General features: G+C 43.5%; 2 long non-coding RNA genes across 2 annotated transcripts; both read right to left on the minus strand.

Annotated features, from left to right (window-relative positions):
• Window positions 1-19,083: 19,083 nt before the first annotated feature.
• Window positions 19,084-22,783, minus strand: LOC130146859 (uncharacterized). Its single transcript, XR_008821037.1, has 3 exons — window positions 22,569-22,783; window positions 21,554-21,741; window positions 19,084-19,756 (listed from the first exon to the last, which is right to left on the minus strand). It is a non-coding gene; the product is annotated as an uncharacterized LOC130146859 (long non-coding RNA).
• Window positions 22,784-34,044: 11,261 nt separating this feature from the next.
• On the minus strand, window positions 34,045-36,453 carry LOC130146241 (uncharacterized). The gene is made up of 2 exons (XR_008820833.1): window positions 36,203-36,453; window positions 34,045-34,859 (listed from the first exon to the last, which is right to left on the minus strand). It is a non-coding gene; the product is annotated as an uncharacterized LOC130146241 (long non-coding RNA).
• Window positions 36,454-72,089: the final 35,636 nt, after the last annotated feature.

Below are 72,089 nucleotides of genomic sequence, written 5' to 3' on the forward strand. Positions count from 1 at the left end.
CAACCAGCTTGAGACAGAAGAGCTCCATGATGACCCAGGTGGCACCTGCAGCTCGCTGACAGACCTCACCCCGTGTAGTGGGCAGCACATCTCCCTGTCTGCCTCAACCACGCGGCCACCTCTGATGCCTTAGAGAACGCCCTTCTCCCTGTCACATGCACTGAATGCAAACCGCGTGCAGCCAGGCGTTGTCGTTTCCCACAGGCACAGTTGTGGAGCTCAGAAGAAACAGCGTAAGCAAGCGCCAGGCATCCCCATCACCATCACCACGCAATTGCAGCCTCACCACATCACAGCCTTTTCCCCCTACCTGTCTGCTTTTACCAGGTCTCTCTCAGCCACTGCCATCCCTCACCGAAGCTCTTAAGTGGCCGTGACAGGAATGCCTGAGGAGATGAGACTGAAGCACACCTACAGCAAATAAATAAACCAATAAAGTAATAAAAAGACAAAAGTGTGAGAACAAGGGGGACGTGAGCTGTTTGGAGGCTTGAAGGCCAGCCCATAGAGTCACTCAGTCTAGACTCCAGATGTGAACGCAGAGTCTCAGTGAGTGCAATACGGGACCGCGTAAATATCTCAGCCAGATGTCTCAGGGCCCAAGCTACAAATCCTCACAAATGGTGACAGAGTTGGCTGTTGCTGTTCGCAGAGCTCTGCTTCCAAGAGAATCGGTGGTCATTCAGTCAGCAGCAGTTCAGTTTTGCTGCCAGATGGGAGGGAAAACCAGGCTTGGAGTTGCAGTTAGTCTCATAGCAAACTCAGCAGTCGGTGGATGGGTCACGGATCCCTCTGTGGGTGCTGAGGTTAGCTCAAAATAGAAATCTGGGGAAAGAGCTGAAAAGATTATAGTAAACATAAAAGCACATGATCCTAAACTCCCAAATGGACTAAAGTAACAGGCTGTCGTGTTAGGCACCTGAATTCCAATTTAGACCTTCCAGACCCCTCCCATTCAGTCAACTAAGTTTACAGTCACTTAATGTCACCGACAGAATAACCTTACATCTCAGGTGCTGAAGATATGCATTACGCTGGCTCTAAGGAGCTTGATGTTTGTGTCTGCACTTTCACAAACTAAGCATTCCTCTGCCTGACTTTTGTGTTCCCAGAAATTGTCTCCTAGGGGGGTGCCTCACAGAAAACACCGGGAGGGAACACGACCACCTTCCCATCTGTTGGCAGCTGGATCTGTCCCTTGGGAGGCTGGAGATTAGTTTCAGCCTCCTCTTCTGCCTGAGTTAGACATGAGATTTGAGCCTGTCACTCCCAGGATACATCTCTAACCGCTAGGCTATAGTGTATTTTAATCCAAAGCTTTGCCGGTCTCTTGGATTTATTCCATACTCCATAAAAAAATTAAGTATTTATTGCAGCAGGGGATAGGACCTGGGGCTCTGCAGTGAAAGTCCTTATATAATCCACCCTGTCACTGGCCCAATTTAGAATATATCAATTTATGACCCAGATTCTCTTCAGCAAGTCACCCAAAATTGGAACTGGCTGACTAATTTATGAGATGATTTGTAAGCAAAAGCCCTGAGTTGGGTTACTCTGATTCACAGGGATAACATTATTGATGACTTTTTTGTTCAGACATAGGGCATGAACATGTTTGAGGATGGCCAATAATTGTCCCAAGATTTGCAGAAGGATTGTTTCATTTTCCTGTTTTAGAGTGCCAATAGCAAAGTGACTCATAGCAGTATAAAAGATGAAGTTTTGAACCAGGCAGCCCAGAAAAACTTGATGAAGAGACCTGTGCTACCGTCTCAGCCTCCTGCTCCTGTAGGTGCAGTTACAGCCTGAGATTGGAACCACTGGAGAAATATCTAAAAAGGCCATTGCTCTTCTCCCGTCTTCAGACCTAGCTCACAGAGATAACTTAGAGTCAAAAAAGATGTGGATAAATTGCATTACTTCATACTTGCCGCAGCCTACGAGCTCACAGATGAGCAGTAGTTGATGCGGGGTGACTAGTTAAGCTGCCATGGCAAACCACTTGGGACTGCGAGCCCCTACTCACAGCCACCTTTCTCTCATTCCCAAGGTCCAAAGGGAGGTCAGACCTGCCAAAGGATGTTCTGAACAACACTGGGCTCTCACACTGGTGCATTTCCCATAAAGGTTGCAGGGGCTTACTCTGTTTTATACCTGTACCACATGTGACCCTCAAACGATCACTGGCATCCACTTAGTTATAAAAATCCCCAGCTGCCACCTTCAACCCTGGGTCTAAATCAGATTTATCTGAACTGATGGGTGTATAGTTTTAAGGTTTAATTAATTTCCCTCCCTATCTTGCACATGACCCCCAAAAACATGGTACAGAGAGCCCTGTGCTGGACATGTACATCCTACCCTTATTATTTTGCACTTTGTTAAGAGAAAAAGCATTTAGTATAAAGGTCTAAATAAGAGTTAACTCCAAGATCTAAACAAGTATATTGAACAATTTATTTGAGCACATCGTGCTGTTCTTCCACCTCTTTGGTAATGAATGCACAACATCACTGTGGCTGAAAGTTAAAGGGGATATTTCTTCTGGCAGTGCCCTCCAGGTCCCTTAAGCTGGCTTATCCAGCAATTGTGTTGGCAGTTTGGAGTTTTTCCCAGGATCTTCGATGGCCAGGGATGCTACAGGCCGTTTTATTAAATGTCAATGCCCATTGCTGATTAATTTTTGAAAAAAATAAGCCTTAGAATATTTGTTTTCCTTTTGTTCCACGTCAAAAGCACATCTATTTAAAGGTCTTTTCAGAGGGAGTCCTTTCTCTTGGAGTGAAATAGCACGATAGAGTTGTACTTGTAACCCTACTGTGCGCCACTGACTTTCCCATACCAGGAGACAGCAAATTTTCCTTGTCCTCAAATCTGCAGCAGTGTTGCAACCCCTCTTCCAGCACGGGCTCAGAACTCACCTCTGACTCATATGTGCCAGCTCCAGGGGGTAAACAGTTAATCAGCAAGTTGACAGAAACATACATGAAACTTTTCCTCTTGCTATACAGATCTCAGAGAGGTGGAATTCATGTAGGATCAGTAAAAAAAGATAGGTGCTGAGATACAGTGTTGGAGGAAGGTGCAGGGATTCCAGAATCCTTATCTCCATACCTGGAAAAAAAAAAAAAAAAAAAATCAGAGTCCCTCCAACCACAGATCACATCACGTTCCTTTGTGGAAGATCAGATTTATTTTGCCATTCGTACAAATGCGGTAGCCATCTGACAGCCTCAAAGTTGCATTTCTTGATGCCTATGGCCATGTCAAATTTTTGGGAAGACACAAGGAACCATTTTCAGGAAAACATTGCTTCATTTACTCTTTGACTCTCAAAGGATGTTTTTGTCTTCCTCTCTGTTTTGTGAAGTGCTGTCAACACTTACAGTGAAGTTTATTGTAAATACACAATAATAACAACTTCGCACATACATCTCTGACTCCATTCCTATGTAAATTTATGTTAATATGTATGGAGATTAAGTCTGCCCCCTTTGGTCCTGGAAAGTTGTCAGAATGACACATTGGTTCTGAAAAGGTTGTGTACTACTGATCTGCAGTTTCGGTATGGTATTCCATAACTGGCAAACCAACAAGAGACTGTGGATATTTCTCTGACTTTTTCCAGGTAAATGAGTGAAGTCTTCTAGACAGAGTTAAAAAAAAAGTCTCTAAACCCACGACCTGCCCAATTTTATTGCTATTTCATGACAGAACAAATATTCACAGATGGGATCGTTTGAGGAATGGGGTGGTGCAAGGGAGTCCTGCTAGTAAGCCTTCAAGAACTGATATGGCACCTTCTAGAAAAGAAAAAACATTTTTCTCACTAATATTTAGTAAGTGCTAAACCAATACCTAAAACTCATGGAGAGCCCTCCTCACTTTTTGCTACCTAAATTAGTGCAGTTTTTAAGAGAGCTCAAAAGAGTTGCTTATTTTATTCTCTTTCTCAGCCTCCCTTTTCTCTGTTTTAACACAAAAATACACTGATCTTCCACCTGTGCGTGTGGTCAGAGCCATTCTGAGCGCTCAGGTCACTCCAGCCAGGAGATGGCTGGGGTGCCACAGTTAGCTGTTCCCTGCTCTCCTGCCAGGGATGCTTGGCTATGACACTTTCTGGTACTTTGCAGTAAATAGAAGCTAATCTTTAGTTCATCCCAGGGCTAAGTCCCTACAAGGCTCCCAGGCACTTCTTAAATAATCACAACGGGACATAAATTGGGACTTCAAGAGATACATGTGCTCTTTGCAGAGGGATGAATTTCCAGTAATCCAAAAGGGGATGGGGAAATTGCTATCAGAAACAGCAGGCACCACAATTGTTGGCTAGGAAGATACACCAGGCAACAAAAGTCCAATTGCCAGAAAGTATTTATACTCCTGCGGTTCACAGTTGAGGACTTGATCCTGACCTTTGATAGACAAAACAGATTTGCTCTGCAGCTGGAAACTGGGTTGCAGCGTTCATGCTCGGAGGGTGAGATTGTGCCCAGAGCCGATAAAGGTGGAAGCTGAGTCATCAGTTCTGAAGTAAGGCAGCAATCTGGCCAAAATCGCTTCCACCCTAACGACACTAAATGGACTTTGAAGGTCGGTCATTTGGGGAAGAAAACCCAAGTAAGAACAGGATTGTACCCGTACATATAAGATAAGCATACATACAGATAAGCATTTCAGTCACCCATTTCATTAAAGACTCACACTGAGAAAAACCCTTTCTTCTCCAAGCTCTTCTCACTTGACTCTGGTTTAGAGTGCTATTTTACTCTACTTTTTTTTAATCTCATTTTACTGAAGGCAATCTTATCCCCAAGAGCAAAACAAGTAAAATAAAAGCAATTAAAGCCTGGAAGGAATCTATATTTTTTCTTTGAAATAGAGCCCCATGTCAGACGGCTTTCCACGTAACTCGTTCGGTGTAGGTTACATTATGGCATCCCACCAGGACCATTCAAACCAGGTTGCAGAAGTATTGTGGCTGGGATCCAATGCTGCCTTCCTGCCTGCACTAGCTGTTGGTGGTGATTTCATCTCAATCATTTTCTCTCTTTCCACCTCTCATGCAGCTGCCTGCCTGTCTTGATAGGACCAAAGTGTAGCTCATGGAATCTATATGATAATCACAAAAATAGTTATTTCTGCTGAAAAATGGATTTAATTCCCCCTCTAAACCTTTGTGGATTGCCAACTGGGGGTGTGAAACCAGCTGGCAAAAGATGTATTCATTTCAATTTCATGACTTTCATATACTGCATCTTCCTGACTTTAAATCGTTCCCCCCCACTCTAATGAGAGCACCAAGGCCTTGATTAACAGCCCTCACTTTAAACAAAGTTTTGAAGAAGCTTCTTTTCACGGGAACTTCTCTGGGGATGTCTGACAGCCTCCTCAATCCAGGGCAGCTGAAAGCCTCTTCTTTCACAGCATGAGCATTTGTCAGACAAACTAGGAGTCAGGCTCAGTGAAGATTCGTATCCCTGAGTACTCTGCAAGTAACTTGCCCAGCAGCGTGGGAAGGAAGCTTGAAAGTAGTGCTGGTAAAACAGTGAAAAGCTAATTTCATCAATGTTTTCAAAATGTAAAGGCTTGGAATGGACTCTGTTTTACTTTCTTTAACTCTTTCAACCCTTTGCTTATAAGATACATATTTGTTTACTGAAAATCTTGTCTTCGGTACATTGTTTGCTAATTTTTTTAGTCCAAATAAGACTTCAGAGAGATGACTCATGGGAGAAAAGCCTGATATGTTTGTTGACAGTTAATCACAGAGAAGGGAAAGGCTATCTCTTGGGAAAGAGTCCTTCAAGCCAGGGAGCCATCTGGGTCAGAGCCTGCAAATGGTTGAACAGTGCTTTAGGATGTAAACATTGAAATCAAAGGTATTGCCCATGGAAAAGTACTATTTGCTTGCAGACTCCAGCTTTTCAGACTCTTCCAGCTGCCCATTCAGTCAGTGGAAGTCTTTAACAGGTGGTAGATGAGGACCTTAATGATAACTGAGTCCTTGAATCTGGACTTACAGAGATTTGAAACGGGTTCTACAAGCAAGCTGCTTGTTCTACAAGGACTGCAGTACATATCTTCCTCCCTGGTCGCAGGCCAAGGTGCTCTCCCTTTGTGACTTTGCCTCCTTTTTACTGCTCTCCCCTGGGAGAAGGGAGAACAGCAAGGTCCCTTCAACACAAGCCTGCTGATCATACTTGAAGTTATGTCTACATTGCAGTCATATGATGGCTGCTGTGTGGCGCAGGCTAGTACCCCAAGCTAGACTCAAAAACTACCTGTGGACCAGCAGTAGTTGTGTCAACAAAGAACTCGGCAAACCTACGTGAAAAAGGTATGGCTAACTGACATGTGCCAAGTACTGCATTGCTGTAACTTGACTGCCACCAGCGCTTTTCAACTAATTTAAACCTTCCTGGATGTGTCTCTGCTGGCTTGCTGTCACTGTGATTGCCACATGCAGGAAAGATAGCACGTGGCTAATAACTTGACAACCCCAGAGGGCATGACTGTGCTAGGGTTAAACCAGAGTTTTGTTTAACGTTTAAATGAAGTTTTGCCTTGGTTGTGCTTATTTATGGGTTTGTTCTTGGCTGTCAGAATGTTTCATTTACGTTCAGCCAAAGCATGAAAGGAAATACTGGGGCTTAGGGGGAGTGGAGGGAAAATGGAGAGATGGAGGAAAAAAACCAACTGTAAACAAAAGCTCTTGTGAAGTTGATAGCATCACCAGACTAACAAAGCAAGCAAAAGAGAGTCAAAAATTCCAGACAGACAGAAGTCAGAAGCCACAGCTCTCTTCCAGGGAAGGAATACGCTGCATCTCATTTCTGCTGTGCCTACTGATACCATCTACAGAAAATCCATCACCAGTTGAAAGAGGGCTGCATTCATTGTCAGTGCATTCCAGCACTTCGCTGTCCCAACTTTCATGAGTTTATTAGATGCACAGTCATGGACTTTCGTATGAAATAGAAAGACAATACAAGCTCCTTTATTGTTGCCTTATAGAACCATTAGGAACTCTGTTCCTTTAACTATTAATTTCCCCCCTTTTATTGCTTCAGCTATCAGCAATTACTATAAATTTACGTTAAAGCTAACTGTGGCATATATCTCTATATATACTTATACACACACATACAGGTGTATATATACAGATACATTTACAAAGCCCAACAGTGAATAGAAAAATTTACTGGAAAGTGAGGAAAAACCTAGCATATTCAGAATCAGGATAAAACTAACTCTTAATTATGAAGTATTACAGCTTAGACATTAGATATTCTTCACATTTCCTTTTTCTGTCATAATTCTGTTTCTATGACTATGATGTTTTCTTTTTGTTTACCTATCCTTCAGGAAGAGAGCCCTTTGGAAGATCCCGTTGAACTGGGATACTCACAGAAAATGATCTGACTATTTGTATAGAGAGAAAACTTTGGAATCAAGTGACTGAAAAGAGCAAGGCTGAAGTCAAGTTTAGATGACAGCACAGTCAGTGAAGAGTGGCAATAGTGGAGCCTTTTCCTTTGGGTGGAGCTGGAAAGCACAAATAGGTTCAAGCTAACAGTGCCAGAATGGCAACTCTGTGAAGCCATGGTACACGGCCCCACCAGCTCCAAGGAGCTTTGGTCCAACATTAGGACTTGTTCCTGCACTACAGTTTCATTCTCATGTAATACCTCCCTCCATATGTATTTGCTTATAATAGCCATATGGATACAAACTTTACTCAAGGGTTGGGTAGGACTGGGAGAGCAGACTATGCTCGAAACATGATTTAAAAGGACTCCATCAGAGTTGGTGTCAGTCCTTCCATCCCTAAGACTTAAGAAAACGGTAGGTCTCTGATCATCTTAAAAGACTCTTCTCTCTTGGTTTGCATTTAGGAATGTCTACAAGAGTCATAACAATACATTCTCGTTTTCACCTAGTCAGTGCCAAATGCAATGAATAGAAAATAAATAAAAATCACCTGCAAGTAATTGCTGTACCTCATAAACAGAGCACTGAATCGTTAGTCACATCAAAGGTAATAAAAGCAAGACTTGTCATCTGGAGAACCTATGAAGTTGCTGCTTGTGAAGCATCATTCAGTCCTTGTCCTCAGCCGCAGCGATGGGAAGCGAAGCTGCTCTGCCGCTTTGCAGAATGAAGAGCTTTTGGCCATTAATACAGCACACACCCAGAGTCAGAGCCCCGCTAACGGACTTTGCTGCTGGCAGGGATGGTGTCAGGTCGATGTCATGATCAATACTAGAGATTTTCTGTTGTAGTATGCCCTTGGTGCACTCTAAGTGGAAATATTATAGTCTCAAGCTCCAGACCCAAAGCCGTACATACTGTTTCTCTTAGCACTTCATTATGTACAAGAGACAACTGTTATATAAACCAATAAAGATGTACGTACCCTAACGCAGAAGGCAGCAAAGACATGCAAGTCCCACATGTAATTCAGATTGAAACATTAGCCAATATGGCAGGCATCCCGGCATCCTAACTTATAAAATGAGCATTTTAGAGCTTTGACAAAATAAATAAATAAATTTAAAAAAAAAAAAAAAAAGAAAAGGAAATTAAATACTACCCCAACATCTTGAAAGGAAGCATCCAGGAAGCATCCACCTCTCCAGGACTTCTTCCTGAATTCAGCAGGGCTCCTTGCCTTGGCTGGGTAGCAAATGAAGTTTCATAGTCTGTGTGTGCTCAGACATCTGTAAAACAACATATTATATTCCATAGCCAAAAGACTTTCTTACTTTCCCTGAGTAGTAAGGGGACAGCTCAAGCCAATGTCACTCACCCTTTATGTCTCACAAGACACTTCTAATGTAAAAACAGAGGGAAAGTACAATCGGTGGGAAAGGAGGAACGAGGGGAAAGGAGGGAAGTAAGTCTGACCTTCCACAGGTCACTTCTATAACCTTCTGCCAAATCTCACCAAATGGCATTTTCTTCATGAGTTGGTGAAACTGGACCTGGAATCTGCTCTGTCTCCCCCCAAAATCCATGTCTTTTGTATTGAGAACGGGCTTTGGTTGCTCTGTACTAAGCTGAACACCATAAAAAGGACATGACATAGAATCCTCCTCAGAAACATCAGTTTGTGTCAGAGGATCTCAAAGTCTAAACATTTCCTATCAGACACTTTATTCCCAGAGGAGCCTGGCTTTCTGCAAGAGCCTTTGTAGTCCAGCTGGATGTCATTACCTAATTAAGCATATGAGCCAGGAGGTAGACTTGAGCATGGCAATTTTACAACATAAGATCAAAATGTTATTCTTCCTTTCAAAAGATGTAGTGCATTTGTTGTAATACCTTTATGCAAGGGATCAAATGTAGTATTGATTATTCATTATTACCTTTAAAGAGGTCAGTAAGCTTCTGGAATTCAGAAGACTTCTGGGGATCTGAAGGGATATAAGGCCTGAGGGCTTATGACTCATCTTGACCTGGAGCTTTGAAATATCACCTGCTGTCTGGATTGCTCCTGCTTGCTGCCTGGGATTTCAAAGTGTCTCTCTTTCCCTTTTTTCCCCCCAAGGCATCAGTCTTACAGACATCACCAGATCAAGAGAAGCAAAGAATGCAAAAGGAAGTGAAAGTGACCACGAGTTGGGAGCCCAGCTGGCATACATCTGCTTTGCTAAGCTTGAATTGAAAACGAGTATCATTATTCTTGTTCTGCATGCATCCTACTGGGTTTAGTTATTGAATCACATAGAAGAGGCAATGGGCACGGCCTGTGGCTAGCTCCATTGTGTTTGACATGGGTTAACTAACGGTTCAATATCTTAACACAGGGAGTTTTTCAACCTTTCTGTGCCAAGTTGATCTTCAGGCATGTTCAAATGGAGGAATGTTGAGAGAAGACTGGGGGTGTCATTATGTGGAGACCCTGACAAAATTTACCACACTATCTTTATTGACTTAAGAAAAAAGTCAATATCACGTTCATCTAGACACTGTATTAAAAGTTTCCATTTTCAACAACATTGCCTGTATGTTGTAGAATAAACCTCCAAGAGTGCTTTTTGGCAGATGGTTAAATATTTAAGTAGTTGGCCACAGATTTTTTTAAAAATTGAGATAATTAGAAGACTTGAAGCAGTTAATATTTATTAGTCACGAAGAGTTTGACAGATTGGATGTTTTCCTACGCACACATTCTCTAGCAGAAAAAAATAAAGCCCTTATCTTTCATTGTATATGAAGCAAAAGTAGAAGTCATGGACTTTCCAGGTTTCTCAGTATGAGATGCTGAGGTTAGCAGCTACCCCTTAATTCAAGGACAAGCCAGAAACCAACATGGAAATGACAAGGTCTCTGTGGAAATACACATAGTTCATCCTGAAACAGTCCAGGACTGACTCTTCTGCACCAGTTCAGCTTCCATTATAAATGATGGTGTCTCTAGCGAGGTTGCAGGGCTACTCCAGTTGCTGAGGATTATCAGACAGCCTGTTTTCTATCAGGTATCCCTTTCTGTTGGCCTTGCTTGGAGGAGAGGAGATGCATGGAGCAAAGGCAGACCAGTTCTGTGGCACTCCAGAACTGCATAGACTTCTTAAATAGTGAATTGAACTGGCAGAGAGGCAGCCAAGAACTGATAGATTACTAAGGCTGCTCTAGGGGCCAGTTTCACCACAGATGCCCTCTTGTACCTGTCCAGAAGTCTGACTGTACAACAGCATTGGGACATTTGCCTAGGCTTGCTGTCTGCCCCACAGACAGGTCTGAGCAAGAGCAGCAACAGGCTTCTCACCAGGCTGCAGATGCCTGGCGATGCTGGGCGCACCAAGGAGCACAGCTCAGCACTGGCCTTGCCCAGCCAGGCCAACACAACCGCACTGAGCCCACAGCCAGCCCACACAGCAGGCTGGATGAACTCGGGATGGACGTATGGGCATCAGCACGGCACATGTGTGGTAGGTCTAATGTGTTGCCCATCTGCCCGACTGTCAATACATGCAAACATTCAAACAGTATCTGTGTGCAGACAGAGCCTGTGCAATGGATGTACACATTACTAAGGTATAGAGCAGCCACATGACACTGTTACCTGCTTTCATAAGATTGATACTGTGTCAGTGATCCATGAAAAACACGAAAGTCGCACTAGCATTACACTACATAGACTGTGTATAGTATGACTGACTATATACTGCTGTGACTGGCTAGAACGAGACGCATCCCCATTGTATCTTACCTCTCTTTTCCTAATAGCACTGCTGAATGGTCACTACATGCCCCAGTATGAAATCCCTTGGGCTCCTTTACCTTCAAAGGCAAAGAGAACGTAAGATAAACCCAGACAAGGCACATTAGTAATGACATTTGCATGTATACACATGTGGTGTTAAAAAGAATGGGTGCACGGGATTAACTGTGGCAGGCAGGGGGATGAGTGCAAAGGATTTTCATCAGTGTCTACGCAGCAAGGCCAAGGGCAAACAGTAATATATAATATATCTGCTATAACCCTTACCTGGTACAAACCAGTATGGCATGACCAACAGGCTGAACGCAGTCCTGATTTGGAGTCACCCCAGCACTGTCCTCAAAGGAACGCAAAGAGAGGGATTGGGAAGCAGCCCTGGATACTGACCTGTGCTGATACCAGTTTGCTCCCCAAGGGGATGGCACTTGGAGCACAGCAATCCCCTGGCTACATCCTCCCTCACTGGTCAGAAGAGATGAACTGCTGAACCCACTGAGGGGAGTTTTCTTTATCCTACAAAAAGTTTTAAGGACCATCCTCATCATATACAAAAGGATAAGATAGTTTTTCAGCTTTTTTGCCCCTCTTTATTAATATTATTTTTGAAATATTTTTTCCTTGTCTTCAGACAACAGCAATTCATACTTTATTTATCTCATGGCTATAGTGAGACACTGGAGGACTGGAAAACTGGTAGGGTTATGAGACACAATGAAAGCAAAATCTGTTTTAAATTAACAGAGACTCAGAAGTTTCAGGCTTTCATAGGCTCTTTGATTGCTAAAATCATGTTGGAGGAAAAGTCTGTTAAAGTTTCAGTATCCTTCCTCTTCAAGGAGGGATCCACAATCCTCAGCCCTAAGAGCTCCAGCAAGACTCACTGCAGACCAGAAGAGAGGACAAGAATAGAACCTAGCAATAAAAAAGAAGCTGCAATCTTTTAAAAAACAAATAGCACAGGATTCCTTTACGCACCATAAAGAAACGAAACGGAAACAAACCCACATTGTTTCCTCTTGAAGTACCCAGAAGAAAAATCCACACCTTAAAAAGGTTTGACCTCAATATAGGCCATAATATAAAAATGCGAGGATCTTGGAAACTTGTGCTTTTCCTGGACTGAGGCCCAGATTTTGTAATATATCTTGCCTGTTACTATTTTTCTTGCTTATTCCAAAGTAGAAAAGGCTCTTTTGAAGAAACGTGTTTTCTAGACACTTTGATACGCCAGAGTTGGGGTCTGTTTAAATACTTTAAGTTTGATATATACACATATAGTTGTAACACTTTCTGGATAGGAGCCAACATTGCCTGTCTGGATCCAGTTCTTACTATCAATATGTTTTGAGACACGAGACAGAGTGGTCTCTACCCTGACACGTAGAGTATAAGCTAGGCCAGACAGATAATGGCAAGACAACTTGCTGTGCTGTTATCTTCTTCGTCACAGTTTTAATGAGCAGCACCTGACAGAATTTATGCCCATATTGGAATCTCCTGCCTAAGTGAGGACTGCTAGCACACGTTGGCAGTGCGTCACATCTGCTTGGAAAAGGAACTTTCTATTTTTTTTCTCCCCTTACTTTGCACAAGGAAATCTGTCAACGGATCCAGTGACTATCCATTTCAGAGGCCAGTTTGCTCCGCTGGCCACAACGTGCTTTTCTACACTGACCTGCTCTTCTGTTCCTGATGCTCTCCAGGCTGAGCTGAAACTGCGGCTACAAACCAGTGAGCCTACCGTAAGAAACATATGGACTGTCACATACATCTCTTGGCTCACTCTACTTGGTATCTCTCTCTCTATCTATTTATCTATCTATCTATCTATCTATCTACCTACCTACCTACCTACCTATCTCTCTCTCTATCTATTTATCTATCTATCTATCTATCTATCTATCTATCTAGATACCTTTCTATCTAGATATATAGAGAATATACATGCAAATGCTTTTGTTACCTGTCATACCAGTTGACTGAGGCCATCAGAGTAACTGAGAGACAGTCTCTGATTAATATTGTTCTTCCAGGTAAACCTCTAAATCCAGCTAGAAGGGGGGCAGCTGTACAATAATTCATGTTTACTAGCCCCACTAAAATTAATTGCTGTTGTATCTTATCAAACAATCGGCTGTGAGAGAAAGTTTTCCCTACTGGAACATGCATAAGTCACTCTAACTTTTGTGGCTGCGAACTGAAAGCAATTCCTTCCCCACCTTCCAATGTTTGCTCAGGTGCAGTTTGGTTTCCACGTAAAGTGATTCAGGAGAACCTGCCCCAACCAGTAAGCTCACAGGAGTCACCAGCCACCTCGCACCGCCTGCAAACAAAGCCCTCATCCTGAAAGAGCCTGTTCCATAAAAGTACGCTACATAAAACCATCTTTGTGTTTGTGACTTATTGTAGGTCCTTCGCTGATTCGCCTTTAAGGATGACTACACTTCTAATCAATCAGCAAAGCGTGCGGTATGTAAAGTTCATGCTAGCTTGAGCGGCGGCGGGCGGTAGTTTTCCCCCGGTGCACAGCCCCCGCACAGCCCATGAGCTTTAGCTGGTGAGGTTATGCAGGCTGCCTATTAGGGCTGCTCTCCCCGCATGCCTGACTGCACTCTCAAGTCTCAGGGCCAAGAGTAAACTTTAAAGGAACTCTGCCAATTAAATGTAAGCAGAAAACAAAGACTCTATTTTTAATGAAAGCAAACGTGATCAGAAATGTTCTCGTGATGCTGGCACTGATAATTATTCTTATTGTTTTGCATTCAGCAAAGATAGCTTTTAGTTGAAATGGAATATTAAAATCTGTCATGAAAATGAAGCTATCTAAAAATTAGAGTTGATCAAATTGTCCACTGGCCATTGGCAGTAAATTAAATACATTTTACTAGTAGTGAAAAGTAAGCCTAATTTCAAAAGATAGTAAAAATTTTGTGCCAAATGTTTTATAGTCTTGTTTTGTGGCTCTTACAAGGGTGGGTGTGTGAAAAAAAAGCCTTGATGGCATGCATTATCTACAAGAGGTAAAGACAAAACATTGCGGAAAGGTTATCCCAGATGAATTCCAATAAACCCTTTATATCATATCATAGTCAAAATAGACTACAGCAGGTTGCAGAAAACATTTGAGGAATGACATAAGGAATTTTGTAGAATGTACTTGGATTAGTTTTTGTACTTTCTCCTCTTGAAATATAATTGATTCAGTCCTGAGTTCAGTTAAAATAATATTCCAGTGTCAGTGTTTAACTGTTCTGCTGCATTAAGACCCTACCTACAATGACTTGTAACTGCACAGGCAGACTTCAAAGGGGTTTTCTAGACTTAAAAATGTCAACATTTTCAATCCCTTTATCTTGTTTTTCTTTTCAACATTAAAAGCAAGTGGTGAGCACACTACTAGGAAGCTCCTCTCCAGTACTCAAAGGGCTTCGCCACTAATCTTGTCATGCTATGAAAGAGCTAAAAGCTATGACAGGGGAGACGGTCATCCGTTTGCTAGAGCCTGCCCAGAGCTTCTAGTGCGGCATGCTACCAAGAAAAATAAGAAAAAAATCCAGGGTGTCCAAAACAGATGATGAGCTGCCCGCTACACTGCATCAACAGACTTCTTGGAAACAGATCTTGCAGGAAGGTATTGGATTCATTTCTCTTGGGGCCTCCTAACACCCTCCTGAAAGTCCCAGGTATGTGGCTGAACAAAAGGGAGAACAAAGCATTCTGCCTTACAAAGTCCTTTGATCAGAATAACTTTTGCTTAAAAGAGAAGCCAGGATGTGACCATTCCAAAGGGATCCTGGTAATTTCTACCATGATTTCCATAATTCAATACCTTAGAATTACACATTTCAAAGTCATCTGAAAGAACCAATAAAGACAGATTGATTACTTTATTTGAATACATTGCTATGAGACATTATCACTCAATGCTGCCAACGCCAGTTCCATGCCAGCCCTTGATCTAAAATTAGACTAAGGACAAGGAAGTGTTCTTTCCTCTACAATGATCACCTAAACCCACATGAGACGCAGAGGCTGAGAGTCTGCAGAGCAGTCAGTGATGAAAAATCTCATGACCTCAAGAAAAGGCCCCTCAGGACTTTCCTGAGAATGTATAGAAATGTCAGCACCCAGTCAGCAAGGTGCTTAAAATATCCACTGGGGATAGGTCTTGAAATTTCCTCAGAGAAACCATAATCGGTCATGAGAGAAGTAGGAAATATTCTGCACCAGCCTCTTCTCCCCACGGTTGCCCCACTGGGAAGAAGAGATCTCATGGTCTCCATCCCTGCAGTCCTTCCCAGCCTGAAAACAAAGTTTCAGCCCTGTACCTGGGCGGAGATAGTGCCGATTAACCGAGCTGCTCATTTCTCAGAAACTCGTGTGTCGTTTCCCAGATCTACTGAGCAGAGGTCAAGGAAATGTCTTTTGGCTCTGGCTTCTGCAGACATTTTAGCACTTCTTCATACCCATCTGATTGCACTTGGGTTTGAGCACTTAAAGTCGAGAATCTGGTTGCTCGGTGGAAGAACGACGCCTTCCATATCATCGTGACCTAACTTAAATATAGGTGAGCACTGAACTTCCACCATAGCTGCTCCATCTGGGACCACCTGTGGGAGCTTACACTGAGCAAAGGACTGTCCTTATCTAACTCCACAACTGCTCAGCCTGCTAGCACCTTAAAATACGAGGTAGGTTTGTAGCTGTGTATGTGGGGACATTCGCCTTACGGTATTTTCTATGCATACTTCACGTGCACACACCACGCGTAGCCCTAGATCCACGAGTGTGTGTGTGCATGCGGATAGATAAACAGATAATCTGGAATTATTTCAAAGCAAGTAAAACATCTTTCTTTCTTTCTTTCTAGTTGTTTCGCAACAACTTGGCCTTGGGATCTTCCAGGGAGCTGTATGTATGAGTGACATACTTGCCTGTTTTTGCAGCTCCTGCCTTATGTCAATTTAAGCATCTTTCCTACACCTGGAGGAGTTCAACAAACATCAGCTCACAGGTGTCACCCTCCACTGGCTGAAGGCTGGCTCCAGAGAGTCTAGCCAATATCTGCTTTGGCTATTAACAGCCTCAGAGAGGCCAAGCTCAGTGTGTGGGGGGAAGCAGGGGGGAGGAGAAGGTGGAAGGAAAAGGAAGGGAGAGGGGGGGTACATGTATGTGCATGTGCATTTGCTGCTGCTTTAACTTTCCATCCATTTAAGAGTTTAAATACTAGTCAAGCACTTAAAATAACATTAGGACACATTCCAGCTTTCTCTGCCAGTTAGAGGGAAAAAATGTTTGAAACCCTGCATCTCAGCACCCCAAGGGCTTTATGATTTGTTAGGTTTAGTAGTTCAGAGGATTAAAAAGACAGAAATATTAGTAGAAAAAGAAGAGGGAAAAGTCAATGTATTCACTGAAGCAAATCTAATGGGTTGCTGGGCCAGAGAAGAAAAGGTTCTACTACTTGACTGAATCTTATTTATATTTCTTGCTCCACAATAAAAAATAATTTTCTAGACATTTTCACACACCCCCCTTTTTTTTTTTTTTGCTATGCTAGTCACATTTCCTAAATCCTTTATCAACGGCTGCTCTGCATATGAATGGGCTGTAATTGAACTGTCACATTCATGAAGGTCAGTAACCTTTCATTAGGAAGAATGTGTCTTTCTTGATAAATTGGAAAGTCCCTGAGGATTTGAAAGCATTTTTTTTTATTTTATTCTTTCAAATATACCTTAAAAATCTAACAGAGATCTTTCTCTCTCTCTCTTTTCATAGCACTCTGACAAACCCCTCGTCATTGTCTTTGTCATAGGCAGTTCCATGCAAAAAATTAAATCACAAGCTTTCACTGTGACCTTCTTAAAAGCAAAATGGGAAGCATAAGCCCCCCACCCTCAACCTCTCGCTTTGAATTGCAGATAGTTGATACTTCTGCTTAAAAAGAAAAAAAAATCAAAACCTTGAGATTAGAGTTTTTGCCGTGTTCTTGCTTCCTCAGACTGACTTGATTATCTACTCTAAAGTGACCTAAGTCAAACTGTGTTGGTGCCAGTAGATGTGTCCACATTTTTGGTCTGTCCATTTATCTGCAGGTGGACAGCCAAACACCTCAAGTAGTGACAGGCTCTATGTGAAACACAATTCATGGGAGAGAATTGTGCTCAAAAAAACCCAATGACCCCACAAAACTTAGTACTGCAGACAAGTTTTGATCACTACCATAGGTTGGCTCCATACAACTCAGTCTTCCCTATCTAAGGAAAAGAAGTTCTTCAGAGGAATGCTTTTGCACCTTGGTCTGCACCCTGATACAGCAGGGTCTTTTAAAGAAGGTTTGTGGCTGCCAAACTCATAACTGTTGCCAGAAGCTGAATTAGTCTCCAGATTTTGATCAGAAAGCATGCAGCAGGATGTATGGAAATGTGTTGAGCTTCCCACCTTTACTAGTGCAAAGGGGCCTTAAGACGTCTTAAAAATACTACCAAGGCTGCTGATCACAGGGGCAGAAACCATCTGTTTCTGTAAATCCCAAGACTAGGCCATGTTCTAGCTAGCTAAGCCTGGTGCCCATCTTCAGGCAGTTGACCAGCTTGATCTCAGGGGGTCAGAAAAAAGTCAGCCTGGTGACAAAGTCGGTCATTATCAAGATAGAAGCACCAGCATGGAAAAGGGGAGACTTGATAAATGGAAGCAAGCATCTGGCCTTTCATGTTAGCTAATCAAATACTTCAAGAAGTAACATGAATTACAGGTTCTCCAGAGCTGTCAGACCATCCTTTTCTTGTCAGCACCAACAAAATTGTGGTGATTGAAGATTCACCACTATGAATGGAATATATAGGAAAGAGGAACAAGGTATAATGGCAAAGCAGGTGGAGTCCTTTAATGGTGCAGGCCGCACTGGCAGCTTTTCAGCTGGAAAGACGAAAGGAGCAAAACATTTCTTTGAATTTTGCAGGAATGGTTGAAGAATGAATATTTTCATTAATTAGGCTTAACTTACTTTTCTGAAGCCCTCTCTCAACTAGTGGACTTCTTATATGCCCAGCTTTGAATGGGAATCCTTTACTGCAGTGCCACAATATAGATCTTCTTATACTAGTAAGGGAAGCCAGAAAAAAGACTCTTCTAAAGCAAAAAAAGAAAGGTGCTACCTGACTTCCATATTAATGCCCTCCTCCGGCAGCAAGAGTACGTTTGAATTTGAATGGACAGAGCCTTTATTTAAAATCTCTTCTGCTGCAGTTCTGCCACCACTCTCTAGACACAGAGTTTATGGTGAAGGCTATCCAGGTGTGCTGAGAAGCACAGATCAGCCAAGATCATCATCAGAATTCTCTCTGCTGCTGGTGAAGTGCAGGTACCCGTGATAACACTGAGAAGAAAAACACCAGGCTTTATCAGTGGCTAAAGGCAGGTGGCAAACACTACCTGGGACTCTAAAACAGAAAGGGCCATGTTCGGGCTGCCCGACGCAAGAGCCTAACGCAGAAACCCCGCTACAATGGCATCTAAGATCAGTGGGCAAGGAGTGATTCAGACCCTACCCTTTGTGAGCAGCAGTCACAACACATCAAGCAGGCAGCCTGGACTTCTCTGCATGCCTAACTTGGGTACCAAGATGACTTTTTTCCCCCCCCCGACTGCCCAGCAAGGCAAGCTCTAGCAACTTGGCATGCCAGGTGGTCACCATTGCTCACCAGCCTCTAGACCTGACATGCTGTCATTGCTCCCATGTTTCATACCAGGCAACGGGAATACAGCTCAGTTTCTAGCTTGCAGTACGATCCTTGCTCTGTGGCAAAAAAAAAAAAGAAAAAAGAAAAAAAAAGTGTTCTTGTGTGGTGCTTTTCAGCTGTACCCCAGGAGATGACTCTATAGTGAGCCCCATTTCAAAGGCAAGATCCTGACTGCTTCACGAGAGAGAGACATGAGTAAGCTAAGAAGAAAAAGAAAGTAATTTCCACATAAAGCACAGTTTACAGGCCAGTTTTCCCAAGAGTTAATTTGGAGATCATTGTTGTTTTAATCTCCTGCAATGTATGTGGGTGTGCCAGTGATCTGGAGGCTGGTTTCATGCAAGTGCCCAAACATTCAGGTACTTGCAGTTGCCAAAAATCCAGAATTAACTGCCAGTCAAAACTCAAGTGGAAGACTGCAATCTTGGGAAAGAAATGTCATCAAAAGGAGTATTTTTAAAGATATTTTCTAGCATACCTGGTTTGAAATACCCCTGGGGCAACACTTCTTATGGTGTATTGTTATTTCTCTTCTCAGATAAAAGGTTAATAGCCAAGTGGATGTTGGGTAACTGCTTACAAATCCCTGGAGAGATTCCGTTCCTATTCACGCTCTTCTGTCCTCTGTCCAGAGCATCCAAATTCCTTTCCTCCCTTCAAATTGGAGGTAGTTTCCTACATCACAGTGCTTGGATTCGTACACAGCGAAACCTTTTTATATATCAAGGAATGTGGATTCCAAGGTTTTGGTTCAGGACTGTCTCAAAGGAAGCTCTGATAACTGCATATGGAAAAAAACTAAGAGCGATGTATCACCTCATTATATACATTCAGACCAAAACAATGAGGCTTCTCAAGCACTCTGCACTGTGTATAAAATAAAAGTGGTTAAAGAATTTGTTTAGAAGTGTGTTAAGCATTTTCCAGGCAGGCGGTGAATAAATCCACTTTACCACTTCATGGCTTTACAAAGAAGCCCATCCATTAACATGGGAACCCTCTTGTTTGCATTTCTTAACAGCTGACATTTGTACCTTTCGAAGGAAAGTGAAGGGCATCTCATTGCCTTATTGTTTAAATCAGTGTGGAAATAATGGGGATGATAGGGAATTGGAGCTAATTTCCTTTGTCTCCTATTCAGCAGATAATGGTGGTATGTGCAGGATGCTAAAGGCCAGGCAGAGGAGGTGACCTGAAGATGACTTCATTCTTATGAGGTTTATCAAAGGCTCCTGTCAGTCAAATGCATGCTGAGAGATTGGGGACTGGCCATCTGGTCCAAAGTTAATCAAAGAGGAAAAAGGAAAGCGAGGAGGTGAAAAATCCCCCTGTCAGCTTTGTGCAAGGTGGAGGGAGGTGCAGACAGAAGAGGGGACTCCTGTGCTCCAGCAGCCCAGCACCCGGGCTGGATGGCCCCGCTAGGCAGAGGGAGAAGGGCAGCGGAGCGGGGTGGAGCTGATGGGGGAAAGGGAACGATAGCGTTGTTCTGAATTTTCACGGCGATGATCCCACACCGCTTTTAAGTGGCAAGCCTGAAGGTCACTGCTGCTGTTAGCCATGCAGAGCAGAGGCAGAATTGTTTCAATTGTCCTCAGAAAAAAAAAAAAAAAAAAGAAAAAGAAAAAAAGAAAAAACAAGAGGGAGGGATTGACTCACAGTAGGGAACCAGTGTAATATAAACCACAGGGTTTTCTGTCAGAGAGCCAGACATCTTTCCTCGGAGTTTTGTTTCTTGCAAGCAGGAGCAAGAGGTGCGTCCATGCCACCTTTGTGTCCTGCAGACACAACCTTGCCCAGCTCCTCACTCGCTAACCCCTCACCCCACTGGGCTCAAACCCCGGTGTCCTGCCAGCACTCGCCAACTGTGGGAGATCTGCCCCGCTGCCCCGTGCCACCCCCCTGCCCGTACTGACCCTCAGACACCCTTACACCGTGTGTAAGCTAAGAGGGGTATGGAGAGGGTGTTTAACAACAGCGGGTTTGGTTTATGCTGAAAGGGTATCACACAATGCGTGTAAGCAAGGTTGAAGACACCGGTCAGGCAAATGAAATGCTCTTTAAATGTGTGTGTTACGTAAAAATACGTTATTTCACCACAGATGCATTCTGAAGTAAAACACCCGAGTGTGACAGCCTGTTAGTCTGATTTCCATAACCAGCCCTGTTCAGCTGCTCAAATCAGCTAAATAGAGACATATTTTTAAAACTACAAACGTCCAGATTGTGAATCCCTCCCTCACGCTGGCAAGTAGTCATGCTAATGAGTAGTCTCCTTGACTCCAGGGGAAAAATTCTTGCCAGCAAAGGTTTCACAATCCCAGCCCTCAACATTTCTAAAATGATTAATCAATGTGAACCAACTTAAAACAAAAAGAAAACAACAACAAAAAGGAGGAAATAGGGGAAGGTTCTTTTGAAGAGCTGCAAATTCAGGCTGAGCACTAGGAGATATTTTTGTGGACTTAGGCAGAGCAGGGGATGAACATGCTGTCTCTAGTACACACACCCCACTCCCCCGGACAGAAACGTGATAAAACCGGAGAGAATAAGAACAAAAGCGTTTGGCTGCTTCATATACCTGAGGGTGGGACTCACTTCTCCATTAAGTTTCCATTGTGCTTCCTCCTTGGGTCGAGATCCAGCCAGGCCCCCATAGAGAGGAACATATGGAAAACAGTGGCAGGGAGTTCTGCTCTACCTGCAGCTTTGCTGGGCTGCCTCTCCCCCGGTGCCCTGTTCGGAAACATCACTTTGCATGGCCGAGCACTGCAAAACAGAGTGGAGTGGAAGCACACAGGGTGTTGAAAACAAAAACAAATCTTTACAAAGCACCTAACCCCAAAGAACCTCTGCTGAACAGAAGATATGAGCCAAGAACATACAGCTCTGTCTCTATGTACACAGCTATACGCTGCTTGCTGCCCTCATATTTTTAGTGAGTTTTTAAAATAGCAAACAACCTGCTGCACAATAGGCAGCCTGAAACAGGCACAGCCAAAAGGGAAGGGGGGTGGAGACTGGGAGGCTTTGGATTTTCTTGCTGCTAATGACTGACATGACCTCTCTGCATGGTGGTCAGTGAAGAATCTCATGGGCACCAAACGTGCACTATGATTTTACCTACCCTGACTTGCACTTGCTATCTACTGAACTTACCTGAGCTGTGGTGGCTTCAGAAGGAAGGGAGTTAGCAGCAGTAAAGGGGCGTTTTGTGGGTTGTTTTTTGTTTTTCATCTGCACAGCTGTAGATCTGGGAGAAATATGACTAAGAAAATGATCTTTCCCAACCCCTGGAAAGAAAATGCAGCCATGTGGATCCCAACATAAAAACAAGCATTGGCATGTCTGAAATACTGTGCCTGCTATAATTAAAACCCACACGCAACTACAAAACAACTCTGCTTCTGGTCTTTACAGCATGAAACTTACAGAAATTTAGAAATGGGCTGATAGAAAAGTCAGCAAGGAAATTTCACCAGAAACCTGCTGTCCCCTGGATGAATTAGGGTTTTGATCAGGCAGCAAGCCATTACCGTGTTTTTATGATTCCTCTTGCCCAGTTCCCTTACAGAAGGAAAAAGCTTTAGACTCACCTGTGTCTGCAAGGATTCCTAGCCTAACACATTGGTTGGATACACAGGCATGAACACACTGTCATCAGCATGTCCTCCTCCTTCTCGTGGGCTCGAAATAATTTGACATGCCAAATTAGACAAAACCTTAAATCAAACAGCAGCTCAGTTTTCTTCAGTGGCTGAGACTATTTCCAAAAGCAGGGAGGGGATTTAGCTACATAACCCTAAACAGATGGAAGATAAGTGACTACATCCCCTTGAAGACATTGAGAACATCCAACTGTGGTCTTTTCCCCACACCCTCTGCAACTCCCTTATTTCCATGTAATTGCAAATATCACACTATTAAGTCCTTCCTGAAGAACCTTTTCAACTTTCTTCTCTTTATGCCGCATGGTCAACAACAAGCATGCTGAATATACGTTTTAATGATTGCCACAGCAATAACTCACAGAGAAACAGTTTTCTTTCACAACACTTCAGAATAGCAAGGACTTGGGGGGAGGGAAGTTATCAGGATGCTGGAAAGCACATATACAATTTATTAGACAAACCCTGTGTGGATGCAATGGCAGGTCTGCTATCAAAGGCAAAAACCTTCAGGCATTTTACATCCCATAATCCCAATGAAAGCCTGCTTTTGCAGATACCCTGCAGTTCATGAATCACTGGCTGTAGCATACAAAATCCCTTATTTAAGTAATTACAGTACAATACACAAATCTGCACAGTGGCGGATGTTAAATGAAATATTCCGAGACAGTCTCAAAACTACAACATAAAAAAAGAAAAAAAAATCCCAACTGGAAACAAGTATCTTGCAGTAAGCATATTTTGTGAAGTAGGGGATGCTCTGATCTAATCACATTAGGTCTCTCCTGGCGACTGGAAGTGGTCTGGTGATACAGGGACCCAGTGAGCCATGGACAGAGAATGGTTCCTGTCTCCAGTGTTTTCCATTTGTTTCCATGTGGTCTTCAGTACACCCTCAAGCTCCCCAGTTTTACATAGTTGGATGCTTTTGTTATTGCCACCTTAGTTTTCAAACATCAAAGAACATAAGAAGATCTTGCATCTCGAGCCTGGCCTTGGGCATGCATTGCCCCAGTCACGGGGCTGGCTTCCATTTTTTCAGCACAGCAAACCAAAAGCCTGGTATTATAGGAAAAGACCTAAATTCCCCCAGGCGGTATGAAGTCTCATCTCTGTACTCAGTTCTGATTTGCCTCCACACCCGGACAGTTCAGCTTGTACCTTCAGCAACAGGGAAGGCAGGCTTTCTTTTATGAAGAGTCCTTATTTGCCTAATTCTGGTTTCATCTACAGGTGGCACATTTCACCAAAGCTTCTACCCTTCAGCTGCTCTGCAAATCGGTCTTGGAGCAACAAGCGGGTGGCATTTTCCCAAGTCACTTCCAGATCAGACCAGCAACTCTCAGCCATACCCGCATAACCAGAGCATCAATGAAGAAGGATAAAGAAGGGCAGAATTGCGTTATGATTTATAGAGCATGATGAATGTGTTCAATTTGGATTAATTAGGAAATATGTTCTATTCTTCTACTTACAATTTAAGATCTGGCAAGGGTCACAGTAGAAAGAAAATCTGAACTGGAAAATGAGCATTATTCTTGTTTTAAGAATTTGCTGACTTCCTCTTTCAGAGGAAGACACAGTCCTCCTTCAGTGGAAGTCATGGTTTTAGAAATGTTGATCTGAATCAGACTTGGCATTTTCAGAGATCTCCTGTACCTCCTACATGGTCCAGCTCCTCAGTACAAACTTTATCTTCTTGTTCTTGGTGAGGAATCTGAAGAACAATTGGAACTTGGTTTGCAAAGAGAAAAATGATAACGGCCCACAAAATATAAGCTCAATTGACATCTTGGAAGTGTTTTATGAACTGGAAATCTTTCTGCAAAGTATTTCACCTCAGCCCAATAAAACATTACATGCTGGCAGAATTTTATCCTGTTAAAGTTGGCAAAGGTTTCTTCACCAAAGAGTAAGTTTTGTTCAGGTTTAATTTACTTTCATACCCCCCCAAATCAATGTCATTGCTCAGGTGCAGGTTGACAGGTTCCTGAGATAGTGTCAATTAAGCAACCCACAGCATCCAAGGCACAAACACCAACCACACAGCGAAAATGGGGAGGAACAGCAACCACCATTTCATGCAAAGGCTGCCTGTGTTAGGGCTGCGTGCAGCTCCCAGGACAGGCTGTTAAATTGGACATAAGTTTTTGTTTGAAGGAAGGCAAAGCCATGATGTGGAAGGATTTGCTGGGTTAGGTCTGCCTTTTGCTACAAGCATCAATCACCAAGGGTGCAAGCAGTTTGAGTTAAAGACACAGCGAAAAGTTTGGCAGAAGTTTGGACTGCTCTGCGTGTGAGACGTTGTGATTCCTCCAGCTGCAATTCCCTAGGATGCATTTCACCTAGCCAACACCTGACAGGAAATATTTAGGAGGTTATAAGTCTTCTTTAGAAGAAAATTACAGCAGAAAGAGGTCCAATATAACAACTAAAACATGAGAAAAAGGTTTCTCACAGTTTGTGTTCTAGATGCCCAGCTGAAATCTTGGCTCCATAAAAAGTCTTTTGCTGTGCACTTCTAGGAGGCCAAGTTTGTCAAAGCCTAGCTAGCTTTCATATGTATTTGACTTGTTATGTTGCCTAGCATCGTAGTCAAAGAAGAGTAGATTCAGTCGCACTGTGAAGAGCAAGCATAGCACACACTGAGATGGAAAACTGTTTTGCACAGCCCTACGCACCTCAGCAGGCAGCCATTCAGTAATACCAAGGTGTCCCCATCCTTCTCATTTATTGGATTTATTTGCCAGAGGCAGGGAGGCAGAACTTTGACACCATTTTTTAACATGGTTGATGTGTTGACGCTGATTTTAATTTTTCTCTAAAGAGTTTTATTGATTCGATAGAATACCAAGATTTTTGGTCCAGGGCTCATATTGCTACAGCCTGACAAATGATTTGTCTGCTGTAACAGAGAAGGGTTGTACCACGGTATCTAATAATCCCTTTCTATATCCATATAGAGATATATATATGCATATAGATATATATGCATATTTTATGGCTTTAATTTAAAGAAGAGAGCAAAAGATCCAGCCTTATGAAAAAGGTTAGTTGTGGCTGTCATACAGATGTTTTGTTAAAAAAAACCCTGACTCAAAATTAAAGCAAAGCAGAGAGGTGGGAAAGAAAGGGTGCAGCCTGTTCACTCCTACCATTTTATATTAGTTTATATATCAGCACAAGGTAACCAGCATCTTCTCCTCATCCTCCCAGCATCTAAATTCAAACCCCAAGAAACAGAAACAAAAGTTAAAAAAACAGGCAATTTTTTCATGAGGCACGTCAAATGCCTAATATCTGTGTTTTTCCCGTGTTCATGGTTAAACTGTCAATGTGAATGAGCACTGAAATGAGTGTGCATCCTGGTAGGGTGGATGAGCTCATGATTCATGAATAAGATTAGACAAGAGCTTCCAGAAAAAACAGGTATTAATCTATGCCCCTTTTCTTGTACTTCCCCTTAGCAGCCATCCTTCAAAAATCCAGAGAACGAAATGATCATCGGACGAAAATAGCATTAAAAAGAAAGATAAAAACCCCACAGCTCCGCTAATCACTTGGAATAGTCTGTATAACCACTGACTGAAGCAGGGATCTTTGGTCTATTGTGGTGTATTATGTGACTTCAAGAAAATGAGATGGGAAGGTAAATATACAAAGTAGGATTTAGCAAGGCGCTGTGTGAAGAGGGACAAAACCCCTTCTTACGGTTGTCAGTAAAAAGGAGGGTGACACTCTTACAGAGTTAGAGAAGGTCAATAAATCACCATCCTTATCTTGCAAACAGAGCCTGTGACTTCAAAAATTAGCTCATTTATTCTGCACAATTAAATTTATTGAAGTGTGACAGAAAAAGTTTAGCAGTCACTGATGCAGAAAGGCAGCAACAACAGAGGCAGGCAACTGACTGAATGACACAATTAGTTGATTTTCATTTTATTTATCAATATAATTATTGAATTGTATTTATCCTATTTCACAGATTTTTACCATTATTAGAGCCTGGGCCTCAAGGGAAAGAATTAGTTCAAATTTTCAGTCTAACTTAATGTGATTATAGAGCTGCTAATAAAAGAAAAGTTCTATAAAGTGCTACACAATCTTGTATTCAATGTCACCCCACCATCAGGCTCTGAAATCCGGAATCCTTTCACGTAAAGGCAGTAAACAGAATATGAATTGTGAATGCACTACATTCCCTAGGTGGCAACCAAGCCTATGTTTGCAGGACCCTACCCTCAATGTTGCCTTCAAGGACCCAAGATTACTTCTCAGTTTTAAACTCAGGGGTATGTTTCTTTCCTTAAAAAATAACAATAATTACAAAAAAAAACACGCCCCAAAACCCCACCACACCCCCTTTGTCCCTACCCCTATGCTTCGCTTCAGTAAACTTAGTTGGAAGTGTTGTGAAAAGAGTGCAAGGATATTGGAGAAAGACCACGGTGCCAGAGGCGCAGTGCACGAGCGTGGTTCTTACACAAAATGACAACCTTAACTATTTTGGTACACACTAAAAAAACGTAACGCCAAAGCTTCTGACAAGATTTTTAAAAACAAAATATAAGCGATTGACAGATTAGAAAGGTATCTGTTAGCCAAAGTTACTTTTCTTCTTGTCCGCTCCGGTTTAGAAGCCCCCAGACTGCTCTAAGTTCCCTGTCTGACTTCCTGGCGTGCCTTTTTGTCACTTACAGGGTCTGCTTTGCTTTTGAGCTTGTACAAGACGGGATGAGAAGTGCTGGACCTGACTCACACACGTATTCCACCCTTGCCTGCTACATACATGAGGAAGCAAGCATATGTTCCGCAGTAAGCTATATAATAACTCATGTCCTTTCTCACAGGTTCAGGAAATTAGACCACATGCTATTGCGAGTGTCTAACTTTTCCAATGTTTTGAAAGACTATTTCCATTGCAGCTAGCTTATTCAGTTCTACCTTCCACTTCCATTCCATAAAAAATAATTTATTTGCTCTGAGAAAAAGACATACAGGCCATTTTTCTAAATGTTGGTCAAAGTGTCATGGAGCATTGCCTAAAACATTAAAAAATGGAGATGGTCCAACATTATTCTATAACCATAATTAATAAGAATGAATATTTTTACTTAAAATTAATAGCTGACTTTGGGTGATAAGATACTTCCAGAATTCCCACCAATTGAAACAACATGTTCCAGTCACTGGGATTTTGATGTCTGCGTAGGCTCAGACTATATTTTGGGAACTTAGTCTAGTGACTTCTGCAGGAATGGGCAAGAAGGGATGTTTATGTATATGTAAGACATATAAATTATTAGAGTTAATAAACCAGATCTCACTGGGACCATTCAAGTTAAATTTGACATGCACTATCTACGGAAAAATGGATCAAAAGAAAGAACGCCATACATTGCACAATTTTCTTTTGTGTGTTTCTTTTGGATAAAGCCTTGAAAGTTGCCTCTCCATTTATGGAGAACTGCATGCCCCACTGGGACCTTGAGTTGATGGAAACCATTCCATAGCAGCACCATGTGGTGACCTGCCCACCTCCAGAGACACAAAGCAGAGGTGGCCCTGTCTCCAAACAGCCTTCCCTTCAGCATCAGAAAGGATAGAGCATTGGGACAAATGGGACCAAAAAGGGATCAAGGAACAAAAGAAAATTTTAATATTTTAATTGACTGAAGATGCTTCCACCTCAGCCAAGACAAGCAGAATCTTCATTTGTTTTGCTTGTATTCAGTATCAGCAGAGGACAATAACATACCTTCAAGGAGTAACTTCTTACCATCTCTGCAGAATTCAGCAAGATTCATCGGCAGGGAGAAGCTGCACGTGAGTGCAGGTAATAGGCTTCAAGACCTGAATGAGTATTTGGCCATTCAATAACCGTGATTTCACTCTTCCAGGGTACTTCTCACTCCCACAACCCCAATCACCTTGCAAAGAAAAAGCATCCTTGTGTTATGAGATCCCAATTTGGCAGGCAAACCTCCCTTATCTAGGCTCTCAAAAGAGCTAAGGCAGGCTTTTGAACCTAAACCAACTGAATTTTGCTAGAATATAAATTAGAATCCTTAACTTCTCAAAGCAGTGTAAACTGGACTGGCTAGGTCAAACACAACCGCCATGAAATGGATAACATACAACACATTTTCCCTGCCCGCTGCATCCTTGCAAGAATGCCTTCTAGTCTGGTTTCATTCAATTCAGTCAATATCTGGACCACAGCAAGCCATGCGTGGTCCCTTCTGGTCCCTGTGAAGCCTCCTCTTCCCATCCCAAAGACACCTGATTGTGCGTCTGCTCCTTGCTCATCTCTGCTACCTTCCAACTGGGCTGGAGGCCTCTTACTGGGTGGTTGCACCTCCCTGTTTGCCGTACCCTACCTCTCCTGTGAAATCACCTCCTTGTTGACACCACTGCATGGACATAAAGGGTAGGAGGACCCGTCTTCTTCTCACAAGGGTTGCAGATGAGCCAACTATGTCTTTTTAAAAAGAAATCTAACTTATAAACTGAGAACAAATAAAACAAGACACTGTCCATCGGACCTTGGCATTATTCTCATTTTCCAGTTGGGAAACAGGAGCCAAGAAAAGGAGACACCCAAGATAATAAAGATTATCAGGAGACCTCTGCCTTCCCCCAGTGCCTTGCCTGACTCTCCAGCCCCCCTTTGTTGGCTTACACAGCATGCCATGGAAACTGAGCTGAGCCCATTTTAAAGTCTTTCATGTGCTGGAAACCCTGCCAGAGTTTACACACTCATTGTGCAAAAGGATATTGTTCATGTGCATATATACAGAACATTGGGCTTGATCCATCTGATGTACAAAAATTTGTGTCTTAAAAATATCACAAGCCTGGCGGATGCTTTTTTCCACTTGCAGCAATCAACATTTCTTTGGTTTTCTCTCTATTTTCTGAAATAAAAACTTAAGCAGGGCATTTTTGTTGAGGGATGTATTTTTGACTGACCTCACAACCTACCCAGATTAACCCTGTGGACTGCTGTATAACCGTCAGGTCTCTGAACTGACTTTTCATTCCAAATCAATGTTTTCTGAATAATCATTTCCCCATGAACAGGTCATACAGGCCCTATGGCAGTGTTTTCCTCCCCCTTCCATATGCAGAATCATTACTCAAAAGGGCAATGTGCCTCAGCTTTCCAGGCTAATCACCAATTCATCTTTTCTTTAAGCCATATTATGCAGAAGTATTAATGTGCCGCACCAAAGCTGGAGAAAGTCTGTCCAACTCTTCAGAGAGAACAGATTAATGGAATACAACCGGTAAGAGCAAAATGCAGAGGCACCCCAAGTATATGAACTTCCCAAGCCCCTCCTCAACTTGTGGATTAACAGGGATCTGGGCAACAGTAAATACCAGTTCTGCAAAGCACATCATTTCATCTGTCTATATATCAGTTCTCTTATCAAAAAGGTGAAGATTTACCAGTTAGCCTGAAACGGTCAGTACTGCAGTGCTACAGGAAGCTGCCAACAGGGATTATTCCTGAAACTGGGCAAGCTGGAGGAAAAGGAGAGGATCACTGACGTGAGTCCACAGCATTGAGGAGTACAAAGAGGTAGAGTTGCACAATGTTTCAGGGTGCAGGAACCTACTCCTCCACATGGTTTTTGCTGGATTGAGCAACACCTCCTCTTGGGCCTGTCCTGGGTTCAAACACAAAGCAAAATTCCCTTACAAGAAAGCACAAGTGCTACAAAAGCTGGCTCAACTCTACCAACCCCACCTTCCCCTCCTGTCTTCTGCCCACCACTTCCTTTGCAGCTTCACTCAAATTATAAATAGCTCTGCATGACGGATCTGACCTTCACCTAGGTTGAGCTTAGCTGGTGGAAGGGCAGGATAGTGCTCCTTCAAATCCGGTGACCTGGACGTGAACATGGGCTCTTTGTCAGTTCAAGGGACAATAATTGGAGCTGACACAACTGAGCATGGACAGGCAGCAGGGCCAGGACCTGAGTTCATGACTCTTCTCCCATGGCTCTGATGAGACTATGCAGAGCAGGATGTGCACAGGGCGTATAACACCACTTGCACAAAAAAAGGACAATAAATAGGGAATACAGCCTGAAACAGACAAGTTATGACTACAGCTGATTATGGCTAGAAGTCAGATCCGAAAGGAAATGAGGCATAAACTGTGGAAAATGGGACACTGAAAGCCTCTGTGAGAAGTGGTTTTTCCTGTGCCTAACTGCAAACAAGATAAACCAATGCAGATCAAATAAACTGTTCCCTCCCGCCAAATCTCAGAATCTTTGAACAGTAGGAAACCCACCAGTCTGAGGTTGAACCAAAAAAGTGCTTTGAAAGGAGTGGTGTGACCAAGGGAGTAGGCCAATACACAGGCTTTGGAAGAGGAAACGCTATGTTTAACATCCATTACTTGCCTTTATGCCATCTAAGATGTCAGAACACTGTCTGGGCCTCTTCCCTGCATCTCAGTCACCAGAAGCTGGCGGTCAGTGGGGCACCCTGTTGGTGAAGCGAGGAGGTCATTAAGAAGACAGAGCCACACTCTTCACAGTGGTGTGTGATAGGAAGACAAGGCATAATTGAAACAAGAGAAGTTCAGACTCCCTGTATTTTTTCCCCCCCCTGAGGACAATCAGAGCTGGCCAGAGGTTGTGTAGCCTCCCTGGAGGTCTTCAAGGCCCACCTGGATAAATCCCTGAACAATGTGGTCTCATCTCATGGCTGATCCTGCTTAGAGCAGGACATTAGACAAGAGACCTCCTGAGGCGTTTTCCAACCTGTACCGTCCTGTATTCTACCTGCACTGAAACTGTTTGCCCACTGCATATTCACTGATGGTGCACAAGAGAGCAACTCTACAACACATAGCAAGAACTCTTAGTTTTGAAGTATTTGGGTTCTGCTCCCTTTTCTAATGGCCAGTTAAGTACCACTACAATTACGTTACAATTGAGATTAAACTCAGATGTGTAGTACCTCTGTGTTCATACCCAAGTTTAACATCCATGTGCCAACAAGCAAGTAATCTCCAGCACAGAAGGGTTCTCATGCTGTACATCACTGTACATACTACCTACAGCATAGTGTTTTGCTACGGTGACCCATAAGAAGAAAAAATACATGCACATGGGAAATTAAGCTTCATCTCCTGTGGCTGTAGCCGTTCAAATATCCAAGGTTCCATCAGACTCTTCCAGCTCAGCGCCATCTTCCCTTGCATTTCTGGGAGATGAGAACATAAGGAAATGCCATTCCTTTTACAGCTAAATCGTGCTATTACTCGAACTTCTTCTGAGATACTGGTACTGTTTGCTCTCCTAGCAGCAACTTCGAGGAACTCAAATATTCACATATTGCTCAGAAAAAAATACAGAAGAAAAACAAGCTGAAATTTTGGTGAAGACCTTAATTATGAACACAGAAGGCGAAGTACATTTTTCTTCTTTAAGTCCAGAGTGTCCAGCCTGTAGAACACAGAAAAATTCCTAACCCTTCTCAAGTAATGTCATTGATGCCAGATATTTAGCGTGATGATTTTCGGCAGTGAATGTCAAATCTCTCTCAAATATTAGCATGTTTCTTAGCTCCTAAACTGACAAGCTTTAATTTAAGCAGATATAAGTGAAATATGCCACGGCACATGTTGGTTAAAATATTGAAACGATCCAGGCCACAATGAGAAAGACACAGAGCACATGCAATCCTCATTAGAATCAGTGTGGCAGGGGCTCTTCTTATTACAGTTACTTAGACAATAAATTAATTAAAAACTCCTGAAAAAGCCCAAGCCCAAAACTATTCAAGATGTGTGGGAAAAATGCCACACTCTTGCAATCTGCACTTCATAGAAAAAATGGCAGTCCTCTCTTTTCATCTTTATTCTCATCCTTATTCCTCTTCTCCCTACAGAAACCATGTGGAGTATATAATACATAACTAAGCAAATGAGGCAAACCCATGTGGAGTATATAATACATAACTAAGCAAATGAGGCAATGGAAAGTGCGAGGATATTAATTCCTGCATCATACCTCTAAGCAAGCTCATGTCAATAGACTCCAGCAGTGTAGGTAATGGCAAATTTAACCAGGGATCTCATCAAGTTGCTAGAAGAATTCCCTGGCCTTTCTAACATGAGTCCTTAATATACCTTACCCTCCTCAGACCATGCTCTTATTATTTTGCTCATCCTTTAGAGGTACAGTAAGCATCGCAGGACAGACACTATGCCCTTTATATTTTACTTTTCTCGGGAAAGCGCTACACGTCAGCCCGTATCTTATCTGTCTTCTCACCCCACACCAAAGCCTTTTGAACCTGTTGGCACATTCCAAGTCAACCTATTAGAGGACAAAGAGTTAAAAGATGAAATTCTGCAAATGTTGTGAAAGTAAGAAGGCGGTAGAGGAAATAATTGCAGTGCTCTTAACAAAGGACACCTCTAAGAAGAACTCTTATCATATTTGTTAGTTACCAGAGAATCCCCAGAGGCAAGCACTTTCAGGAATTTCCCAACCACAGCTGTACCTTGGAGTGGAGCTCATAACCTTCTTAGACACTGGATAATTCAGTCATGAGATCCAAAGCCACAGAAAATCAGGCTTTCACATGTTCCACTCATTAATTCCAGCTATCAGACCCTGATTCTAGACCTGCAATTGAACTAATTGGTTATCTCCCACCTGCCACTTCAAGTCCGTGGAGGACAAAGGACTGGATCTAAGCCTGCAGTTAGGTGCCCACGGTGCTGCTTGGATGGAGTGGAGAGGCCTGGCAGCAAGTAGGTGATCTTCTGTCCCTCCCCTAACTGGGTCCCCCTCCAGAGCACTTACTGAGGCACCTTTATTTCTTCTACTGAGGACGTCCAGAAACATAACTGTCTTGATGATGTTGGGTCAAAAGTCTTGGAGCCTTTGTGCACCAGAAGCCATTTGGGACTTACGAACTAGGTCCTGTATGTTCATTTAGCATACAGCTGGTGGAGTGGAGACAATCCTGCTGAATCTGTCCTGTTACACAACCAGCAACAGCTCAGTTCCTGGGGCTGAGTGAGACCGCACAGGTGGGACTCCTTTTTGGATCTGGTTACGTTCTGCCCAAGGTGCCTACGTTCCAGGTAGCTTTCAGAAATGTTCTCTTGATCTGAAGCCAAGAGAACTCGCAATGGCAGATGATGATAATGATTAACTACAGATGTCCTGTTAATGCCCTGCTGAGATGATCAGCCAATAAATTCCCATCCAAAGAGAAGTGCCTAAGGAAATGGAACATAACTGGAACATGCCAATCTCTCTCTATTAACTGAAGAGGCAGCCGAGACCATTAAACCTCTGTCTGTTACACAGGTACCTTTACGACCTGTTCTTCAGACTCCTAAATAGCCAACTCAGTTCGGAAATCCTTTGAACACGGAGCAGTTTTATTTTTAATAAACAATCCTGACAAACTTGTCAGAATCAGTTGGAATACCTTTCAGACTCTATAAATAATGTTCACATCTTTACATTATAAATGTAGTGCAGAATTTCAGGTCTTACTTTTCAGATGCCAAATCATTTTAGTGGAAAGCTTTTTAGATAATAGGATCTTTCTTGTATAATGCATTCATAAATTTCCTTCAGTGATAGGGGTGTAGTTCAAGGATCATTTCAACACCGCTGATTAGTTTCTTAATTAAATTGCTGTGTGTAAAAAGGGATAAATAAATACTGGTCACAGTTTAAAGGGAAGGAAAAGTGGGTTACAGAACCTGAAAAAGCTGCCCAACAAAATAAAAACAACACAACATTGTGTTTTTCTCTCTAGAGAGGTGTGTTTGTGAAGGGTTGATGTGAGCTGTCTCCCTCCCAAGAGGTAGACTGGAAACCCTGGGCTGAGCTTTCATGAAAGACGGGGTCAGCCGGGGGTGTTTTGTAAGGTGAGGAATGAGATCTACAGCAACATAACCAGTTGGCCAGTTCATCATTACACACTCCACATGGCCTAAATTAGGAGAGCGCGAAGCAGGTGGATACATTACACTGTTTGCCGAGAAGCATATTGGGTGTTGTTCTTGTTCCAGTTCTTTGAGACTCAGCACCACATCTCCCAGGAATCTGTAAATCAGCAGCAGGTGATTATTTGTTGGCTGTCGCACCACAGACGCTGAGAGCTGGTTACAACTTTCGCCTGGCGTTTTCTGCTCATGTTTTTAAAGTTCTCTTTTCCTGGAAGCTGCAAAACAAACCACAAACCAACAAGTAAAGTAGTGCAGCACAAAACAAAATTCCAGAGATAAGAGACATGCTGATAATATAGTCTTTGACATTTGTTTGGGAGCATTGCTGAGTTAAATATCAGCCCTTTACCACATTAATAAATGTATGTCTGCTCTCTCTCCTACTCACCTATGTAGGCCCTGTCAGTGCAGTATCTGAACACCCCTGGAAACACCAGTGAATTTACCCTCGCAGCATCCCTCTGAGGTAGCAAAATTAACAGACTTGTCTGAGGTCAGATGGGAAATATGTGGCAGAGAAAGGCCCCCCCAAATTCTGGTTCCTCATAACCCTAGCAGAATCATCCATGTTGGAGGGTCCCCCATCTGCCTGGTACATAAAAGGTTGTTACTAATTGCCTTTGTGGCCACTGAGGAGGGGACAAGATTTGCATCAAAGACAACAATGCTGGACACCAGGGAACTCTTCTGACTGCAGAGAGATGAAGAACTGTGATAGGATATTCACAGCAGTGCTGTGGCATATCCTTCGTGTAGGTTTTTATGAAAAGCCTGATAAATAATTCTCAGGAATGGGTCTTTTGAAAGAAAGAACTGGTCTGCTGTGTCCTGCACTGCGGACATGACAGCCTGGGATATTACCTAATTTGCTGCACTATCTTTAGCTTTGCAGTGCATATCAGAACTGGAGTGGTAGACAAGTAATGGTGACATTTATTATCACCACAGTAAAATAGGGATGGGTCTAATTCTAGGGTCAGAAGATACACAAAATAATATACCTCACCAAGTTATTAAAACAAATCAAGCAGCTACAAAGGGCCAGAGACAGGCTGCCTCAGCAACGCTGCACCACAGTAAATGGAACATGAGGCAACATCTCCATATAAAGAGACTTTAACATGGACTATAGGAATCATGCAAGGTGTGCTGGAAATTAAAGCGACTTTCTGGAACTCTCAGCAGCTGATCCGTCAAGAACCCATGGGATGAAAACGCAAATGGAAACTGCCACATCTGCATGGGAGATGAGATCTGCTATGGGTTCAGACCAACTCATTTTTTAATTCAGCAGAGCACTCCCATCCGACTTCAGAAACTTGGACTCGGCTTCCCCTTACAAAAACTGACCCAAACGTCATATTTTATAAGGGGCTGAATTCCTAGGAAATGCCAAGAAATTTAGCACCCTCCAAAGGAGTCTCTTGTTACAGCACATTTGCGTGGGGTTTCTGAACCTCTGGAAGCCTGGAGACCCAAAGTTACGGACAAATAGCGACTGCACACATGCAACAAGCCAGATGTAGCAACAAGCCAGACGTAGCTTCAGTGCACACACCTTCCTGTAAGGGCATTCAGCAACTCACAGTGTACAAGCACTAAAATGCAGGCACCCCGTTTCTGAGCTGGGCCTTCCAGTCAGAAATGGATCTGTGGATGTATGCTTGACTCATGTGACCCAGCCATAATTTTGCAATGCATCTTCCTCCCCTTCCTTGTTTGGATGGGATTTGCCTCTGCCCTGTTTATAGAGATAAAATAGTAACAGTGAAACAGTTGACATAAAGCATGTGTTCTGAATTATTTATGAGTTTTCTAGTGTGTTGATTTTTTTTATTATTTGGCTTTTTTTTAAAAAAAAAAAGAACAGAAAAAAAAAACCAACCAAGAACACCACACCACACCCCCACCCCGACCTATCAGAAATACCAAACATACCTACCTAGCTATGCAGCAGAAATGGACTTGAGGATCCAGTAACAAATACAACCCAGTGTAAAACTGGTTTTCAGACTGTGGAGAAAATACTTATCACATCATGTATGGGTATGTGAGTTTTCCACAGATTAAGCAAACATCACCATATGCTGCAGGTCAAAAAAAAAATAATATGTATGTGCGTGTGTAGAGATACAGATATCTATCTCTTTCTGCCATTTGTAACAGCATGCAGAGCTCGAGTTCATAGCAGCATCTGGCACTGAGGAACCAACACGTGCGTGTGAATGTGGCCCAGCAGAGACGGATACATTTGTTTGTATACTTCTACTGCATCAGGAGTGGAATATGAAGTTCATTTCTTCTCTTCTGGCTGATCTGGGGAAGGCTCAAGCCACCGAGCCCTAGCAGCATATCACCTGATAGGGTGTTCCTGACCCCAGCCACAAAATCCTTGGGGCAGCCAAGCTGCAAGTGAATACCTGAGAGTTTCCACAGCCCAGCTCACCACACTATAGGATCACAACTGTGATAACACGATCATCACTACTCTCTAGGGAGAAACCTAAATCAAAAGGTTTTCAGAGCTACAGGCTTCGTTTTTCTGTTCATGGGAAAGCCCGTTTCTCTGTGGTCGTGGCATGCTGCATTTATCTGGAGAATATGCTCGGCTGTTCCCTTTCCAAACCTTCTGATACAGGTGCCGGTAGATGTTCACTAGCCTGCCAAGGATAAAACAAATACAGGGGAATCTTGGAAAGACATCAAGCAGAGAGGAACCTGGATCACAACAATGAGATAGCAAGTCTGGATAAAGATCCAAACGTATCTAGGGCCTGGGGTGATTTGATTAGTTGGCCCTTTTCTCTTCACAATGTCAGTGCTTACAAAACCCTCCAATCTGTCAGACGAGCCACTTCTGTGACATTGGCCATCGAGGAATTCATGCTGCTTTTGGTAAACGCTGGGAAAATTGGTCTTTTTGGCATGGAGTCACTACTTTTGCCTCTGGGAAGCAAAGAAAGTAAAAATAGATCAGTAACTACAGCTTGAGAGAGAGGTTTACATAGCCCATGTAAATGAAAAATTTGGCCATACTTCTTTTATTTCCAACTGTTTCATCTTCATACTATCTTTTCAGCTTTAAAGATGGTTCTTATCATAGAAATTAGACTCAAATGGAATGCCAGATGTGGAACATCCTCCACCTGGGTCAGCCCCTTTTAACCCCATGCCTGCCCATGACAGCACTTAAGCCCTGGTTCAAAACGAGCCACAACTTCCAAGCTGCCCTCTTTTAAAAAAAGAAACAAAACACTTAAATCTCTTTCTAAACTTGCTGCCCATAAAACTTTCCTTCACTCCAATTTAGCCTTTCTCCCTGCAGGCCATCCCACGGCCACTTCAAGGGAACCTGTCCTTTTGCTCCATACTTTCTGCCTCCTGGAGCCAGTATGTGCTGTTCAGCAAACAAAAGCAAAGGCTGGTTTTCCAGTGTGACGTGACCTTATAAGTCTCTTACAAACACATCTCCTCCCCTTTCTCCCTGTATGGCCAGAAACCTGTTGCTACAGATTTTTGGTACTCAGCGCTGGAGCCAGCCATCAGAGCGATGAGGGGAGCGTGCAGCCACTCTCTGCTCCCGTGGTGAGTGCCACAGGGGAGGCTGCCGGCGTCTTTGTCCCTACCTCAATAAACATTGCTGGCCAGATACTGAAACTAGTTGCAGATCTCCCCTTCTCTCCCACGAGGAGCAGCTCCAGACCGCTGACTCAAAATCTCCGTGCTCTAGGATCCCTTTCCTGTTTTAACAAAGACAATTTCAAAATCTGGTAGCTTGGAAACTCCCAGGGCTCAATACAAATTACTTTAGGTCCCAGTGGAAAACAGATTCTTCCATTTCACTAACATGCAGTTTGTTTAGAGAGCTGGCAACTCAGAGGACACTGAACAAGTCCCTGCCAAACCTGCACCTCACACCACAGCAATGGGGGCAGTGAGTAAGGATGTATTTTTTCCCACAGTGGTGGAATTAAGACATCATTCGTGTAGATACTTTTCCCCGTGTTTTAAATGACGGCGGTTTAAGGATGTCCCCCACACTTCAGGAAGCTGAGGAAGCCCCTTTGTCACCTGCTCTGGAAAACTGGTCAGGTCATGTACCTCCAGCAATCTCTTGGTTCAGATACCTCTGCTGGCCTTTGAAAGTTCTCCTAAGGCTATGTAAAGGAGAAATTTAACAAGACATTATAGATGAAAAAAGATTTCTCCTCCTTCAGTCAGCACCTGGCAGTGGTGAAACTCCTCACCAGTTTCTTTCATCCCAAGCCTCACACCAATAACTGCCCATCACTCTCAGAGACCTTCTCAGCCTACTAGAAGCTTATGCTAAATACTGATCTAGCCTCAGTACCACCCAACCACCAATACCTTTAAACACCTTGCTGACTTACTAACTGCAGGGAAAGAGGGATTATTCCTTGTCATCCTCAGCCCAGCAGACACCATCCTTGTCAGTGACATGAGTCCAACACCATACAGTGGCTCAGGTCTTCTTTATTGGCAGTGGTTGCTGTTGCAGCCCTGTAGGAACCACATGTACTCCCTCTCTCCTCAGAGGAAAACGCCAGCACCACAAAGAGCCTGCCTCCCCAAACCGCTCAGGGGTTAGCACAGCAACCAGCAAGAGCCAGAAGCTTTCTACAGAACCCAGAGCCAGGACTGCCACTGGGGTCTAGCAGGGTACAGCTCAGGCAGGTGTTGCCAAAGACATCCAGCTGCTGCTTAGCTGGTTGCATTTTGGGTGCAACTGGGTCTGAAGCCAGCCAGTGCTTTGAGGTGGTCTTCTCACACTTCTTCCTTAACATAAGCAGCATGCCAAAGGGGTGAGGATCTGCACAGATGTGAATCCAGGCTACTCAAAACAGAAAGAACACTGATCTTAGAACAGAAAAAAACAGTCCCCTCCACCCCTTCCCCACTGCATCTTCCTGGCTGCTGTGTGTTCACATCTTAGGGAGCTTCCAGTCCTTCTCTCAGCCCAACAGTGTTCAGTGCACTCTGCTCAGCCCCAAGCCCTGCACCACTGCCACTGGCTCCCAGGAGACCCTCTGCCAGGGCCACGTGGGGATGTCATGGCCCGGCGCCATGTTCAGGAGTTTCCCATGAGCTCTGCTCAGAGTCTAGGGGTGTGTGTCAGGAGGAGGGGATGCCCCACACCACCCTCTGTAATATTTCTTCTGCCCTCCCCATGGCCTTCTGAGAAGGGAGAGTTTCCTCCTCTCTTCAGAACTGAAGCAGGCGGAATAAAACAGCCTTCCTCTTTGCTGCTCACCCACAGCTTTTACAACAAAACAGAACGTGCACTAGCCCCAAACAAACAAAATAAAATATCTACCTCCCTTCACAGCAAATAAGACAGCTTTCTCTGTCATATTTTTCCACCCTAAAACTATCCCAAGAACAAAAGCAGTAGGAGTGGGCCCCATCAGGAGTCTAGGGACAATACCAGAACAAGTTCTACCATAAATCACTCGTGTAGCCTCAGATACACATACAAGGATGAGGACGGAGAAACCTGTGAAGAAATCAGCCATTGTGTCATCAGAGCAGGGCTTGAAAATTGCACAGAAAATAAGACTGGGGGCCACACACACCAAACAGTAAGGAGAAAACTAAATATTAAGTTTCTGCTCAGTAATTGAGCACAGTCCATTCTGTGCATGAAATAAGGCAGGGATGAAAGAAGGGGGAAACAGCAGAAGCATATGTAATTAAAGGTTACAGCAGAAAAATATTCACTAACTGAAGGTACCAGGGGTAACTGGAGTTCAGGCATTCGCTGAATTGGAAGTGTCATGCACATGTGTGTATGAGTACATGCGTGTGTGCACACGGTGCACATTTGATTACCCCCACACAGGTGACCCACACAAAACGGGTGGCCGAGTCCCTTGAAAGGCTTCTACAGGGAAGGGAACTGAGGCTGGAGGAACAAGTGTCAGAGCTCCAGCAGCACAAAAATCTGCAAAAAGCTGATGTTCCCTTATACTGCTTATGCACATAATAATTCCCACTGATGCAGAATTCAGGTGAGTAGGGGGGCAATTACAGTCAAGTTGCAGATTACCTGCCAGAAAAGCAGCCTTGCCTTTGAACCTCTGAAGGCATCCTTTAACTAATTTCTTTTTCAATGTCTATGCATTCAGCTTCAGTGTGAGCAATGGCTAGAGAAAGAGAAATTCATGATACCTGGCTTCTAGTGATAATCTTTAGTGGGAAGCTAGACACCTACCCATCATTTATACCTTTAAAAAACCTCCTCCAGAATGCTGTGCTTTCCTGCAGATCACACAGCTCAGCTGGCTTTGATAAAAAACAGTTGTTCCAATTTCTGGGACAGGCTAGAGAGTGAGTGTAGTTATCCTTCCCCAAGGCAAGGCCTGGGTGGAGCTGGAAGGAATGACAGCAGGCAGCAGATGGGCAGCGGAGGTAGCCCAGGGAGGAGAGGCAGCAGTGGGATGGGAGGGGAAGCGGTCAGTTTTAGGGGAGAAGAGAAAATAGAGGGGTTCTCTCTAGGCACTTTATTGCAAAGAACAAAAAGCAGCATGCAAAAGGGAAAGCAGAAGGCAGCTCTCGTTCCTCTGATTTCTGGTGACCTGGGAAGCTTTGTCCTGCTCATTAAAAAAATGACCAGACTATAATATAGCAGGAGAGGAGAGGACCAGCCCAGCCATTTGTCTGGGGCACTGGCTACCTCTCTCCCAAAACTCACCAAAGCTGCTGGGAGTTTTCCCACTGCCCTGGGGGTGCCAGAAAGCCGATTGCTAATCTCCAACACATGGGTTGTCTCAGCAGTTGCAGTGGGGTGCGGCACTGGGGGGGTAATTACTGCTTTACATCCTTCCTGCTGTACACCCAGCATGCCTGTCCCTTCACCACATGGCTTTGCTACTTCCACTCCTACCATTTTCCACCTTCTGTTCCCAAAAGTTGGCTGCAGGGCCGGGGAAGGTGGTGAAGCGCCAGGCAGGACCAAAACCCAAACACGGCCACTTAAAGCAAATATTATTTTTCAGCTGAAAGACTTTCAAAATTTTTTGCTGGTTTATTTGTAGAACAATGGTAAAACATACAAATCCTGGAGGCCTCAAGCACTTTCCTGCTGTGCTAGTGACTTAATTTATTTCTTTAAATTTTTAAAACCTCACCAAAAGAAATGTTATTCTTTGGAGACTTTGCTAAACCAAGTTTTGCATGTATTATTTGCTGCAAAAGATTAATGAGGTAGAAAAGGCAATTTTTAATGGATTCCCTTGGTTTTCTCTCACTCTCCCACACTTTTTTTTTTTTTTTCAACTCACACGGCAATCCAGGTCTGTGAATCTGGTAAGTGCTCTCCGCAGGCAGGATACAGGATGCGGGGAAGAAAGTAATGAAATCAAAAAGCCTCTTTCAGAACCTCTCCCTCTCTCTTTCACCACCCAGAGACACCACGCTAACCACTGCACTGCACCAAGCACCTGCAGCTCCGGCGCCTCGCAGCCCCTCTCCTGGGCAATGCTCCGAGGGGTGGACAGAGCCCTACACCCTGAGTTTACAGGAAGGCTGTGCGTGTGACAGCAGCTAATCCCACGCATAGTTCAGAGGTGCTGTCAGATGGCCAGGCGGTGGATGCACTGAAGCCCTTTCTCTTGGCTCTGTTAGAAATCTGCTGACACTCCCAGAGACGCTCGGGGAGCATTTTGGAGCTCGGCCGCAGAAACCTTCCCATCGACCTGCTCCTCTTACGGGAACTGAGCACTGCCTGGAGCGTGGCAGCAGTGCAGGGTTCGGCAGCGATGGCTAACGATCAGATCTGCTTCTCTTCCTTCACCCAGAATAACCGGGCTGTTTGTCATGAAGACGTGCCACGCTTAAAGGCGTCTAAATCCTTTCTCCTCTCTTGGCCCATGTGCAGCCTCTATTGCAGAACAGCTCTGTGGGCGAAATTTTTGCCTAACAGAAGACAAAATGGAGGAAAACAAAAATTGAGGGAACACAGAGAAAGAGGGTTAAGATGCTGGGGTCAGGGCAGAGAGAGATCTGACAAGTTCCTTGTGATAGCTTCAGAGACAGGGCAGGTCTGTGGAAGGGAGAAGAAACCACAACTCCCTGCTGCAGAAGCGAGGAAGAGGAAGGTGCAAGGCTTTTGAAAGGCAGCTGTCCTGGTTTCAGCTGGATGGAGTTATTTTTTCTTCTCAGTAGCTGGTACAGTGCTGTGTTTTGGATTTAGGATGAGAATAATGTTGATAACACACTGATGTTTTTAGTTGTTGCTAAGTGATGTTTGCACTAAGTCAAGGACTTTTCCATTTCTCAGGCCTTGCCAGCGAGAGGGCTGGAGGGGCACAAGGAATTGGGAGGGGACACAGCCAGGACAGCTGACCCCAACTAGGCAAAGAAGTATTCCATACCATGGGATGTCGTGCTCAGTATATAAACGGGGTGGGGGTGGGGGGTGGAGGTTGGCCGGGGTCTCCCGATTTCTGCTCGGGGACTGGCTGGGCATCAGTCAGAGGGTGGTGAGCAATTGTATTGTGCATGACTTGTTGTTTTGTTTCCCTTTCCCTTTGGATTTTTGGATTTTATTCCTCTCTCCTTCCTTCTCCCTTCTGCCTTCTTCATTCTTCCTCTTCTTCTTCCTGCTATTGTTGTTATATCTATTTTATTTCAATTATTAAATTGTTCTTATCTCAACCCTCGTGTTTTAACTTTTTTTCTGATTCTATTCCCCATCCCGCTGTGGGGGGAGTGATAGAGCACCTGCGTGGTACTTAGTTGCAGCTGGGGTTAAACTACAACAAAGGGCTACGTATGTCTATGGGGCAAATCCATGCAGCCCTCTACCTTTTTTGCCGTAGCCTCAACCCTGACACCTTCAGGACCATTGCTAAACACTTCTCACTGTGCCACTGGTGGAGCACTGAACCTCATAATCTGCATTTGTGCCTGCACCAGTGTGTTGCCATGACCAGCCAGATTTCTGCAGGCATTTGCATGCTCTTTTGGGCACACCTACCTACCCTGCTTCAAGTGTCGGTGCCACAGAGGCACAAAAGTTCTCTGAGAGACCTGGCCCCTACAGTGTGCCATTCCAGCAAACACACCAGCACATTTGTCTCACCCTGTCTTTTTTTGTTTTCCTCAAGCAAAGCGGAGCAACAGTGCAGGAATAGAGAAAGGACACAAGAGTACCTGCCTGGAACAGCCAGCTCAAAGGCAATGACACGTGGTAAATAACCCTGAACACTGAAAGACAGGGTTGTCCTCCTCTGTCATGCTAGAAATGTTATAAGCCACAACAGAGACATGCAAATGGTTTGAGGACCCCAAAGAAGAATTTTGATAGCACCATATTTCATATCTTCTTTCGGTATCCTGTGGGCCAAGCTCCCTGATCTATGCCCACCTCTGCCTCCCCGCTCACCGGCACTCACTCCGAAACTCGCAGTCTCCGCTGCCATGGGTCTGTTGAAGTTTCTGGCTCCCATCTTCAGAGGCAGCTAGGTCACTCCAGCACACATAAAACAGAGGGCTTCGTGCAATGTGCTTAATGCATGGTGCTTAGTGCTGGGATCCAAAGGATGGGCTGCTGAGGAAGACAAAAAACCCCCAGTTAGCTCGGTTCAGGTTCAGACTAAGAAGCAAGCTCACCTGGAGATGTCCCTGGTGTATTAATCAAGTGTCAGAGGCAAGGCTTCTGCCCACGCTGACCTCTGAGCTACTCCAGGTATTTCTAGATGAGCTGCAAGCACAGCCTTATTCCCTCTAAGCTAGCCTGAAAAAAACAAAACCCGATTGCTTCTACCAACAGAATTTCAAAATGTGCAGAAGTAGCCCTAACACCTTTGAATATCACTGACCGGATTCCCTAATACATCACTTCAGTCAAAAACTCATCAGGATTCCCCTTCTGCATTTTTTTTTTTTTTTTTTTTTTTTTTTGAATGGGATGACACATGATGAACAATACCACACAGGTGTAGTAATGGTACTTAAATAATCCCATACACAGCAAAGATTCCTGTACACATTCATTTAAAGTTGGCTTGAGGCAAGTCAAATATACAAACAATTAAGAGATCTGTAGGCATGCCAAGAAATATTCACGCAGCATATAGGCCCAAGAGAAAATATAATGAAGATTAAGAATATTATTAACACATATATGGAGGTAATAGTATTTGATGGATTTCTGTATGAGTACCTCTGTGATCCTGGCAAAGCGCAGAAAAGGACTGGATTGACATTTTCCACATTTACCTACAGCTGTCAAATCTGTAGCACTGCAGTAGCTCTAAGTATCTGAAATCTAAACGGCTGCTAAGCCATCTTCCTTTGTTTCGTTACACAGTAATTAGATCCACCTCATTCACTCGGTTTGTGACAAATGTTTGTTTCACTGGCATCTCAAGACAACTTCTATTGCCCTCTTCTTGATCAGCCACCCACCCCAATAAAAGGCTATTTTCCCCCTGAACCTTCAAAGTTTCGGGGTTTTTTTTTTCCGTCCGACTACAGTCCTTAGCACACAAAGCAGGTTGTATCAGAAGTGCAAAAGCTTCCATATTCTTTGCATTGCTATGAACAGCTGTATGGTTTTGTTCGTTTTAAGTACCCAGTCTTTTGATATCCTGGCCAGACCATTCTGTGCTCATGAGTTAACAAGACTAGAGGCAGGGAGAGACATAAGAAAGGCCACCCAATTAAAGGGAGAAAATGAAGATCAAAACAGGCTACTGTGCTGTCGTATGGTCAGGTAGGGAACTGTGCCTGGTGCAGTCACTGATAACAGGCTAGTTAGCACTGCACCTGGCACTTTGCTGTGACCTGCACCAGTCACCTGCCTCTAGCCTTATGGGAGCTGACTACCTTTTAAGTTAAAAAGGCTGACGATTAAAAATGCTAGTAACCCTGGAAATCCTCAAACAGCTTCACTGAAAACAAGAGGAAAAACTTTGAAATTGTAAGTCCTGTGGGGAGGACTCTGTGTAATTTGGTAACAGACACAGGTTTTCTTCTTCTCCATTAAACCAGAATAAGCTGAGCACTGGAAGTCCATGCCTGCTTAAGGGAAGGGGGACTGTCCCATGTTGCGTGTAAGCAAGAGGTTACCCAATGTCCAAATCCATCCTTGACCTGCTCAGATGCAAGCTGCTCCACACAGCACGTACTGCTCTCCTGATCGTGCATCCAGAAACCACAGCATCAGCAGAAGGTCAAAAGCAGAGCTCTGAAATGCAGTATGTCATCAGCACCCCAAAATGGACACAGGGACCCATTGCTCTAGGGATTAATGCTGTGGGGTGAGCGTTCCCAAAATCAGCGTTCCTGCTCCCTCACACACTGGGTGTGAAGTGAGAGCAGGCAACTCATTGTTAAGCAGAGACATAGGTCTTCATGATTAAGACAGTCTGCACTTCAGAGAGAGCTCGCACCTGAAAATTGCTGGGCAAAACAGGACACAAATCTTATTTTCAAAAATAAAAAAACCACCATCAGACTTCAAAGGATTCTCCCTTAGGAGTATTAAAAGAAGGATTACCTCTTCCTGCAAATTGAGGAGGCTGGCAAGGGTTTAGCAAACATAGCAAATAAAGCTCTTTTTAAAAACAGAAAACATACCACAGAAATTATTTATTGATATGTTCTGCTGCTTTTGACCAAAATTTCTGCAAGTTCAGCTGCCATCAGAACATTCAGTGAAGGAGAAGAGGGAGCCTAAAAGGTTAACAGGCCACGCGCTCCACTACACATTCCAGTTCCCAAAGAAGGCTGGCCAGTTTACCTTCTGGTGAACTTGGTATTTTTACACCACGAGCTGGAAGGATTCCACCTTAAATAAGACATTAGGAAAATCCAAATAACTGGAAGGAGGGTACAGGTAAGATTTTGTTACTCAACACATCAAATAGTTTTACAACTGGTCTCTCAAAAACAAAGGAAAAAACCCCATCAAAATGCTGGATTTGGCTTCCACAATGCAAGGAACAGCTGGAACATTTCTGCATGACTTAGTTTAATGCAGCAAGATTGGAATTTTTAAGTTCCCAAGGAGAAAAAAAAGAAAAGAACAGCAGAGTTGCTGTTCACTTTCTTCTATCTGTACCAGTTACCACCTGGATCCAACTATTTGTTGCCTAGGTTCCAACTATTCAAAAATCCACATAATTATTAGCACCAAACCAAAGGTCTGCAAAACATCCGTACTCCAGGAGTGACCTTTTGATGCAAAGAGACCATTCCTTGACTCCCCAAGTCCTACACCTCAGACTTGAAAAAACTGTTTCCCATAAGAAACCTCTTACCAGCCCCAAGCCCCACCAGCCTGGCAGTGAAGTGCAGGTAGGATATAAACAAACCCAGGGAAAAGGGAGAGATTTCTTAGGTGTTATTGTCGGTTCAGCAGGTTTCACTAATTTGCCTATTCTGGGAACATCCAGACCTCTTTTTCTCCTTCTCAGATACCTTCCTGAAACTTGGACCACAGCAAACTGGATTAGGGAGGACAGCTTGTGTGCCACTGGAGTTAGCAAGGCTGGACGTAGATCTCAGCCCACCAAGGGACCTGCACAGTCACAAGGCAATGCTGGAGAATGACGCAGGAGTCACGCACCACATCAGCTGGAGCTTTCTATGGGGCCAGAAGAGCAAGGGAACTGGAACCTTATTTGCCCCAAATTTGCCTCCACATTCCACGTTTCTTCCTATGGAGTCCTCTGACACGCCGAGGCATGGGTAGGGACCCAGTGCGTATTGCTGGGTACTATTCTTTCGGACACAAATCATACCACCACTCACAGCCAGGCACTGGCACTCGTTCCTAATCTTACAGGGCTGTTTCACCTAACAGCTCCCAACCTGACTCCCTGAAAACAGCAGGGGACAGCTGCCGAAACCCCATCAATCCAGACAAAGTCAACATGACTCGTGGATGCGGTCCAGCTCCGCCTGGAAGTGTCTAACAGTAAGTGTGGCTGAGGAAATATTATCGCAGCCTGGAGGCTTTCTCATGCATGGTGCTATTTTGGTGCACTATTTCTTGTTGCACAAGCATTCTGGGCATTTTGGAAACTCCAGATGCAGAAAACAGTTCTAGTTCTTCAAAATGTTTTTACTGGTACAGGTTTCACCATCCTGATCTGGGTGTGAACGCTTGTGAGTGTTGCATGGTTATATACTGTGTGATCACTTGCTGTGACTCAGATCATACAATGTGCCCACCAAAAAGCATGGTAAAGAAAATAATAGTGTTTCTTGCCAGTCCAAACAAACAATTTTCCATTACTAGCAGAGCAAGACAGTACTAACCCACAGAACTGCAGTCTTTTAGGACTTCATTTAGTAGTAGCAAGAAAAAAAACCTACACTGCTGTGAAGTGACACAGAAGTACACGTAACAGTTTTGTCATCAACACAGAGCGGTGGCTATATGCAAGGAAATGTTCATTTGATCCATTTGCTAATGCAAAAATCAACTTGGGCTAAAACTATTTCATAATATGCATTCTCAAGCAATGACCCAATTTGAAGTGAGCTATTTGAGGCGATCACTGTGTTTTTCAGGCAAGACAGCCATTTGAGCAACCAACTATAGCTTCTCTGTCCACAGACTGCAGAGTTAGCACCAGGAAGAGGGCTGCGATGAAAATAAATTAACCTGTTTTATTTGATCCACTTTAATTATTTTTTCTTAAAAAAAACACACCACCACCTCCCAAAAAAAACCCCAAAAACCAAGAAAAAAACCCCTCTGACTTAGCTAATGGGAAATCCTCAAGGATTTGGATAAAGAAGTCATGTATACCCACTTGCCCTAACCTTTGTTTGGCCTTCTGGTTAAGTGCAAGGGGCATATCAGTTAAGTCTCTGACGTCTTCTCTTCTCTCTGGGAAACTCAGTGAGTTAATAACTCATTTCAAACTATTATGATTTTCATGCATGGAAACCCCCCCCCCCCCCAACCTTGGCTTTCCTCAGACAGTACAGCTGGGTAAGTACAGAATTTCCTGGTACTATTTAGGCCTGGGTGGGGTGGGAAAAAGAAAGAAGGAGAAAAAAAACCCAACCGAAATAAATGAAGTTTATAAAGAAGGGGAAAAAAAGAACACAAACCTTGCCAGGAATTCAGGCAATCTTTCCTTCCTTGTTTCGCTTATGGAGATCACATAATCCAAATTAAACATGAATCCCCTTGCAAAATGCTGGTGGCTCTACCCACACTAGGGTAGCTAAGGTGCTGAGAAGCCACAAAGCTTATCTCCAGTCCTTCATATATTGATATAAGCAAGTAGCTTAAGTCTCATGTCTGCAGGATCAGCACTCCAGACAGACAGTTCCTCAAGGAGGAACTGACCTTTGTGTGTGCCTACAGCCCAAACCAGCTACATCCAAGTCCTCACTGCGGACCTTCTAGGCACCTCCACAGTACAAGTAGAAAATAGCAACTGCAGATGAGATCATATGATCACAGCAAAGCCACTGCCACCTTTCAGGGAGATCTCCCTCCCCGCAGCAAAGGAAGACACAGGGGATTGCTAGCATCTTTCCCAGCTGTCACACCGCCCAATGAATGGCATTAACCACTCATGGCACGACCCGCTCTGCTCGGTGCTGCCGTGGCTGAGGCTGTGCTCACAGCTGTGCCTGGCCTCTGGGTGGGAGGGCAGAATTCCAGCCCCCAGGAAAGGACCTTCTTATTGCCTGTTAAGTTGGTCTCCTGTCAGCCTGGAGCCATACCTTCAATTCAGATCCTCAATTTCATTGCATTAAATCACCTGTTTTTCACCTGAGCACCTCAAAAACAAGCAGCACGTGCTTTTCAAGCCCTAGAAAATCTACGTATCATACTACCTGTCCCCACTTGCAAAAAACAAGCAGTGCACAAACAAATTAAGTCAACAAAGGGTGCATGGCAGAAGTCAAACCCGCTGAGTCCCATTCACAAAATGACCTGTCCTCCATCCTCTCACTTTGACTGTGGTTTCCCTAAGCTACAAGGTTTTTCCACCTAGGGTTTTCAAAATGCACAGGAACAGATCCAGGACCATGTCTACACACAATATACGTTTATGAATATTTGTTCCACATATTGATTTTACCAATATTAGTGACCCCCCGACTTTCTTCCTGTGGCCAAGCAAGAGCAAATAATTTTTTAGGAGAAGTCTGAATTTAGGAAATACATCATGCAGATGTATGCAAGCCAGTACCTCCCACACACACCCAAATTTGGCAAGCAGAGCTATCAGAACCAGCTTGCAGGAGATGGCCCTGCAGACATGAAAGCTTTTTAAAGTAATGCACAGGTACGAGGATGGTTTTCATGTCAAGAAAGTAATGGTAACTCCATTAAAAACCCTGTTTACTGCAGTGGTTCAGACTTGTGAAGTCCGGAGAGACCCCTGGGATCCCACCCAATACAAAACACAGCCCACAGGATTTCATTCAGCGATTCCTTCATTAAGCCCCTAACTTTTGACTAATCTCAAACTTGTCTTCTAGAGTTAAAATCAACTTAAATTCAGAGAGTTCAAGGCTCTATCAGCACTGCCTTGTGTAACACAGACCTGGGGGCAGGCCACTACAGCACAACTGTGCAACCATATTGCCAACAACCTGCTGCTCAGCCGCCTCCAAATCCCACAGGGCTTCTTGTCATGTAGTAGGAAGTTTTCCATGAAAGAACTTGGGCCACCCACCTGTCAGGGACATTTCGTCAGGTTTGACAGGATGGGCATTGATGGATACAAGCCAGAGTGGGTGTATCTTAAGAAATGCCCTATCCTGCAGCCAGTCTAGTCATAGTGAGAGGATAAGTTTCTTCCCTACCACATGGTGAAGCTGATCCAAAATGAGTATTCAGTTTGGATGTGAGATGCACTGAAGAATGACTTCAGACTTGGAACCATGCTCAAAAGGCAGCCCAGCCATAGCCCACATGCAAAGAAAACCCACCACCCCTCCTTCTATCAAGTTCCCTTCATCTGGAGCACTCCCATCAAAAAGCAAAAGCATGAAATCCCTCCTCACTAAGGGCAGAATTTTGCAGGTTAAAGAAATGACTGGTATAACACTGTTTTAGGGGAAGGAGTGCAATGATGCAGTGCAGCCCTGTGAAAATCAGCCAGATAAACTCATCACCGATGTAAGCCATCACAGCATTTGGCCCACTTACCCTAGTGAGTTTCTGCTTTGTACTTGACTCTGCAGCTGCCTTGCACCTCCCACTCCTTCTTCTTTACCGTCTTCATTTAAATAAAAAAAAAAAAAATCAATCAAACCTCACTTCATCAGTAATAAATCAATCACTTGGATCACTCGACTATAAAACAATGACCTTGTGGCTGCAAAGGCAGAGTATGCATGAGCACGTGGATGACAGCAAGTGAAAGAGAGAAATAAGTATTTTATATATGTATTTGCTATAGTTCACAGAGAGTCTTTTTTTTGTCTTTTTTTTTTTTTTCCCTCTGGCCACATCTGAGCTCTCCAGAAGGGCTGTACTAATAGAAATTCTCATTTCTTGCTTGCCAGTCACCCCCAAACAAATCAAAGCATTCCTATCCTCTTTCTGTGTTATTTTCTCAGTTTGTATGCTGTATGCATACCTTTTTTCCTGAGTACAAATGTCAAAGGCAGACTAGAAATGTTGGGGCACACACAGTACATTCTTGGTTTCTCCTAAAGATCAGACCATATCACCAATTCCAAAAATAAATAATGATTAAAAAAAAAAAAAAAAAAAGTACTCAACCTCCACCTACCCGCTTCCAAACCAAGATAAGGAAATATCTCAAACATTCCACAAAGCCCTGTATTACCTCCCATGGAAGCAGTAAGGCCTGAGAATCCGCCCTGTTGCTTCCCTTGCTAGCGCTGCATGCCTACAGAGCTCCTGCATTTGTTGGGAGCTTCTTGTTGTTGTTATTGTAAAAGCGAAGTGTTACACAAGACAGAGAGCTTGACAGCTTTCCCACAATCCTCAGCATGTGGGAATAGCAAGTAACAAAGTGTTAACACCTGCCAACTGGTGGTTAGGTGTAAATGTCTCTGTTAACAACAAACACTGCTGCTAGCAGTCATCAGAGCAAAGCAGCAAATCTGTTCCCTTCTCCAATGTGGAAAACACCAAACAATAACAAAAAAAGCACCTAATTGCTTGATTAAGATGTACCAGTGTTGGAAACTGCTGATCTAGAACATTGAATCTCTGACATTTGCTTCACTCTTGATTAAACAGAAATGTTTAAAACCAGCTATTGTGCAGGCAGCAGCCCAGAGCACTGTGTACCATCCAGGGAATTGTGACAGGGAAACTTTTCACAACGAAACAAAATCAGAACCACCTCCTCTCTGATGTCTCATAAAAGCGTCAGCTGCTGAGACCCTCTGGCTGTTACGAAGAAGGGATGGAAGAGCACTAAGGAAAGGTTAGGAGCCCTTCAGACTTGGAACTATGGTCAAAAGGCAGCCCAGCCATAGCCCACATGCAAGAAAACCCACCACCCCTCCTTCTATCAAGTTCCCTTCATCTGGAGCACTCCCATCAAAAAGCAAATGCATTCAATCCCTCCTCACCGAGGGCATGATTCCACAGGTTAAAGAAATGCTGGGTATAACACTGCTTCAGGGAAAGGGGTAAGGTAACTCTTTGGTTCCCTTTTCCCCATGTGGAACTTAGAAACCTTGTGAAAAAGTCCAGCTCCTGTGCTGAAAAATGCTGCTGAGCAGGGAGGTCAGGCAGGGCTGTTTCTTTAGGGACGGAAGGATTGTGTGCTTTTAAAAATCATGTTTTCGGTCAGTGATTTCCCAGGCAGCTTCATGAGCCGTGTGGCACCGGCGTATCACCGATCTGCATGTGACTAAAGTCTGAGACCTGAGGCGAGACACCTGTTTACTCCAGATTTGCCCTCAGTAGACAACTTGCTTGTTTTCTTCCCATTTCCCCATGACAAAAAGGCAAGGGAGCAGTGGCTCAACTCACTTGGCTCAAGTAAACTACAGATTGCTAAGTCAGAAGAAGGTAAACCATGGATTTACACTACCCACAAAACCCCACTACTGCCCAGATCTCCTTACTCCGCACACAGAAACTCCAGCTCAGCTGGGAGCGACATTACTCCTGGTTTCCATCAGCCTGCATTTCTTCAGTAATTGCTATCAGGAAAATATCCCATTCTTCAGGGGTGGGGAGTATTTCACATTTCTTTCTTTTCCTTGAACATACTGTCTGAAATACTTCAGACACCCATGATTGTACCTGATTAATCAGCAGTTGACTGGGACAACAGATAATTTTAACCTACATCAGTTCCCCACTCTGGGTCACGTGGGAGGAGGAGGGTGAGTGGAAGGCATGGGTCACTTCTTCTGGTGGCACTACCAATATACGCCAGCGTTAATGATGCATGAAACAAAGACTTTCAATAGTAAGCACCTTGAAACAGAGGACACGTGTTCTCCTTATTTCCTGAAGCGTCAAGTATTTGGAAGTTCTACAAGTAGTAGATGGGTAATGGTAATAAATTGGCTTACAAAGACTGGCAGAGCATTGTTCCAACTCTAAACAACATCATTCACTAAATTGTTATGGTGAAGGCTCAAGCAGCATTTGATTAAAGTTTCCTGCAAATGGTTCTATGCGTAGAAAATGGACAAACAATTGTTTAGTTGGCCAAAAGTGTCTTTCCCCACCACACATGGGTGAACTGGATAATAAACTTGCCTGCCAGCAGGAATATTGACCTATTTACTGAGCTAGATGTTTCCAAACAGCAGTTGGAGAGGGTTTTTTTTTGCTATAGGAGGTTTAGGATCACCTGCACTAGAATAGTATTAGAGGAAAATTTCCAAGTTTCATGTGAGTATTCAAGCCCCTCAGCAGCTGAATTTAGACTCTCAGTCACACGGTTTCTGTGACTCAGCCATTTCTTAGTCATCCTCTGCCTGTTATATCTCAGGAAAGTTACAGATACCCATAATTAGTAAGGCAATCCCCCTCCTTCTGTCTCCTTTCTGCCTGCTCTCTAGCTATCATGTCCTCTCACTCCCTCACTTACCACAGGTCATGTACTATTTCATTCTCATCCCCTAGATTTATTTCCTTACAGTCTCACCCATGTGATGCCCTTACAACACTCTCTGTATCTTACCCCACATGCAGAATGCTCCAGATCAGCTGCTGCACTTACACCCTGCTTCAGCCCTCCCTTTTCTGAGCCCAGCAGCCCTGCCCTGGTCCTCATCACTCTCTCACACACGTTTTTATCAACAGCTTCCCTCTGGGCTCTTGCAGGCCATATTCAAGACAGCGCCATCCTTGTACAGTTTGGAAGCATAACATGAGACAACTTGGTTGCTTCTGTCTAAACCTATCCTGGATGAGTTTCTCTAATGTGTCCGAGTTGTTGAGCTGTAGAGCTGGCATTTGTGTGCTTCCCTCAAATCAATGTTACTGCCCAGCATGTTATTTCCACTCTTGCACACTATTCCCTCCATGCATCATTCCACCAGCTTTCCCTCCTTTGCTGTATCAAACAGCTTTCTTGGTTTTGCCTTCCAGCCCACTATCTTCTCTTTTTGCTGTTCAGACAACCAACTCCCACCATCCCTCTGCCAATGATAACTGCATTGATCACAAGCAGATATGGTTTTCCCTATACTCCATAACAGATTTTGTAGTTCGGTAGTTTTTTGTTATTCTCCGTTTGGTGAAGAACAGAGATCTCTGAACTAGCAAAGCCAGAGGCACAACTGTCCTTGTTCAGCATGAGACAGCATAGCTCCCATTCACTAGGACAATCATCCAGGAGATGCTGGATTGAATAATCAACGTCTGATCTGCAGGAGGCAAAAGGGAATACTTCAGTATGCAGCGCTTAAATCTCAGATTTATGGTCCAGGTACTGGGAAGCCAAAACCAGGACAAGGAGAAGACTAAGATACACACACGCCCTTCTCACACTCAGCCCACTCTGAATACGAGGATGAGAGCCCCTTTCACACAAAACCCCATCCCTTTTAAAACTAATGGGTCATCCTTCCCTCAGGAAAAACATTTTCAGCTGGTACTAATGTCTCACCTCCTTCAGTGCCTATTATAAACAGCCCAGGCTGACAGCCACTGTCCCCTTCCAAATTCTTCCCGACTTACCCTTTCTTTGGTGATAGAAGACACCAGCTTTGTTATTGGCTCATTCTCCCACTCCTTCCTCCCCACCACACATACATGTGTATTTTACCTAGGTATAACCCCATCTTCTTCAGGACAAGACAGGACAGGAGATGACAGGACAGCCCCTTGCCCAGCAGCACCCGTACCCCTTGGCGGGTCTGTCACTGAAGCAGCAGCGCAGGCAGCTGGTGCACACCAGAGCCGTAAGTCTAGCTTAGATCCTATAGGTCTGAAATTTATCCATTGTATTTCTTTTTCAGACAACCATCTCCCAGGCAGCAGAAGAATCTTTCTCTAATTCTCAGACAGCTTGTAGTACCCTGAGACCACAATGCTAGAATACTCCTGAGCCAGAAGACCTAAGTTTAAATGCAGATTTGCATTGCAGTTAAAGCACGTGGTCTGGATTCCTCTGTTGCCTTTGACATGGCATTTCTGTAGTACCTTGGCAAGGGCACAAAGTAAGCTATGCAGTAGCAGTTGCCCCCCTCCTACAGATGCACAAAAGCCTGTAAAAGTGTTGCAACTAATTTGCATCATCACCTTTGGAAGTCTCCCCCTCTCCTGTGCCCCAGCACTCTTTCTGCAGCGCAGGGGTGAAGCTCAATCTACCGCAGAGTCTGGCTCCATCCATCAGTTTACCAGGTGATGAGGATTCTGCCAAGCTCTGATTTGGCACAGGTGAGGTTACATGCTTTCCCTACTGACACACACACATTCCAATGTTTCATTTTAACAGTATCAGGTTAACAAATCTTTCTTCTCTCACTATATTCAAACCTCGACTGAAAGCTACATCTGCACAGTATTTTCCTGTCGTGTCAATGGCAGCCAACAGTGGGACGCGTACTGTGGTTGTTTAGCTGGATGTTATTTAGCTGTGGGTGCCCCATCCCTGGCAGTGCTCAAGGCCAGGCTGGTTGGGGCTTGGGGCAACCTGGGCTCGTGGAAGATGTCCCTGTCCAGGGCAGGAGGGTTGGAACTCAATGGTCTTGAAGGTCCCTTCTAACCCAAACCATTCCATGGTTCTATAGTTCTTAGTAGTCTTTGAACAAAAGAGATGAGTTGTCCATTCTATTCCACACTAATCTTAATAGTTTCCACTACAGGCTCTTCTATATTACTTAAAACTGGTACTGATTATTTTTTTTAACTGAAGGGCAGCTGTGAAAGAAATAGTTCTGTTGGTGATGCGATGGAGGACTCAAATGCACAAGTTAGAACAACATAAGGACAATGTAAGCATGTGAAAAATACTTCAACACTTACCTCCTAGTGAATTCAGGTGTGTTGGCCAGCTTGCTTTGTTTCTTGGAGCATTTAAGGTGTTGGTGCTAGGCAAGGTTTGTTTCTATTCCTGTAGATCAAGGCTCCAGCATCACACTTTGATATCCAGTAACGCACGCCGCTTGCCTTTTATCCTTCACCAATGTCATGCAACATTTTTGCTGTTGAAAATCAGATAATCACAGACTTAATAAAAAGGAACCTTTTGGTGTGGTTCTAAAAACCACTCAAGTGAAAGGTGCATATGTTTAGTCTCAGGACTAAATGCAGGATCTCTCCAGACTAGAGCAATCAAAGAATCTTGTCAATGCTTGTCAGGTCCTGAACGTTGGAGCCGTCCTGATTGCAAGCTCTGCAATCCAAGGAACAGACCTAGCAAGGGGCAAAGACAGAATCACATATCACCAGCTCTTTGGGCCATACAGTTAGCCAAAGGCCCTGCACCTAAGGCAGAGCTACATATGACATCTGTTTGATCAGCTCCTTTGTAAGCAAAGGACAGCATGGGGACAGTCACCTCTTATTTCTAGCTCCTTTGGCTTCTACTCTTCAGCACATAAGATGATGTCCATCTTACCCGAGGCTGCCTCAAGCGTCAGTACAGACAGACTATGACTCCAGATCCCTTTCTGTCCCATTGTCCCACGTTTTAATTCCCTGCCTGTGAGAACACAGCCGTTTGCACACCAGAGCGATGGGAATTCTGGCAGTGAAGAAACGTCCCTGCTAACGAAGGGTCTTGGGGCTATTTGCATCTTTGGGGGATGCGGATGCACTGCAGGGCGAGGCTGGGCCTCATTTCGAGAGAAGGCTCCAGCCCACGCCAGTGCCAAGAGGCTGACTAATGCAATTATTTCTTTGCGAAGCAGCATTTTTCAAAGTGCTGATTCTTATTAAGGAAAAGGAACGGATTTGGAGCTCATATTTTGATCTGGTGCCCAGGATTATTTGGAAATTCTTTTTCCTGGAACGAGACTTTTTATTCCAAATTTCTCCATGGTGGGGAGAGAGGGTTTCCTGGGCAGAATTAGGATAATGATTACAGCCTGTATACAATCAGCTCTAACCACTGTGGAACTCCAAAAATGAGTGTTATTGCTCAGTGGCTTCGTTGAAAACAGAAGTATTATTTAACCAGAAGGATGGCAACACATGGAAATAGCTCATTATCATATTTTCTCCCTATTTGAAATGTCACATTGAGTATGTATCTTTCACGTCCACTACACTTTAACTAATTTGGACTGTGTTTAAATATATTACACAGCATGCTTTATTACAAAATTCTGACGCATTCTCATCGATGAAACAGGCTTTCTTTCAAACACATGTAAACAGCAGTAGGAGTTACCCTGCCTAAATATTGTTTTAAATACAATAAGAGCAGCACATCATCTCTGTGTCAGCCCGTGTTTTTCTGCAGTATGGAACACATATAGCAAAAACATTACATCCAAAGCTTGCTGTTTATTGAAGGACAATGACGTTAACATTATTATTCTAGGTCTAAATCTTAACTACTTACCTTATTTACATAATTGCAAGACAAACATATATTTTACTCAATGGCTGAATAAGATTCCAGCAGCGTGATTGCCTAGGAATTAAAAAGTGGAATTGCAGGGTGTATGCGGGAGATGAAAATGGCTTGTTTTAACACAGCTGGTGCAGCTTATCTTCTGTGCACTTTCAAACACAGGTCTTACAAAGGACGGTTGTCCTCCTCCACCCAGCTCTCCAGCAAAGTGGAGGATTTATTTCATTTGCAGACCTTCCTCTAGAATTGCAGTCACTCCAAAAGTTACTCCAGATTGATAAGCAATGGAGGGAATCAAAGCAGTTTTTAAAACCATGTAAAAATAAGAGCATTCACTTAAACTTTTTTTTGGTTTGTTTTGTTTTGTTGGACTGAAATCTTATATTGTACGGAACCCTATGTTGAATGGGATTAGGGATTTTGTAGAATGTATGCCAAATATCTGACTGATAAAATGTCATCTCTCTACTACTGTCTCTGTTGAGGCACTCTTGAATTAGCTACTGGACTACTGTAAAACCAGAATCTTAGCCTGAACCATCCTAGGTTCAGCAGACATCTAATGACATCTCACCCACTGCTCCTCAGGGCAGTTCTATCCCACTCTGTCATACCAGTCACACTAGATGCCACCAAGCACTGACAATGCTTGTGCCAGGAAGGAATCTCCTTCCTCGCTACTCATGTTCAGGAAGGTTCAGGGACCATCCGGAGCCAAGGCTGGTGAAGGAGACCTGCTTCATTCACTGGGAGCCAACTGACTGGCATACCTAATGCAACCAGCCTCTGCATGACATTACAAACCCAACAGCTTGCTCTAAAACGTGTTCCAGGGACAGCTCCTTGGACCCTTGCTTCCTCACCTATCCTCCTAAAAGAGCAGTAATCAAAGCTTTATTCTCCAAATCATGCACTTTAAAATATTCCCCCCCCCCCCCCTCCAGTAGATGGCCTTTTTCCAAATAATTCCTCAGATTAAAGTTCTTATCATGGGGAAGGTAACTCTGTTCTGAAACAAATTCCCAGATGGGGCCACGTGGAACAGTACTCCTGGAATACACGTGTTGTTCCTTAGATAAAGGAAAGCTGTTAAACTGCTGAGCACTGTGTGATGCTGCCATGAACGAACAGCACAGATCTGCTCTGTGCTATTAGATACTCTACTACTACTTCTTCTGTCCTGAGTGTTCTTTTTGCACCCCACGTAATCCTTTCATCAGGAAACATTTACACTAAGAAGAATAATGTTTCCCAGCACTTGAACAACAACAAAAAAGTTGCATTTCAATACAACACATGTCTGTCTTCAAAAATCCGGATTAGTTTTGTATTAAATTCATTCAGTGAATTGTAATAAATTAATAAACATAATCTGGAGAAGAATAAAAAAAATGAACTGCATTGCTGGAGCCAAAAACAGTAAGTGTAACTCGCTTTTTCCCTGCTTCTTCGCTCCCTCGGACCCAAGCATTGCTGTTGCAATCTTTTTTTAATTTATGCGTTTTGTTTTATTTGATTTCTGCATTAAAGAAACCCACCAGTGTAATATAAAAAGATACTATAATCGCTACATCTAATTACAAAGAAGAGCTGAGTATCTAATACAAAAACGTGTAATAAAAAAAGAATAATTAACAATCAGATCGAAAGCCACCAAAACTTCACATCTGCTCCTCTGGGGAACAGAATGCTTTGCCACGTGAGAATACTGGAAAAGGTGCTGGATAATCTCATCTAGAATCCCTCTCCTGTGAAAGGTTGGACCAGATGACCTTTCGAGGTCCCTTCCAGCCTGGGCTGTCCTGTGATTCTGCGAGAGGGGAAGGTCTCCTCTAACAGATGGCTCTCAGCTTAACCTCAGCTTTTCCTCCTTGGTTTCTCTGTAATTTCAAGAGTTTGCTCTTACTGTTTGTTTTCCCCTGATTCCCCAGAGTAACAGATGTGAAATTTTATCCTTTTGGCTGCAGTGGGCAGGATCTTGTGTTCTTTACACATTTAGATTTCCCATCGAAATCATCAGGAATGTATTAAAACAAGCAGGCCAGTTTCCATCTCTTGGCACAAGTCAATGAAGCATTTAGATGTACATGGAGCGCAAGGCTGAGTGTACAACTGGCAGCTTCCAGAGAGGATCAGATCATTTAAAAGAGTTTCTGAAGGATTAGTATTTCTCTACCTGGCCACAACCATCCCCACTAAGAGCAACAGTAAAAATGCACAGAGCCTTACCGTCCACAGTTTCACTTGCACTAAAAAACAATTTGGGTTTGTTTCGTAGACCTTTAAAAATCCAAAGACCACCTTGTATTAAAGGCGGTTCATTACTGTTGTCCATATGCAAGTGGATGGGAGTCTAATGTGCCAAATTCCAGCCTGAAAAATCATTTAACCGTAAATCCTCTCAGTAGACAGAGGCGTGAGTGGCTTTGCAGGATTTGAAGGCAGAGGGACGAAATGGAAGAAGAGCCATGGGAATGAACTTTCAGTGGTTCTCAACACCATCAACCTGGAGCATCAACCGTACTGACTGAGCACAAGACACTTTGCAGAAAGGAAAAAGAAAAAAAAAAAAAAAGATACTTTTCTTTGCATCTGATGTGTAGGACTTCACGTACACCTGTTTCCTTGTGACTTGGCAGTGCAGCAACAGCTTTTAGGGAAGATACCAACAGAAGATTCGTCAGCAACCATATTGACATCTGAAGAAGCATATGCTTACAGGCAGTATTTTGCCTGTTCCCTTTAGCCTGATATTTAAACCCACAAGGTATAGATATACCTTGGATAATGCCATTTTCCCCATACACAGATTTGTGTGTTTTCTGTGCATTTAAGATAATTTCAGTACTGGGTAGACATTTACTAAAATCCAGATTGATGCTATAATTATGAGACAGACAAACAGAAACATGCCAGGCAGCATTGGTTGTTTTTGTTATCTTATTTCTATTTAGCTTTTTATATAAATTTTAAATAAGTTTTGGGATTTTTCTAGCAGAGGACAAAAGGCATGAGACAAATCATACTTATTACAGAAGCATTCTCTATAGATCAGTTCCCACTAATTCAACTTTCTGTTCACAGACCCTGTTCATTTTTCCACGTTGATTTGGCAAAAGCAGTCTAAAGAGTTTTAACAACAAGAGAATTACAAATATGCTGAGGAAGGGAGAAGCTTTTAGACACAATGTTTTTTTCAGAGGAAAGTCAGTTACAATCAATTGGCTACAATGGTGATGCAAACATTCAAATCCTCCTGCAATTTCAAAATAAATTGATTTAACAAAGGTTTAGGGAAGTTAAGTATGTCGTTTAGGATAGATCCTAGTCCAAGCGAGTTCTGGCTACATACACCAGGCAATGATTTCCTCCAATATTTGCAATGGTGTTCATTTCTTTACTGTAGTATTCCCATTCTGCATGCAACTTCCCTTGATTTTATCATTACTGCGATTAATTATCCTAAATCTAAAACAGTACTGGAAACAGAATTTAACTTAGACAAATCAGGATTAATTTGCAAGAGATTCAGTGCAACATAATCTCTGCTGAAATGTTTACAAGCTGCCTGTAGAGGAGAACTAAAAGCCAAGAGGGATCTCTGGAAGATGCCTGTGGAAAAAACAAGTTTACCTAACTACACATGCCATGCCATGCCATGCCATGCCATGCCATGCCATGCTCGTGCTCTTCTGCTTCCAGGGTCTTCAGTCCTGCCAAGTATGTGATTTCAGTTCTATACACTGCACCATTGATTCAAAAGAAGAAAAAGGGGATCCAACTGCTGCTACGTGGTAGGTGTGCAAAATCAAATTGCTACCAGCAGCCTGATGCAAAATCCTGCATTAGTCCAAGAAATCTTTATCCTTTGTTTCAGTGGGCTTTATTGCTTAGATTTGTTTGCTTTTAGGGTTTTACCTCCAGTGCCCTAATATCTTCATGCTCCACCTGTGTCGCTGAGAAAACATGAGTGTCCCCATGACTTCTAACTGACTGACATACTGGAGCAAAACCTAATCCAAAGAAGAGATACAGACTGACCGTCAATTCAGTCAGCAGGCACGATCCCCACAGTATAACCTTCAGAAGCAGAAATCCTACCTGCTACCAAATGTAATGAAACACCTCACTGTTTCTAGAAATATTAGAAAAAAAACCTTTTCCTGCCTCCTCTTTGCCAGAGAGTACAAGAAGTGAAAAGTCTGTCAAAGACTAACACGTTATTACCTTGACAGGACAAGGTGCTTTTAGGCTCTGAGTAAGAGATTGAGCTATTAAAGTAAAATCCTTGGCAAATTTATATAATTCTTTCTAGGTGGCTCTAGAAAATTCATGGCAAATCGAGTCTGGGATGATGGGCTCTTGCTTTAGAGGGAAGCTACCCATCAATGTGGAGAGCATTCCAGGAATTCTGGTGTTTGCTGGGTTCACAAAATAGAGACAATACCACCAGGCACAAAAACTTACCTAATATTACTAAAAGCTTTAAAAGCATAAAAATATGAACGTATTCTCTTACAGAAAGAACACACTGCTCTGGGCACACTGGATAGTACTTAAACCCAGCAGTGTATGCACATTTTTACAAATATAGTGTGGTCTTGCTTCCCAAGTTTGGGGATTATTTTTTCTTTTTTTTTTTTTTTGTTTGGTTGGGGTTTTTTTTTGTTTGGTTGGTTTGTTGGTTTGTTGTGGGGTTTTTTTGTTTTGGGTTTTTTTTGGGTTTTTTTGGTTTTGTTTTTTTTAACACCAACACAAAACTGAAGTGTTCTGAGAATGAGGAGGACATGGGAAGGTTATTTTTCAGTAGAATTAATAACCTATTTATAAGTTGGATTGGTTTGCTGCTTATGGTTCCTAGACCAGCAAGAAACTGCTGATGCTTTAGCAGGCTCCATGTGTAAAAGGGCTACTTGCTTCTATAGAGGCTCAGCCTGTTTACTTGCAGGCACAGACTGGGCATCCAGTTACAGACTCCATTTGGCATCTAAAAGCTGTGTCTAGCTTTCTGAAATTCTGAGGATCAGTTATGGAGATATTTTAAAGAGACTACCAAATATAAACTACATAGTACAATAAAATACATATAAAAATGTATGACATACACATTTAGGGTTAGAAAGAATGGAAAAGGAGAGGAGGGCTAGACTGGGAGAACACAGAATGTGTCCAAGGTGGGTAGATATGATCTAGGTTACTCTTCATCTTATAGATGAATCAGAACATTTCTCAGTAGAGGAAGATGGCAAACATTGACCTTGATGAGAGAGAGCACATGAAGTTCAAAAAACACATGGGCCTTAGAGACTCATTTACTGATTTAATCCAGCATTTTGAATTTGCTAAAGTTTGAAAACAGAGATGCTGGAAGCCATTAAAGAAGAATTCTGTGAAAACCAACGTATGAAGCAACTTGAGATGTTGTTCACTGATGACAGCATATGAGCAACACAGACTTCCACCCAAATAATATGTTCTGGTTTTACACCATTAGCCTGGATGGAATGGGGAGGTGGTTAAAAGCTGAACGCTAATGACCCCAGTAATCTGTAGGCAGAAAGATCATAATTCTGATGAACTCTGGGAAATTATAAAGAAAGTGGCTATTATATTATGGCATCCTAGAGATCACAGGGAATTTGGGGCTAAACAGTGAGGAAAATGGAAGGAGCAAAGAAAGAAGTGAAAGTCTGAACCAATAAGAAGACAGAATTTGGTGCCTAAAGGCATCTGATTTCCCAGTATCTCAGGAAAGCAATAAGGTTGCAAGCAAATCCTATTGAAACCTTGATTATTGCTTTTGCCACTGAGCTCATGTCCCAGTAGGGCTTTCTGCTTGAATCAGACTCTAGTGTGAGACATTTTAATTGTGACTGCTGGGCCAGCAGAAAATGGTGAGCCTAATGGGCTGGTAATATTTAAGTCAAGTCATCGAAGAGAGAGAACAGTGTGCAACACCAAAGAGGAAAAGAAGTGCCAAAGTAATGAGTTACCTGGGGTCAAAGAGGAAGGAATTTGCTGGTAGAAGTAGGGGTAAATATGCCTTGAAGGAAAGGTGGGTGGCTTCCTGCTTTTGGGTTGTTGCATTTCTTTAAATATATTTCCCCAATCTATTGGTGGTGGTGTGGCTGAGCTATCTCAGTTTAAGTGCAAAGTGATTTTTACTTGGCTTCATTTTAGTTTCCTTATAGAGGCATATATCTAGCAGAATCCACAGTCAACTTTACCTTAAGCAGAGAACAGTGCAGAAATTACTGATCCATAGAATCACTGAGGTGTGAAGGGACCCCTGGAGATTGTGTAATACAACATCTCTGCTCAAAGCAGGAGCAACCAGAGCAGGTTGGTCCAGTAAGGTTTTGAGTAACTCCAAGGATGGAGGCTCCTCAACCTCTCTGGGCAACTTGTTCCAGCGTTTGACCACCTGTAGAGTAAAAAAAGTTTTCTTTTATGTTTAAGTGTAATTTCCTGTGCTTCGGTTTGTGCCTATTACCTCTTGTATACCCATTGAAAAGACCTGCCCTGTGTCCTCTCTTGTCTAGGGTGAACAGTCCCAGCTCTCTCAGCCTCTCCTCATATGTTAGATGCTCCAATACTTCAGTCATATTCATGGCCTTTTGCTGGAACCACTCCAGCATGTCCATGTCTCACTGGGGAGCCCAGAACTGGACCCAGAACTCCAGGTGACTGTCACCAAGACTAAGCAGAGGTGAAGAATCATCTCTTTTGACCTACTGGTGATGCTGTACGTAATGCAGCCCAGGAGGCTGTTGACCTCCTTTTCTGCAAGGGCTGGCTTTTGGTGAACTTGTCCTGGTCAACTAACTCTCTTCAAAGCTGTTTTCCAACTGATTGACTTTCAGCTTATCCTGGTGCATGGGGCTGCTCCTCCCCAGGGGCAAGAATTGGCATTTCCCTTTGTTGAACTTTATGAGGTTCTTTTTGGCCCATTTCCCCAGCCTGCTGAGGTCCCTCTGAATGGCAGCACACCCATCTGGACTACCAACCACTTCTCCCAAATTTGTATCATTTGCAGTCTTGCTGAGGATGTCCTTTGTCATATCAATGAGGTCATTAATGAGGACATTAAACAGCATTGGCCCCAGTATCTCCCCCTAGGGTACACCACTACCGACTGGCCTTCACAGTCCAGCAGCTCAGCCAGTTTTCAGTCCACCTCACTCTACATATCTAACCTGTACTTACTGAGTTTGTGAGGATGCTATGGGAGACACTATCAAAAGACTTACTGAAGAAAAGGTAAACAACATCATTTGCTCTTTTCACATCTACTAAACCAATCATCTCAGTGTAGAAGGCCATCAGGTTGCTTAAGCATGACCTCCCCTTTATAAAGCCGTGCTGATTACTCCCCACCATCTTGCTGTCCTTCATACGTTTGGAAATGGTATCCAGGGTTATTTGCTTCACCACTTTCTCATGGACTGAGATGAGGCTGACCAGCCTGTAGTTCCCTGGATCCTCCTTGTCCTTATTTATGATACCAGTGAAATTTGCTTTCTTTCAGTCTTCAAGAACCTCCCCCAGGCTCCATAATCTTTCACACATTATTAGGGTGACCTCACAGTGGCACTGGCTAGCTCCCTCAGCACTCATGGCTGCATCCCATCAGGCCCTATGGACTTGTGTATGACCAGTTTAAGTGTTCCCGAAGGTGACCCTCCTTCACAAAGGGTAAGTTACTCTTGCTCCAGTCTTTCCTACTGGTTTCAGAGACCAGGGATTTCTTGAGGCAAATCTTAACAGTAAAGAATGAAGAAAAGGCGTTCAGTACCTCGGCCTTTTGCCATGTCCTTTACCATCGTGTCCCCTGCTCCATTCAGCAGCAGGCCCATGTTATCCCTAGTCTTTCTTGTGCACCTGATATACATGTAGAAGCTCTTCTAATTGCCCTTCATATCCTTTACCAGATTCAATAGGTGGTATTTGGCTTTCCTAACCCCATCTCTGCATGTTTGGATGGTGTATCTATATTCTTCCTGGGTCACCTGTATGTACCTGCCTCCACCTCTTATACTCTTCCTTTTTACGTCTGAGTCAAAAGATCCTTGTTCATCCATACCAACCTCCTGGCACCTTTGTTTGATTTCTTGCACATTTGGATGGACCAGTCTTAAGCCTCCAGAGGTGATCCTTGACAATCAACCAGCTCTCTTGGACACTTCTCATCAATGCACTCCAGAAACCTCCTGGATTGCTTTTGCCTTGCTGTGTTGTCCTTCCAGCAGATACCAGAGTGACTGAAGTCCCTCATGAGGACCAGGGCTCACAAACGTGGTGATTCTTCCAGCTGTATGAAGAAGGTCTCACCTACTACTTCCTGATCAGGCAAGGCAGTAGCAGACACCCACCACAATGTCACCCACATTGTTCTGTCTCCAGTCCTGATCCGCAAGTTCTCAGCTGGCTTTGTCCATCCTTGGGCATAGCTCCATGTGCTCTTGCTGCTATCCCACATGTAAAAGATAACTCCCCTCCTTGCTGTCCAGACCTGTGCTTACAAAAGGGCCTGTATCCAGCCATGCCAGGGCTCCAGTTGTAAGAGTTATCCCACCACATCTCTGTCATCCCAAAGGAGACCATTGACCTCTAGCTGCATGCAGACTTGTAATTCTCCCTGTTTGCTCCCCTGGGAGTGTGTGTTGGTGTAGAGGTATTTCAGACAGGGACCTGGTTGTACCGAATTTCAAGATAAGGCACCAGTGCTTCCCACTCATGCTGTCCTGCAGGCACTCCCTTAGTGTGCATACACTTGGGGTGAGATTCCGTGGGTTCTATCTTGTTGGGTTTAACAGGTCTCTTGTCCACATCACCTTGCACCCTTTCCTTACCAGCCTGGATGGTTGGTTCCATCCAGGTTTTCTCACTTGTTTGTGGGTCATCCTGTCCCCCTCCAGTCATTCTAGCTTACTCGTCTCCCCACCAGGTTGGCCAGCCTGTTGGCAAGGATGCTGTAGGTGGATCCTGCTTTTTTGTAGCAGTCCTTGATGCTCAAAGATGGTCCCATTGATTTTTTTTTTTCAGTTTCTAATTACCATTCCTTCTCCAGAACAGCAAATAAGAGAGAACTATTGCAGAAGATCAGCAAAGGAAGACACAGCCTAGCACATTTGCAGAGAAGACAATGAGGGGAGCAGAGTGACCGCGTGGTATCAACAGTCCAACCTGGTTACATCAAAATATCTCACAGGGTTTCTCCATTATGGACCATTCTGTCTTAAATATATCTTTCCCACTGACTCTGGCAAAGACTTGCCCCCCAAAAGACACATTTCAACTAAATTTTTAAAAATTATTCATCTTTTTCAGGATTGTTTACCAGAGTTGCTCACAAACTGCTACAAAACCTGGATTTGTACAGCAGCAGCATAAGAGGAGCTATCATCATCTACTACAACTGCAAAGAGACCTTTTTCCGTGTTAACTATCCTGGCTCATGAGAAGGAAATGCAGTACCTGTCAGAAGCTAGGCAGAAATCACCATCAACATACTGAAGAAATTAATTGTAATTTTTAGAAAAAATTTCACATTTTCCAGGGGCAATCGTAATAGCACACAGAAGCTGAGATGCACATTTATAGCCCTCCTTTTCTTCTCTCATTACAGTGTACACCCTCCTGCCTGTGAACAAAGATCTCTGCAAGGTAAGAGTCACAACAGGTGGTAAACACTTCAACATTTAAGCACTTGTTTAGATGGTAAATGGAACCAATCCAATTAAATCAGTTGTAAATCACACCCTTAGCATTTCAGCAGTAGTTAGTATGAGACACAGATTTCAGAGCCATTTCAGTATAGCTTAATGTGATTTCTTTTATCAGCTTAAATTACAGCAAAACCAGGGTCTACAAATAGACCTTAATCAAAATATTATGAATGAGAATGCAGTTATTTCCTTTGGTTCTAGTTACCATGTAGACTAATCCTAAGACTTTATAAACATACGCATATGCACATAGAACACTTACTGGTTCACTGGGAAGACAGATCACAAATTACTCAGTGCTGCCAATTAGTGAACAAGCAGGAAAAAATATATCTGTAAATACAAGTAAAGCAGGATGCTTCACAAAATGTATGCCATTTCTTTTATTTGATAAATGTCATCACTCATACGGTATAGCGTCTTACCAAAAGAACTAGTGAACATCCTGTAATAGTAGCTATTGGAAAATATATAAGAATATATGACACACAAGAAAGAAATTCTCATTACAGCACTTTTCTAAATATTTAGCAAAGATTCTCAGAAAAGAGCTGTGTCAGCTTGAGGTACATACTAGCAAATGGCAAATGAGGGAGGTTTTGTGCTGATGTATTGACATGATGGCTCAGGAGTACTGCAAACAAGTTTCTGCAGGACCCCTTAAAAGAAATCAGTGCTACTATATACATAATCCCCCGTTAAGTTTTCTGCCAGCATTTCTGTGGTCATGGTAAACCAATGCAAATCTGCAAGAGCAAGCAAATCTGTAACTCTGCATATTCTGCAGAAAGTTTGCAAATCACTTCCTGTGAGGATTCAACAAAAAATCTTGACCCGCTAAGCTCATTCAGTCAGGGAAGAAAAACTACGCCACGTGACCGATAACAAACAGGCAGCACAGCCTGAATTGCCAATATTGAACACCTCCACAAACCACAAAGTCATTTACAACACGTCATTCAGCTGCAAAGACTTTTGAGGCAACTGCAGCCAACTGGGAGATGTTGCATAAAGAGTCATGTGGGCAAGATTCAAACAAGCAATCGATTCAGCTTTAATACATACGTAGCTAATGAAGCATCTAGATTACTTTCACTCTAGTGTCAGCAAGTGGGACTGTTTTCCATGGAACACATACAGCCTGTGCTCCGGCACGCAGCGGCTTTCTGTATCAGGGAATTCCATGCTATGCTCTGCAGGGAAGGATGGCCAATACGTAAATACAACTTTGCAAAATTAACATCACCGGCCTCCACTTGGAATCCTGTCCCCAAGGTACAAAATAGCGCAGCCACAGCCTGACCCCAGGTAGATGCCATATCCACCATGTCCCAGCAGTTAAATGTGAATGTCTGGGTGAGTTTCTGGTGCTCCATAAGGACCATTGTCAGATGCTGGCTCAACAGCAAAAGACACGGGAAGGGATGTGATTAGTTTCTACAAATATACCACGGAGGAATTACATGAGAGGAGGAAAGAAGAATGTAAAGACAATGTTGGCACAGCAATAGGGAGAAGTCAGCCAGAAGTATGTTTAGATATTAGGAAAAAAAAAAAAAAAAGTCATAAGCTTCAGGGAAATAAGGGTGTCTCTGAGGCGGATTTTGCATAAAAATAACAAGGGAAAAACCTTGTCCTTATTTTTAACATGGAATTTTATCAGTTGATACCAAGCACAATACAATGCAGTTACTTGTGACAGGAGGGGACAGGCCTGGGAAGGTCCCCTCTACTCTTGCCAAAACTTACATAGATACAGGTTCGTTATATGTGAGCCTCAGCAAAGTAAGATCACAAAGGCAAATTTATTTTCTCAAAGAAAGAAACCCAAACCAGCCGTGACTAGCTAACATAAGCAACTGCTTTATAACATTGGCCATTGCTTTTTCAAAATATTGGCATGCTGTTGTCATGCAGCTATTATGAAGAAATCACACTGTGAAGCAAGAAGCCTTCCTGCAAACCAGGATGGGAAGCACAGAATCAGCTGCAGTTTTTTCACTGCAGGGGTTTCTCTAAAGAAAAAAAAAAATCTGATCATTGGTTTTGCACGCACTAAGAAAAATTCAGTTTGCAAACAATGAACATCCTTTGTGTTCAGCGTTGGCAAAGCAATTGATTCTAGTTTGAGATTGGACCTGTGCCACTGCAAAGGCAGTTCGTCTTTTCTGTTCTGAAAAGTACCGTAATGAAGAGCTTCAACAGAGAGGATTTTTATCATTAGACTCGGGCTGTGTTTTCTTTCAATTTCTCTCACTTCACAAAACAAAATGTATGGAATCCATCATTCCAGCATATTGAGAAATAAAGTAATTCTGAGATACTGCAGAAAATGTTAGGACTTAATATATAACAAACAAATAACTTCCAATATGCTGTTATCTTCCTCCTTAACGGGGTTTTCCCTGCTTTCTCCACCAACATTCAGGAACACATTGTGAGGACGTGGCTTCCCATTGCATGAATACCAACATTAATGCAAAAATTTGACTCTCTTAAATGAAATAATCTCTTTTTTAATCAGAAGATTCAATGGATATTTCTTCCAGCGGGTCTCAGTATGCATGCTATACACGTGGTGGAATAACAGAGAACATCCTGCATAATTATCAGGCAAGAAATAGAGTCACACCAACAGCAAACATGCTTAGAGTGCCAGAGCAATTTTCTCTTGCACCCTTACATGTTTGAGTGCTTGCACTTTCTCTCAAAGGAGAGAACTTTGTATGTCCAAGCAAGCAGAATGAGCTCACCTGGAAAAAAAACTCTGGCCTTCCAATGGCATCTTTGTGATAAAGTATGAGTAATTCCCTACAAAAACGGGGACCTTACTACTGGTTTCTGAGCCCTAAAGCTTCTTTTTTTTCCTAACTGTGTCAGCGTGCTTAACAAAAGATTTCACTTCTCCCTGCAAACACTGCATCTCTCCTATCCCCAGACCATCTTGACTACAACAACCCCTCTGCATTAAAAAAGACTCACAGCCTTAAAACTTGACAGACGTTTCTTTTTAACACCTTTTTATACAAAAGCAATAACAGCAGGTAGTAAACCAACACTGCCGCACAGCATGGTGTAGGAAGGAAGTGCTATAAACCCTATCACAATTATTTCAGTGAAAGACAAGGCCATCATTAGTGTTGTATTGATCAATCTCCCCCTCCCATCTCCACTGTTTGGATTTCATTCACATTATTATTGCTGTTCCAGACAGTATTATTATAACAGACCGGCATTATACAATAAGAGGCTTTGGTGTAATTGACATCTGAAGCACCAGGGAGCTTGAATGTTTGCTGCTGGTTAGAATGTGGTCTCCAAAGGGAGACTTTCCTTCTCACAAAAGGAGCTATCACACAGTCATTGCATGCGTAATTCAAATCCGCAGTGACTGCTGTTTTTTCATTACTCGCCTGTGACCTGGACCTAGATCTCGGCGATACCGTACTGCTGATCACCCACGTCTGGAACCCACAGCAATACACCGCAACGATAAACCAACACCTACAAACAGGGTAAAGCAAATGACCTACCTGGGTTAAATCAACAGGAAACTGTTTATTTTTTAGCCTCATTAAGTAGGAAATTGAAAATATATTCCCATTGTTGGGGCCTTGGTGCTGTGGAAAATCTCTGGCTTCCACGCATAGCTAGGCACAGGCCAGACGCAGGAAGCACAGGTAGGTTTAAAGCATCCATTCCCCCCAACCAAATTACGCTTTTGCCAGAGGTGGTCATTAAAAGACCCACATGTTGCACATTAAAGGCCACGTCAAAATAAAAGACAGTGATTTCAATATGGTTTCTGCTACAAGAGCAACACAGCACGCAGGGAAAGCCCAGGCACGCCTGGGACCTCAGCCTGGGGGAGGCAGGGCAGGGGAGCCCGCGCAGCAAGGACACGTACAGTCCCACCGAACGCCACCCCCCCGCTGGTGGCCGGGCACTGAGCAGAGAGCATGAGCAAAATCAGACCCCAGCCTCCAGATAACACGTTAGAAAGACCAATTTTTAATGCCTGCCCAGGGCCAGCTCCCACCAGTGGTATGACGTCGAAGGGGGAATCGAGCCCACAGCGCTCTCCTCTACCTTTGCCGGGACATGGGGAAATGCTGCTGCAAACCCCCAGATCAACGTCATTTGCCCAGTTCATACTCTGTGTGGGCAGGCCTGAGGAGGAATTCCACCCACGCACCGCCTGCATGGCTTCGCGAGCCCAAAGGCCCTGGTCCCATCAGCCTCCCTGGGCTCCCCACCTTGCCCCTGCCAGCCATGCGGGGCATGGCCAGAGAGCAATGCTTCATTCCCTGTTGCTGTCACGGCTTCAGGGAAGTGCTACAAGCTGGCACAGGTCACAGCCACTTATTCTTAAGTCAGGCCCTGAAACAGCTCTGCTAATAGCAGAACTGAGGAGGGGGAAGCAGAGGGCAAGGGGGAAGGCTGAGCAAACTGCAGTTGTCTTAGGGGTGGCCAACCTTGAACCGAATCAAGGGCAGCTTTGCTCAGGACACATGAGGGACCATGAGGTCCTTCACCCTCACATGTACTTTGCTGGTATACTCATGAATTCATGTGGCAGGAGAAAGATCACACTATTGTGTCCGCAGCCTGCCCCCCTCCCTAAAACAACTACTTTCACCCTACCCTCAACTATGTAGAAACAATTCTGCAGCACGGACCAGTGCCTCTTCCCCATGCTAAGCTGGATTCAAAGCCTGATACCATGCTAGTGGCTGGT

Source organism: Falco biarmicus, chromosome 3, assembly GCF_023638135.1.
Source record: "Falco biarmicus isolate bFalBia1 chromosome 3, bFalBia1.pri, whole genome shotgun sequence".
Classification (NCBI taxonomy): domain Eukaryota; kingdom Metazoa; phylum Chordata; class Aves; order Falconiformes; family Falconidae; genus Falco; species Falco biarmicus.